The following is a 55,760-nucleotide window of genomic DNA, read 5'->3' as shown; positions in this document are numbered from 1 at the left end:
TAGCTTATTAGAGAGTCAGTACTCAGTTAAAGAAAGAAAACCACCTTTCGTATCAGAACCAGATGAAAGAAGAAAAGTTGTCCCAGTGCTGCTGAACTATAAGCTGTCAGTAAACTAGCAAACCTGTAGCATTGCGAGGGGTTCAAGAAAATTAAAAAGGAATGTTCGATTTAACTTGAAATTCTAGTAGAAAAATCCAAAATACCCCCAAAAAAATTCAGATGACTCTTACACATATAGTGCAAGAACTCCTCTTGGAAACTCTACATGAAACTCTCTCTCAAGCTCCTTTTCTATTCCATTCTTATCTGCAAAGCACCTGACATATAGCAATTGCACTTCCCCTTCGATGATTAACTGTGAATGCGACAGGTGATGAAGGAGAAGTTTTATCAATGTAATTCAAACATTGTTTAATCTGAAACAGAAACAGACTATACCACTGACCATTAACAGGACGAAAATCATAAGAAGAAAGAATGCTGTGTAGTTCCTCTTCCCGACGCAGTTATTCAACCACTAGGGGAAAAAGAAGAAGAAGAAGAAGACCAATTATATCTCGACAATCAAAGTGTGAACTACTCCTCCATACAAATAGAAATTCACAAATGCCAGTACTCACTCTGCAATGATGGTCAAACCCTTCAACGCAGCGGTTGCATGTCCTGCAGTGCTTACTGTGCTTTTTCACCTGAGACACAGATTAAAAAAAAGTTTTACTTCGTGGAATGCTTTAATGAAAATTGTTTGATTAGGGAAAGCTTTCAAAAACGAACAACAAGGAGTTATTGGAAAACCTCAAAATCACAAAGCAAGCAAAATGAGATGTCATCGTCTTTCAGATTGGGTGCAATGGCATCATCTTTCATGACAAGTGGAAATGGGAGCAAAGGCTCCATTTGGGTACTTGTCTTCCACGGATCTAGGTACTTCCTCTTGATGAATGTCCTAAGCATCTTCCTTTCAAGCCTTCTGAAAAATCTTATGATAATCTGTCCCAGCATAAACCCATAATTTAGCTTGGAAATTCCATTAGACTTTACTTTTTTCTTCCTAAAACTGGTTCTGTCTGTTGGATCAATTGCGGTACACCTAATGTACAGAAGCATAACGGAGAATGCCTGGGGAAAAAGAAAACAGTTGGTGAGTCTTATGTGAGTTCTAACAAAACTGAGGTTAAAGATAAAGGTCATTTCCGAAATTGTGTGCAGTAAATTACCACACAGGAATATATCACGTTCATCACAATCTCCGCTGTTCTATTTCCAAAGAAAAGCCCCAGGAAAGTATAGAAGGCCGCGACCAGGAAACTGTAAATTGCCATTCCCACATACTGCGAGATTTCCAGCCACAAACGTTAGCTCAAATTCACGGCTTTTCACAACCGGGCATTTGGTCAGGAATAAGACAATTCAAATAAAGAAGTTTACATTGAGAAAGCACAAAAGGTTCAAAAAAGACAATTGCGTTTTACATCAACATGCCATGAATTACAGCTACAGGTAGTAAAATTGGTATTCTGTGAAGTGAAATCCGGCTGCGAGATTCAAGATTAAATCGAGAGAGAAAAAGCTGAACGGAGTGGGATACCTGTAGAGGGTGTAGAGGACGCTGCCAGCCATGGTGTCTCATGATCTATGTGAAATCTGGAGAAAATAATCAGATCCAAGCCCAGATTCTGAAGCAAATATGCTTAGTTACTTCATTCATTCAAGAAGAAGTCAAGTCATGACCTTCAAACTTGAGAGCAATACCCCAGCCTCAACGGTCGACCAGCTCGCTTTTTCGAAATTGAACGGCGCTCTATTATCCAAGGGTTAGCAGATCCAACGGATACGAGCTTTCTGGAGCTTATCAAGACTCCCGAGATAGAATATGTGGGGCCCATTCTAAGAATGCATTCGTTCCCCCCCCACCCCAAAAAAAAATACACGAGGTTCGCCGCTTTGACAGACTTGCCGAGTCATGTGGGCCACATTGATGATGGGCCCTTTGTTGTTGGCCCAGATGGTTGCTAGGAAATGTAAAACCAAATGATTATTATGATTTTTAATATAAGAACTAGTTAAAAAATTAAATTTAATTCTAAATATAAAATAATAATTTATTTTGTTTTTTAAATTTATAATTTTTTTCAAATTTTTTTATTAATTGTAAGGAATTAAGAGATAATTTCAGTGCATGTGATCAGATATGTTGGATTAAAAAAGTTAATACACATTTGTTAAAAATAAATAACTTAAAAATTTTCTTAATCTCTCCAAATTAATAACCTAATTCTCATGTCAAAGACCAGAGGTAATATTACACTTTCGACCCTCTATGATTATCACGTGTCTAAGAAAATGTAATTTGATTACATTTATTACATCCGTCCTGCATATATACGATGATACAGTAATTATTTTGCTATTTGGATTAAATAGAAGGGACTAGATACTTCTTAAATAAGGTTATGGATTCAGATTTTGCCAACGAGAAAAAATCATTTTAAGAGAGTTACCTCATTTGGAACAAAATTATACTCAAATATGAATTAATTGATAATGCCATATACCAGTTACTTGCACAAAAACGAAGTAATTATTATAGTAGTATATAAAACTATATTGTAGCAAATTATTCATAATTTTTATAAATTTATGAGTATAATTATAAACACATACCTGACAGAAAAATGATTTAAGATTTTATAATTGATATATTGTTTTCAAAGTATATACAGTGCTCGTGAATTTTCATGATATATTTAATTAAAAGAAAAAATAATAATCTCTAAGGCTCCAAGATGATCTATGCGCGCGTTATCAGCGCGCAACACATCCGGGTTTATCGCACACCGCGGTGCCGCTTCTCCATTAATGAATGGCCGAGCAAGTTTCATGTGGTTTGAAAACACCGGGAATTAAATGTATTTTCAGTTTTTTTTTTTTTACCAGAAATGTATTTTTAGTTTGAAAACGGATTTTTGGCTGAGATCTTTAGTTAGCTAGTTATTAATTGATAAACATATTTCTCAAATATTAGATCAGAATATCAGGTAGCAATATTATTGAATAGACACGAATCGTTTCATGGATTACGTACCTCGTATAGCTGTGAGACTGAGAGCTTGATGATATGTCATAACCTTTTCCTTACATGTAAACTTTTATTTTCAAAAATAATAAAGTTGCGCCATTATACTCCTCTCTTGTATCTGTACATATAAAAATCAGGCCCCCTGTTTGTTCTAATGCGCATACTAGTTGGTGGAGAATGTAGTGCAGGACGGAGGAAGCTGAGTCGACGGAGGAATCCCAAGAAGGGGAATAGCATTTCCATTTCCACTCCCACCATCGCTATCCACATTACTCCCAAAGATAGACGAGATTGCCGCCGCCAGCGCCGCAGTGAAGTTGGGATCGGAGGCAATGGCTGCACTCATCGTCTCCACCATAGAAGGCTCTCGTTGCTGCCCTAACTGTGGCTTCTGATGAGGAAACAACATAGACTGCCCCATTTGCTGCAGTGGGTGACCGTGCAACGGTAGAGGAAACGTAACCCCATTGGACGGTGACCGGTGAAGCTGCGCGCTTCTGGGGGTCCGAGTCAAGTCCAAAGTGATAGTAGGGAACGGTCCAGAGGCTGATAGGGTTGCCATTGAAGCGTAGGGCATAGAAGACAAGTGCCCTCCACCTGAATTTGTTAAGGCTTCACTGTTCACGGTTGAACCTGATAGAAGCATCGCTGCGGCTGCCGATGTCGTATTTGCCATCGCGGTGGCCGCCGGTGGGAGAGGGTGGTTGTGATTCCCTTCATACGTTGTTATCAGCACCGTCTTGTCTTCCGCACATCTCTGCACCTATAATTAATCGAATGTAAAGGGATGGGAATCACAAAGGCCTACGATTTAAGAAAGAATAGCTATGAAAACCCTTCATTAATCACCTGCTTACGAACGGGGCATCCAACGGCCATGGTACAACGATAGTAGGCGCGAGGACAAGGGTTACCTTTGGCCATTTTTTGACCATATTTCCTCCACTGACATCCATCACTAATCTGTAAACCACAAACAGATAGAAATCGTTCAATAATATATTATAGATATTGGCTTCGTTGCCCAGAGAGGGAATTGTATTCGAAATGATGGACACTACCAGAAGAGCTTCTGATCTTGCACGTACGGAAACCCTGGCTTTTCTGAAATGAATGTCCGCCTTTGGTTCTTCGCTTTTGAGATCTTGCGACGTGGAAACATTTTCAGGACAAGCTGCTTCCTTTCCGTGAAGTTTAGGTGACTGATAGCTGCGGTGGTCACGTTGCTTTGACATTACCTCCGCGTTGTTTGATGAAGGAGAGACTGAAAGCTCTCCAGTCTTATCGACGTCTGAAACCGAATTGTTGACGTGTAATTTGGTAGACGCCCGTGGGTCCAATATTTTCTCTTGTCCCGACAACATACCATTTGCGTCAACCTTCTGTTCAATGCCATTAAAAAAGATTATTTGAAATTACTATATAAAGTACCACCTCCTTAATTACTGTTTGACTTCCACCAGATATTGTTTGTGTATTATAATTATAATATAACAAAACAGCTGCACATGTTGCTGCTAGAAACAACTACGTACACACTACTTTGATTCGTATGGGGGGTCTCAACCCTTTTTCCTGTGTGCTGGATCAATTTATCGGAGGACGGGGCCCGAGTCAATACTGAGTCATGTCATGTGCTTATTCTTATTAGTTTCGATCTGTTCTTGTTTCGTTATTTCATCGAAGTAATAATAACAAAAATTCATAATTTCAAGGCATCATTTCAATAAGTAAAATCCAGGTCAGAAAAATTCAATAAGAAAATAAAGGTACCCACTGCCTGGGATCGTATCCAGGATTAGCACGATTTCCAATTTAATTGATGCACGTTACCATTTCTCTACTGAGAGAGAGGGGAGGGACCACATACAGAGACGCGATGAAACAGATACTACTTTCTTATTGAAATCGATTATATATCTTCAGAACCAAAAAGATTGATTGCTTCTGAAAATACCCCCGACTCTGGACGATTAAAACGAAAGAGCTATAAAGGAATAATAGACATATATACAGCAGATTAAATATTTACCTGAGCCTTTTGTTCATACAAAGCGATGAACAGATGTGCCTGCAGCTGGTTATAGCTTTTCGTGATCTGTTCCAGCATATTTTTCAACTTCTGATTCTCTTCATGCAGCCTCCGCAATTCCCCTTGAAGTGCACTCAACTGAAAATAGTAATATTAATAAGCAGATATATAGCTCAGAAACTGACGACTGAACATATCGCAGAATTAATTAACTTTGATGCTATAAGTATGGAATATGTTTGTGCGAGGGTCCGTATATGTCTTCAAACAGAGAAAGAATGAAGAGGCGGACTCACACTTGGTTCAGTATTGAGCATCTCCTTTTCTGATCTTGGCATTCCAGGACTTGCACAGTTCAAATTCAGTCCAGTCTATAGACCACATATACGACAGATAATTATTTTCAAATCTTTATTTGGAGGAGATTCAATATTGAGATGGAAATTGGAAACTGGATAGAATCAAAAGATTGAAATGGAGAAAGCTATGTCTCAAACAAAAAAAAAAAAAAAAAAGCAGAAGGAGAAAGCATGCCCAAAATATAATAGAAAACCTACGTTGACGGGGCGATCAGGTAAGGGAGCACTTGATGATCCGTCGTGATTGATCCGGTCGTGGGGATCTTGGGGCTGGTGATTTCTGGTCTCAAAAGATTTAACGGGTGAAGCAGAAGAGAAGAAATCCATTTCTTTGATGATAGGACGATCGGTGGGGTCGGTGCTCATTGGATCTAAATTCTGCCGGAGAAAGTCGCCGGAGCTAATGGAGCTCAATTCACGGCGGCGTCGTTGGTTTTCCATTTCCAGTGAGAAGAGAAGAGCTGTAGCGAAATGGTTGAATTGAATTGATTTAAGCCTTCTCAGTTCACAGCAAGAGCCAAGAAGGTTTAAATGCGCCACGCCACCCCGACTCCTGAAGGACGTTCCCTCAGTTTTTAAATTATAAAAAAAAGAAAAAAAAAAGTGAAGATAAAACTTAAAATACTCTCAGTTCAGGACCAACCGTTTTTAATTTCGTGGGAAGATTGACGTCATGGTTAAGCCAGTGAGGCCAGAGATGCGAAGATTATTAGGAGAGGACTCTATTACCATATACACTTGAGGGTCGCCGTTAAAAATAACGGTCGTCCATTTTCGTGCCTGACAGTGAAGCAGTGACAAACTGACTATTCTTTGTTACGTAACCCGGGGGGTGGTTTGGCAGACCTGAGGTCAAAGGGGCTGACGGCACGGCTAAAATCCGACGAGGGGTTAGAATCAGTGGGGCCCCTTCGATTGGAAAACCTAATCCCTCTGACTTCGAAGCCGACGACAACGTCATCGGGATCATTCGTCCACGACAGTTCCTCGTTTCAGACTCCAGCAAAAATCTTCCCTCGTCCGTAACACTGACGAAGTTATCAGTTTTCGTGTCCTCTCGAGTATTATTACAAATCGAACAAGAGTTCCATCAATCATTCGTGAACAATGGACACATTTATCGGTCTTCACATCTTCTCTTGTTTTCAAATTTCACGCCCTCGTGTATGATGAACACGTGTGTGTGTGTGTGTGTGCACGGTGAATATGAATGGCCTTTAAATAATTGAAGATCAAGTATTGTTATATCATCGTTTTTTCCCTTTTCTGGTTCTTGTGCGTAATCAGTATTATCCCGTTGCGTTTGGTTACCTCCTTTTTCAAAGCCGAGTCTCATCTATCTCGTCTTTTCAGATATATACAAAATTCAGACTCTGACTAACGTATGTATACCTACCCCGGTGCCCTAAGTAACGGCCCTTCTTAATTCCCCTCTATCTTAGGATAAAGGACGAGAGTTAATAACTACCTTAATTTTTAATTTGTGTCGCTGAAAGTCCTTGATTGAAAACAAAACAAAGTTTATATAAATCGAATTCATAAATAAGTACAGAAGACGCGGCAACCTTGGAAAACAGGCTACGTGACAACCATATCATGCCTCATAACTTGACGACGGGAGAGCTGCCAGTGCAGTCGTGTAATTGAAACCAGAATGATTTGAATTGGTCAAAGAGAGTGGAAAATGAAGTCAATCACGTTGGACGTGTCTGTCCACAATCTACACCCTGCTGGCTCTTCAATGGAGACTTATCCCTCGTGGTTCAGGACACACACTAAATATATAGCATAGTGGAAGCCTGTCATGCAAGATATTACATATATTGCTAAGAATCATGGCCCACCTTATTAATTAACGTTAGTTACCTCACTTGAGATCTCTGACGTTTTCCATGTGAAGACGCACATATACGCGCATCCGCAAGTCAATGTCAAGTTGCTCATTTCCTTTTTATATTCTTCTCCCTCTGGAGATAACTTGGCGGACAGAAGACCCCATTTCACACAGACTGTACGTATTCAACTTATCACAAAGGTAAACCAACGCGGCCATGGACAGGACGGGGCAAACACGCTAGACCCTCGGCTTTGCGGCTTTGCCCCCTTTTGTCCAGATTAAATATATGATTCCTTTCACAGTTTCGAAACTATTTTCTACACCTTTAATTAATATCCTATTGATTCTCCCTAATTAACTAGTGATTACTTGGATTCAAGCCCCGCGCTATACACAGCCTACCCTATAGTTCCATTTATTAAACTCACTAATTTCTTAATTAATGCCATATATTTATTAGGTCTATATGATTCTGATGTTGACATGCATGAATAAAAAAAGGGGGGCACAAATAAAAAACAGAGAAAAGTACAGTCGTGTTAATTTTCATTTCATTTCACGTCTTTCTTACGCGTGCACGATTTGTAGAGGACGGGTGTTAAATAGTAATGAAGAGGTGCGTTAAGAAAGAGCGTGCAAGAGGTTGATCAGGAGATCCAGAGAAGCATATGCGTTGATTCATTATTGATCCGGCTGCAAGGCTAAAGGAGGAAATGAATACAAAACTAATTAAACTTATCGCGCTTTGTAATTTACCAAGGTTAAACATTGTTATATGATGAGAAATGGGCCGATATAATAAGTATCGGCAAAAACATTAATAGAAAAATCCCAAGTTAATCAGTCACGGTCACTAGTCGAGAATCATGGCCATGCATGGAAATCATCAACCAAATGAAAGCTAAGGGATGCTTTTTCATGGTCCGTTAATTGATTGGGGGAAAAAAGTCATTAGTAATGAAAATTAAGGGATTGGAAGAATTTGCACCCATTATTTTCTTATTTTGGCACTAGCTTGCAGGGACCATAGGGCGTCGACTTTTGACCTAGAAGTCAGGACCACCATTAACTCATGAACTTGGAAAAAGATTGTGTGGCCCAACCCCGTTGAGAAAGAGGGCGATGAGAGGGTAGAGCCATGACTGTTTACTATTCGCAAAGTTTGTCTTTGAATACACAACTTTGTCTTGTGGTTTTATTGCATGCAATAACTTCTAAGAAATTAAAAGCAAGTGGGTGACTATTAATTAAGATCCTGTCTCTATTCGGCGGCCACCATTTCATGCGACTTCTTCCTTGACAGTGTTTATATAATAAAAATATTGTTTTGATCTCTAAAATTAAGAATTAAATACTGATAAATGATAGATACAAAATGCAACGGGCATGATCTCTTGTATTAGACACGAGAAGCGATATGTTGAATTTTATAGAGAGAAGCGAGGGAGAGGGAAGTGTTGGTTGGAGGTTGGATTCCCTCCAATCTAACACACAGGGGTCATCCATCCTTGTCCTGGTAGTATTAATGTTAATAATGAGTATTACTTCCAGTCCTTAATATAAGAGTTAGTTTAAATTTTATTTTGGTTCTAAATATAATATCTCAGTCCATTTTTTTTCTCATATTTATCCATATTTTTCAAGGTAGTCATTATAACAATTACACATATTAAATGTTTCATCAAATGACACTTGATTAGTAAGTGTATTTTAGAAGAAATAATACACATTTATTATAAATAACTAAATTAACTAATTTTCTTAATCTACTCAAATTAATTAATCAGTTCTTATATTAAGGATCGGAAGTAATATCATTATCTCTCAACCATAGGGTGATCCTTGTCCAAAAGCCCTCAAACCCTGTTGGATGGAAGGGCGGGCCGGAGAAGCAGATATTTAAGTCCCAGATTGAAGGATGGATCCATCAATTTGATGGGCCTTCATCATTTTTGCTGCTTGTGTCCTTTTTTTTGCTTTATTTGTTTATTTTCTCGTTGAGAGAATTTTATGTTCGGTTAATCAGTATCTTTAAGTATTTTTCTCCAGTACATTCAACATTTCAAAATATTTTGTAATACATCTAATATCCTGAAATATTTTTTAGATGTGTCCAGTAACCTAAAATATTTTTTTTTTGTCCTAATACTGGATGTATCCAAAAAAATACACTAAAGTGCTAGATGTACAAAAAAATATTTAACAGTACCAAACACACCCAAAAATAATATTTTAAAGTGCTGGATATATTATAAAATATTTTAAAATACTAAATATATCTAAAAAAAATTTCAAAATACTAAATCCACCTTAACTCCCTCCATCTTTCAATCGCTCGTTTTAGTTTTTGGCTTATATTGTGCACTTTCGGGTATTTGATGGACCCACATAAACACTGCCACGACCCTTGGCATTGTATTGAGCACAGAAAGGATATCGAAACCCCCCTTCTCTCCCACTTGCTTCTGCTCTTTCTCCGGCAAAATACAAGAAAGGACGTTTGAATCCTCCACGACTCAATGGTCTCCAATCTCCTATTCATCCCTTGAAGCTCTTTGTCCAACGTTTTCTGATTTTTCTTCAACCTTTTTATTTCCATCATCAATGCTTCTTCCTCCACACTCTACTCATTCTTTCCCTAAAACAACAGAGAAGCGAGTATTTACAGAGCCTAAAAATTTGTGGCAATGGTGGGTTAGTGGGGTGCTGACAATGGTGGATCTAACACCTCTTGCAGTGAAAAATTCTAGCCATATCAACTATATTGGTATAATGTGGCCATGACTAGGGAGTGGGAGGAAGAATATGTGTAGTTTGTGATTTTCGCTATTCATTGTTTTGGATTTTGCAGATAATGGGTAGTGACAGAGAAGAGGTTTCAGGATGAGAGCAAGTTCATAGTTATGAAAAGATGGACAAGGAAAATTAAACAGATGACAATGGAATGTTTCAGAGTGGAAGTGAACGAGGAATAATAAGTTGAGCGGTTTGTCTTTGAAAAATATTTTGCTCTCAATAGGAGAGAGTCTTTTATGAAAGCGTTCTCTCTTGTAATTTTGACAGGAGATAGAGAGAGCAGAAGCAACTGGGAGAGAAGAAGTGGTAGAATCATGCTGTCCTTTTATGTGCTTCATCCGTTTAAACTGACGGTTCATGCTAACGAAAGGACTAACAAAAATAGTTGAATAAATAATAAGAATTGAATAAGGAGGAAAAAAAATTACAAGGACTTGATTCAAAAATCTAATAAAACGCACCATTATATTAGTTTTCCCTATATATATATATATATTTTTATGATTGAGTTTGGGACCGGGTCCGGGATGGGTTTGCGTCCAACAGCGGCGTGCTGGAAGTGGGAGTAGTGTGCAGCTGAAGTCAAGTCAACCCCACTCAGTATAACGAATGCTTTTCTAATTTCTAATTCAGCCGCCACTAGTCCCGTCCATTGCAATACTTGCTTTTTGCAGGGGCAAGAGAACTAAAAGGGTGTTTGAAAAACCCAAAACTATTATTTCAGAAGTACTTTTTTGTAAAATGAGGTAATCTCTTCCACATATTTACTTCGTAATCTGTAAAAGCACTTCTGAAATCATGATTTGTTTTCTATCCAAACACCCCCTAAATATGGCCATGGGATCAGTTTTTTAATGATATATGCACACGCACGTATTGTTTCATTATTGTATATTTAATTAATATTTTGCATCTCAAGCAACTCAGGGATTTCCCATGTGTTAGGGAGAACAACGCGGGGTTTAGATTATTACTCGATTGGTCTAAGCTATCTATATTAAATTTGATTTTATTAAATTAATTCTCCGTTAAAAAAGAAAGAAAGAAAGAGGGTATCATTTCCTATTTCTTCTGCTTTAATTCGTGTTTGATCTTATCCTGCACGTCTGTCCTCCCTCAAAATTAGATTCCCGATTCCACTCCAGTCATATTTAGGTTAGGGCATGTATCCCAAAATCATGGCGTATTTTTATTTTCTTGCTTTTTTGGTGATTGTGTGTGTGTGTCTATAAATATATATATATTTATTTTCGAATCTACGCGATTCTCCTACATATCAGCCGAGTATTGTTGCTTCGGCTCACCTCGCCAACTTCTTACAACTGCGCTCCGTCAGATCCCCCCACCCCCCCCACCCCAGTCAATCATCACCTAATAAGTCAAAGTAGCCAAATATATTTTTTTTTCTGGCAAAAAAAAAAACCCAAATATTTAATTTTTTTTATATTACAAAATATAGCCGGAAATCTGAAGGACCCAGTTGCTAGGAATGAGGAGCAACAATTTGGAAGCAAATAGGATGAATCGTTTATTCCTATAATGGTCACTGCCATCAGCTCTCGATGATGTCCCCTTTCTTGATCCAATATTTGACCCTTTCCTCCAATCAGTGATGTTGGATCGCGCCGGCCGATCCACACTCAAATCTCCACTCTGCTGCATGTGCCCCTGGGCTCACGTCAACGCTGCACTCACCCATTTGCTCCCTTAATGCTCCGACCCAGTCAACTCCCACTTATTTATATCCATTCACAACACAAACCAGCATCCCATTGCTGTCTTTTGCAGCATAGGATAATGGGAAAAAAATTTGTGCTGTCTCCTTCTTGCTTAATTATTGACATTTACCTGTTCCAACATGAGCCTCTGATCTCTATAAAACCCCTTCTGGTTCCTTCTCATTCACACACAGAAACTATAGTTCACGCCTTCACTGTCTGCAACTCTGTATCAGTAAATGGCAACCTCCTTCTCCTCTGCTTCTTCCTTCTTCCTCGTCTTCTCTGCCTTCCTACTCTATTCCTGCTTTGCTTCCTTGGCAGCCGAGGGTTATCCTCCCTGTCCCATTTCATCTCTCGTGAGCAAAAAGCTCTTTAAAACCATCTTCCTCCACAAAGATGACTCTGCATGCCCTGCCAAAGACTTTTACACCTACGAGTCTTTCATTCTTGCCGCCAAATGCTTCCCTGAATTTGGCACCACCGGCAATATAGCCACGCGAAAGCGTGAGATCGCTGCATTTCTTGGTCAAATCTCCCACGAGACCACTGGTGGGTGGGCCACCGCCCCTGATGGACCCTATGCCTGGGGCTTGTGCTTCAAGGAAGAAATTAAACCTCAAAGTAATTACTGTGATTCCACCAACGCTCAATGGCCTTGTTACCCTGGCAAAAGTTACTATGGCAGAGGACCCATTCAACTCTCTTGGTATGCGCCCCCGCGCGCGCGCGCATTATTGCCCGTTCGTTCGCTTGTTCGTGCCTTTTTTTCCCCCCACTTTCTGGCTTTCATGTAGGTATACTGATTTTAGCTTTTGATTTGCAGGAATTTTAACTACGGGCCAGCTGGGAAGGCTTTGGGATTTGATGGGCTGAGGAATCCCGAAATCGTAGCCAACAATTCTGTGATAGCGTTTAAAAACGGCTCTGTGGTTTTGGATGACGGAACGAAAGCCGGTACCTTCTCCTCACAACGTGATGGTGGGCAAATATGTGCCGGCACAAGCTGACATAGCAGCTAATCGTACGGCTGGCTACGGGTTGGTGACCAACGTAATCAACGGTGGATTGGAGTGTGGAATCCCTAACGACGCGAGAGTGAATGATCGGATCGGGTTCTTCCAAAGATATGCCAAATTGTATAACGTGGACACGGGACCTAATTTGGACTGCGCTCATCAGAAATCATTTTAAGTTCTAACTAATCCTTCTGTTCCGGCTTCGGCTTGCCTTTCTTTTTGTCCTTGGTGTAACTCCTAAAATAAATAATATATTTCAACTCGAAGCGTATTCCCTAGAGACCATGGTTCACGTGAAATTCTGTGCTTATAATTTGACAACGACTTGTCTAGTTTTACAATGTTCTGCGTCCTCATCAGCTTTGGTCACGACGACAGGGTGGCGAACGAAAGCGATATCAAAAGACATGGACGATGTCCGTTATATTTGAATCTTTCCAATCACGTACTCTATAGTCTATACTCATAAAACAAAACATGGCAGCATCAACATTTATTGAGTCATAGAGAGTGCCGGCTGCCCACTCATTTTCCTATAAGTCTCTGAATAATAATACTTCCCGTGCTAAATATAAAAGTTAATTTACTACAAATTAGTTTTTATATTTAGGGTTGCAGGTAGTAACGACTTAGGGTGTGTTTGGATTAGCGGTGGAGAAGTAACTTTTTTTTCAATCTGACTTTTACAGAAGTCAGATTGAGTAAAAGTCAGATAGGATAATGTGATTTATGTTTGGATTGGGTTTTAGAAAAAAGCCAGTTTGAGAAGCTGAAACTTGTTTGGATGATAAATGTAAAAATAAGTTTAGATGTAAAATGACTGAAAAGGACATAAATTTTATTAAATGACATATATATATTATGTACATAATGCGAAAATTTTAAGAGAAATATTAAAATTAACAAATTATAAAAATAAAAATAGCTCTAAAGTACTTAATTAGATATGTTTAATGGATAAAAAATGTATATAAATTTTAAATAATAAAAATAAATACAATGATGCAGATATATTTGAATAATCCCTTGATATTAGAGATATTTGGACTAACTTATTTGAATATAAGATTTTAGATAATGAAATAACAAACAAAAAGATACCTTAACAGAAAATAAAGAAGGTTCTGGCTTTTTGTTTTTTTTAACCCCAAAATCTCTAATCAATTCTCCTCACTCCACCGCCTGCCTTTTCCGCCCCTCCCCAACCTTGCCTCTATCAATTCGTCCTTGATGGCAGCAACAATAATCATTCACAGCCTCTCCCCACCTCAGCATCTCAAAATCCCTCTCAAACCTCAGCGTCTCAAAATCCTTTGGAGATGAATAATCATTCACAGCCTCTCCCCACCTCAGCGTCTTATAATTTCACAGACCCACCATTGTATCTCTAAGATTCTTTTGCTTCTTCTCTGGCGAAGAAAAACAGAGCATCTCATAATCATTCGCAGAAAGAGGTTTGTTAATTTTCATCCTGTCCTTGGGTAGAAGGGCAACTTGGGTAAGTAACAAATTTAAGGGGCTCATGATGTTGCCGCACCGTGATGCACCAGAAAAGCTACTTTTTGTGGCTTCTGCTCCACCGTGCGATAGAAGAGAAAAGGACTTTTCAGACAATCGTGGATCCAAACAAGAAAAATAGTCAGAAGTTGTTTTTTGCAGTGTAGAAGTTACTTTTGGGGTCACCAACGTGATCCCAAACACACCCTTAGTGGCAGCATGTATCGTCTTTATTTTAAGGTTGATTTCACGCTGTGATTTTTTTTTATTTTTTATTTCTTAATTTCGTCTTATTAATGGCATGTATGAGGAAATCTATAATCCAGAGCTCGGGGAGGCCCTGCCTTTGGTAAGCCAAAAAAGCCGAACTTACACTGTGACGTTTTTACGCCCGTGTTGTCACCAGAAAAAAAAAAAACAAGGTGTCTTCGTCATGATTATCGGAGCCATTCGACTTTATGGACTATTGTATTTTCAAGTGAAATAAGAAAAAGGATTAAAGTCGCTGTTAATTTGTCCAGAAACTTTGTCGGCGGGGAGCAGGAAAACGACAACTTCTGTTTCCTCTGAATCACCTTTCATTTTTGTCCCCTCATATTCTGCTTGCCAAAAGTGCAATTACATTACGGAGTATTTCTCAGGGGATGAATTCCAATCTTCCAATGTAATTTTTTATTATCCGACAGAAGTATCCTCTTAAATTATTTATGTGGGTCTGATCTGTTTAGTGCCTTTTCTCATCGAATCTTTTTTATTCTTGTCATTCAATTCGTTTCTCTTTTTTGAAATTTTTTGGGCCCCAGCCGAAGGCTTGAGAGAGTTCCTATGCCAGCTAATGCGCTTTTGGGCTACTGAAAATGCTGGTTGGATCGAGTTTTAAAGCGAACTTAAATTCGTCGCCCAAAAAAATCGAGACTTTAGGCCTGTTCACGACCGATATGCCAAGTCCGACAACTATTTCGACGGGGAAAACATGGTTAAAAGGACTAAATGATTCATATATTTGAGAAAAATGGCCAAATGCAATTTTTGGCCAAAAAAAAAGCCTGCTATTTCTCATCACAATTAATCTATAGTTTTTTTTGAGTCTACAACTTTTCTTTCATGTTTCTGTAAGTTATGTCGTATTTTTGAAATATTTGAAACTTTTGGGTCTTTCCACCAATTTTAATTTCTGACTAACGTCTCTTCTTGCCCCACCATTTTATAGCTCGTCTTTCATTATTATGGCGAATTGGATTTCAGCATTTGCTTCGCTGTTCTTTCCCTTTTCAGACCCTCTTTCTCCGAACAAAAAAGCCGAGGAATCGAGTGGAGACAAGTGGGTAAAACAGTGAATGAGAGAAGACAGTTTGTTTAACTTCAAATTCCTGGAAGAAAAGCAAGGGCAGTTTTAGCTGAGAATGTACAAGAACTACTCTTTCCCACTTTCTTTTACTAAAGAAAAAGGACAAAGTTTTGAGGCTGTGCATATACGTCTATAGCTTTCAGCACGCTTTGCCTACCACTACCCTAATCCTGATCACATCTCATCACAGATCGCTACCACTAGAGCTATAGGACAAAATTGGAAACCACCAAATCCACAGGCTGCACTGTCATATCTGAAAATTAACACCCGAATGCGTCTACCCTCGTAATCTTCAATCTCTTCACTGTTGAGAGGAACATTCTGCAACCAAACAAGACGTCATAAGTTAATGCCCAAATATGGAATACTACGTGTTTATCACAATGTCCAAGAGATTCAGGAATCACTCACTCCCACGGAACATCACCGACCATGACCAAATCTCCTTCTTCGTCTTCGTATGTTAGCACATGGCACCTCTCTGGTTGCACCCCATCCATCCCTGTCCCCCCTGTTCAGGCCACACCATGTTGCATTGTTATCAGTCAGAGAGAGAAATCAACGTGTTATCAGGTACAGAATCAGAAAAGCACGGTGAGCGAGAGGTTTGGGACTTTACAGAGAATGGTAGTGTCAAACATGTTTTCCAGAGTCCTCACTAACCCATGGTAGCCGTCGTGAGCTACCAGATTGAGTTTTCTGCCTATTGGAATGCCTTCCATGTACACCTTTACAAACAAGCTGCCATGATCACCACAATCATTTACTTCTGCCGCATGATGAGCACGCTGGTTTGGGATCCAATCTGTTGCTTGCCCCCTAATATGAGAAATAATCGAGAAGGATCAGAATCTGGTAAAACCCGGTGGTGCATGAACTATCTAAGGATGGCGTGGATTCCGTAAAATTCATACCTTGAAACAGAAGAGCCGACATGTTGAGTTGCTGAAATGCCGAGGCCAAGCCTGAGATCTGTAGGAAGGTCAGAGTGGTGGAGGCGGGTGAGGGATGAAGCAGTTGAGATAAGGGGGTGGTTGTTGCTGCTGATAGAGGAAGAGGAAGAGCTAGAGGCTTTGCCCATCTGTGGAATAATAATGTGACTCCAAGAAGCCGCCACCTTAAGCCTTTAAATAAACAGAGTCAGCCTCGAAGAGAGACAAAAGAGCCGGGGGGGGGGGGGGAGAGAGAGAGAGAGAGAGAGAGAGAGAGAGATCTGTGAAAAAGACTTCCTCAACAGCCGCGTTCCCCGCCTCCCTCTTTATCTTCCTTCCATGTCATTGGTAGCCCTAAAATGTTGCCATGGCAGCCGACAACTACACGTGTCATTAAAAAAACAGCATGCTGTAATTCCGTGACAAATCTGATTTTGGGTACGAGCTGTGGAAATTAAAAGGGCTCGTTAGTTCCTGAAAGCTTGAGAAAAATGGTAGTTACATTAAAGTTGACCCCGGGGGTTAGAGACAAGTGAGAGACAAAGCGTGTAAGGGGTAATGCTGAGCGAGTGGGATAGGGAATGAATGTGGACCGTGGACAAAGAATGGGGGGAAACTCAGGTGGACAAAAGAACATTGATATCTGAAACCTTGTACGCAGATGTAATCTATGAATCAATGTTCAATGGATATAATCATCGTGTTGCGCATGAGGGGCCTTGGGTGCAGATACTTGTGTTATATTTTAAAAGAAAAGGTATTATTGGTACTGGTGACGCTACGCATACTCCTCCTCTATGCCAACAAACATCATTGATGTACTTCTTGAAATAATCCCTCATCTCCGAACACTTACAAAACCATCAACCACATCAAAAACATACTCATGAAGGGGAGTTGCATCGATTCATTACAACCCGAGCGAACCATATTCGCGACTTGACAGGTGTCCTCCTGCCTCCACAATCAGCCAGACAGCTCACTGGCATCATTTTCTTTGAAGTTGGGGCATAAAGTGGGTAATTTTCAGTGGAGGAATAATCAAAAGCCATTTATTTGCAATGGATGAGCAGAACAAATAAAAAGGCGCAATATTTGATCGTTGATAAACGTGATCAGTATGAATCTGGAAATGGCTTTGTTTTTTTTTGTTTTTTGTTTAATAGTAAAAGGTGATACCCGAGCTCCTATCTTGGGGACAGGCAATCCCCTCTATTAACGATACAAAGAAAAGGCGCAAAGTGGTTTATATTATATTGGTCGTTCCTTCTCCGTTCAAGATCTCGCGCCCCACGTGTATAAATTCACGTGCCGGAGGGAGGGGATTTGGTGAGCCCTGGTTCACAGGCTGAAATTAATTCCTGTGTTGATTCACAGGAAGGTATTTGCTTGGAGCTAAAGGGATGGGAAACGGTGGGAGAGGCGGGGTTGGGAATATGATTTTCAAAAGAGGGAGAAAAAGAAAAAGGCAAAATGTCCCCCACCACCCCAACCATAAGGTTGCTTCGATTAGCCATCAATTTGTCATTTGGTCGCCAGCACAGTATTTTGTGTTGAAACTTAAGGAAAGCAAAGGGGAAACCCACAAGCGCTTTTTCGCCAATAGGCCCAGTAGGAGTGTCTCGCTATTTAAAGACCAAATCTTCTCATTTCTTTGTCATTCCCTGTTTTTACCAGCTGGTAGTTTCACTGCCTCCGTGCCCCGTCATCATTGCCTGCGCCTTTGCAATTTTGAATTCCATCCCTTAGTCAAACTTTCTAGATACGCACTTTTGAATTCTCCCACGTAACATTCCTTGAACTTTCCTGTTAAGATTTCCCCCCCAGTGTCACATGAAATCCTCCGTTTTGCCCTCCCAGTTTTGACTTCTCGACCTTCCCATCCTAACAAGCTTACTGCCTTAATCCCCATGCCTCCACATATTTCAGAGGCTTATCCTCTGAGACCAGACTTTTATCTCGGTTCATATTCGAGCCTTGCATTATAGCTTCATTCATGGGACACCGCCTAGTCCAGGTACTAAAGCAGCGAGCAAAGCACGTGAAAATTAATAATCAAGAATTAATGTCATTGTAATTAAAGTCATTCCATTCATGCGATTACGTTATTCCATAATAAGTTGAGATCCACAAATCCTATTAAGGGCGAACGGTCGAGTGCAATACGGACAACGGTCATGCCCTAGAAACTATTTCTAATAATGGCGCGACACTTTAATTCTCTCCAACTGTCAAATTCTGCTGTGTGTGTTTATTTGTTAAATACGAAACACCCGTATGAGAATAGAATGACAGCGATGACCTTGTCTATTACAATATTACGAGAATAATATAAATGGGATCCGCACCCAGGAGCCACCAAAATTCAAATCTTACGTGACAAGTCAGCGACACTTTATCATCACTGTGCAATGATATACCGGTCCTACAAAATTCCTACAACCCACCAAAATTTGCCCCTATTTGTACACTTTCTGCGACAGAAAATCATTTACTTCGGCCGCCACCTCGTAAGCTCCCTCAACACATCGTCCCAAGGCAACACCAGACACATAGTTGCCCCCAAGAAACAGCCCTTCATGTCCGGTATTTTTCAGAGCAGCATTAGCAGCATCTAAAAGATCAAAATGGCCAACTAAGAATTGTGGAATAGCTTGAGGCCACAGTCTCACGCCCAATACATGCGGGTCCTTTGCATTTGGGTTTATAAGGATTTTTCTCAAATCTCGATCAACTGCTTCGACCAGGGCATCGTCCGTCTGGGAAAAAAGAAAATGCTTTATGAACAAATAAGAGGGAAAAGTAGCAAATCTGGCAATCACAAAATCATTTATAGTTGTCAACATATTATTCAAATCACAGAGATTATGCCTGCACCTAGGGCCACCAATGGTTTTAACTTTCAACATCAACATTTAAAACGACATAGGGAATCACCAAATTTACCAAAACAACAGTTCATATAATTGCATCTATCTCAACAAATATTCGGGTTTCATTCAAGAGTTATCAAACCTTTGATAAGATTCCAGGATTTGTTGCCCCTCCAATGTAATTCAAAAGTAGAATCCTTCCAGGAGGAGCTCGGTTAGGAAACAGTGATGAGCTGTATATAGTTCCTGAAAAATCAAGAAATGGTTAGCTTCCACATTGTCAAACTTGACTAGATGCTATAACACAACCATCAAAATAAAGCTCCCAAATCAAACTTGGATAGTAATCGATTTAGATAAACAAGTTTCGGTCATAAACCTTGGCTTTTACCATATCCTATTACTTGCTTACCTAATGTCTCCACTCCTTGACTGCGTGGATGCAACTGCCCGAACCCCTTTAGTTCACCATCTATTAAGCATTCCGTTCGAATAGCTTCTTTTGGATAGGATATAGATACTGCAGCAACTGGAGGATAATAAAACTTTGAAAGTGCATCTGCCGCAGTAGTCTGCATGTGAGGGTAAATACTTGTTAGAAGACAGGTGGGTGAAAAATTAGTGATATGCACAAATATGTATAAAAATGTGTATTATAAAACTTTGGTACTCATATGCTACTTTCTTTGTGCCTCCCCGTGTTATGAAAGAAAAAGAAGAAGAATATTATATACACACACATATCTATAGAGAGAGAGAGAGAGATAGAAACAACTTTATCAAGTAACTAATCATCTTTCCATCCAATCCAACACCCATTTATAGATGGGCTCGTTGGTTATGCCCTAACTCAGCTGAGTAGTCATTACTAACCAACATAACCACATAACTTCGCATATTATTTTCCTATCACACTGAAGGAAAGACGTATTGCCACTTCGCATGCATTTGTGTTAAGCTTATACATCTCTATTTTGAATCTAAAATATATTCATCGGACAAGTTCGAAAAAGATAGACTTTTGTAATCATCACGCCACCCCCCCCCCCCCAAAAAAAATCCATATTAGTAAAATTATAAATGAAAATACCAGTTTTCTCCTATACAACATGAAATCAAAAAAGATTGGCTGGCCTTGAAAGATTGTATTTCCAGACAAGATAGATATAGAAGCCAAAAAACATGCAATATTGTGCACTTATGCACCCAAACCCATCCACACATCAATACATTCCCAATTTCAATGAATCATACAGTTTCATTTCACAGATTCCACTGACAAAATAGTTCATATTTTATAATACTTGACATAAACCTCATTTTTAAGAAAGAAACATACAGATAAAGGACGTAGCAGTGTACTAGCAACATGAGAAGGAATGGTCAGGACAACAGTTTTGCTTTGCACAGAAACCACTCCTTCTGGTGTTTCATATGTCAAACTGTATTCTCCGCTGTCAAGTTTACTAATGGTTGAAAGCTTCCAAGATAACTTCACTCTGTCACCCAACCTGCCAAAGAGGGGGGGGGGAATCACTACAATCGTCAATGCTAAGTGAAGTGGCAATTTAGCCAAACATTAATTAAGTTGACATCGAGTACCTTGTAGAAATTGCTTTTGGCAACATGCTAAGTCCCTTTCGAAAAGACCCAACAGTTTGACCCTTTGGTTTTGGAAGACGCCTATGAATTAACATAAATCAGGAAAGGAGCCATAATGTAAAAGAAAATTTGACAAGCTCTAGAGTAATCATATCATTACGGGTCACGAGGTGATTTAGGAGATTTATTCCTCTCCTGTAGTGTTTTGAAAGTACCACCAATTATGCTACCCCCATTTTGCTCCAGCCTCCAAACTTTTCCAAATGCTGCTTTCATACTTAATTTTGAAGGATCGCCCGCATAGACACCTGAATAAGGTGAAATTCAGGTAAGCCGCCAGATTTACGAATAAAGAACCAAAGCAAACATACATTGAAAAGTTGAATTCCATATCAGGTGAGAAAAGTTAGGTGAAGTAAACTTGTCAATAATAAGAACAAAAGAAGGTACAGTATGTAATCAAGTCTCAATATTGTAGAATTTTAGCATAGACATGCTTGTAAAAACTGATATTTCGGCTGAAAATGCATCTCACAATGACTTTTCTTGTATTGTAACTCCTTTTCATTCCATTGAGGGGAAGAATAGTTTGACATTTACTATAAATTCAGTGTTCGATATCTACTAATCTGCTTGGGCTCTATCAGAATCTTAATTTTTCGGCTCTCACCTGAACAAAAAGGCTCTATCAAACGTTCAAAAACCTCATTACCAAGGTTACGGCGCACAAATTCTTCAACTGATTCCTCATGATCCTGTCACCTTCGTCAGTATTATGATATATATGAGAAACCCAATTTAAAACCCATGTCTTTAATCCTTCTGGACATGCATTTGACATGATATGATTAAACAAAGAGAGTTCAAGAGGACAAACTGGTGGAGGTGGCCGAAGGCCTAGTGCCCCAAAGCCTGCTCTCAGTTTGCCGCCAATGGTCATCAAGTCAAAGAAAGGCAAATCAGTTGGCTTTGATGGTACTGGCCTCAATTTTCCATTCCATAATACAAATCGAGGCGCATTAGGATCACCGAGAACAAGGTCATCCTTCAACCCGCTGTCCACCTGCCGAAAGCAACAAGATAGAATGGACAATAGAACCAGCAATACAGAATTACGACACCAAATCATAACGATAGCTCATAATTGTCAATCTACTATATAACAATACCACAATCATATAAAAGGAATCCCTCCAGAAGCGACATTCCATTGTACATTTACCACTTTATTATTAAAAAGCTACTCACAGAATGCTAGTCGGAATCGATGATAATGAGCTTGTGTCAATACTAAAATTGAGTTACCCCACAACTATCCAGCTCACTAACGAAACCAAGTCTAAGAAAATAAAATGACCGAACGGGGAAGAAAACCTTGAAATAAAGGTTAAAAGGTACGAACCACCATGGTGAGCATAGGATCAGAGGGCTGAAAACTGTTAGGGCCTTCCTCCCAAAGATAGCCATCCCTCTCAATAGTCGTAATGTTACCGCCAACCCGGTCTCTGGCCTCGGTGACAATCACATTGGCAGCGGCATTGGCATGCTTTGTGGAAAGGGCCTGGGCAATACAGATGCCACTGATGCCACCGCCAACGATCACGCAATCCACGGACGCAGAGTCATTACCGCCGGAATTGAGTTGGCCCCTAGTTTTTGCTGGAGATACTGCGGACTCCTCTGCAATTGAGCACCGCACATTAGGGCGAATCCAAGAGATTCTCCGATTGGAACGAGAACGCGAGGGAAAAGGGGTGATTGGGCAGATGAAAGAGGTTCGAGAGCTAATGAACGACGGGGTTGAACAAAGAAGGGCTTGGGTTGGTGACAATGAAAAGAGGTCGGTTAGGGTAGCCATGGCGATGGCGGGCAAACAGCGGAGAGAGATTGACGACCCACTTCGTTATCTTCAAACAGAAATGTCCAATAAGCAATCCTCGTTTGCAGCAGCAATCTATCGATCAACATATCAGGATAAAAATACGACTATATCAATTAAACAATTTTGTCAGCGTACACTTTTAATTTTCTGATTTATAAACTATATAATTGATGGATTGATGATGTGATAAAGCTGGCAAAAAATAAATATGGATGTGATAAAATTGATAATAAATTCGCCATTCACAATTCACAGCTCAATAGGCGAGAGAGAAACAGCTCATTCGCATGTCTCGACTCTTGATGTCTGACTGACCCCGAAGGCCAGCGAAGCAGTATATTTTTTATAGGAAAAACTCGAAGAGCAGCTTAACCTCTGTTTTTTATTTGAAAAAAAGCATGATCTGACTTAAAAGCATATCAATAATTATTTTTTAACTAAATTTTTTAGAACCTAGAATTTAATTTAAGATTAATTTATTTTTTCAAAGACCTTTCCCTTCAGAAATGATGTTTAAGTGCATCTAAAGGTTTGTTTATTAAAACAAAAATTATAATTACATTACATGTAAGGGCATTGTAGTCCGCGCAGTGGAAAGTCATGCGGAACGCCCGTACAATTTTCCCGCTTTTTTTCCCTCTACATATCAGTTGCATTGCAGCAAACATTTGGCACTCACTCAATTGTAAGCTTCCGTTAGTTCTTTCCATCTTCCACTGCCTTTGGCTATTGCGCAGTTCACTGAATCCAAATTTTGAATTCGAAAGTGGAGATTTCCAGCGATCAGGGCGAAGTAACACTGTGAGTATGTTTTCTTTGTCTAATCGGTTTATTATTCTCCATTTCACCTGGCAATTTCTTTTAGTATGATTTGAAATCAAATTTAGATCGTAGTCGCAGCATCATTTCATTATGTTTAACTGAAATGCACGTCGTTATAAACTTCCCGTCGTCGTTTCTGAATTTTTGAATCTCTCTTTCCTGTGGATTTGATTTCAAGGGGCTTGATAATTTGTTACACATGAAGGTAACCTGAAAGCTTGTTTTTATTTTTGTGCGCATGAATTTCTATTATTCGTTTTCTCGGGCATAAATGGGTGGGTGTTTATATACCTAGACTCTCATTCACAGCATGTTTGGTTGCTGAGGAAGGTAAGGATGAGAAGAAACTTCCGATCCCGGGCGTATTGGACTGTTGCTCATCTGAAAATTCGGCTTCATTAGTCCGCTGGATTAATCGCATACGATCCGCTGGTTTCCATGGAGGCCTTGCTGCTCTGGGTTATGAATTTTGAATTTACTTTTCTTCTTTCTCAACAACCAAACTGAGCTCATGCAGTTTTTACTTTTACTATCCTAACTCCGTACTAAAATCGAATGTTTCAGGTCTGTTAATGGTGCTCGTGTTTGTACCCCATCATAGTCGAAACTGCGACGATGGATGTCGAAGCACATCGGAATTTGCATGACGTAAGAACTGTAATTCTTCCTCTGGAGATTTTTTTTTCCCTTTTTGTTGCGGAATAAGGATAAGAATCTGGCCATTATAATTATGTCGAGTTTCGTAAAATATCATTCTTGAAGATTATCAGTGATCAGGTTTATTGATCGCTGTGATCACAGTTGCTCTTTTTAAATCCTATTTGGCATTCTGAGTCAATGGCTGCTTAAGCATTTACAATAGTTTGAAGTAAAAAGATCGGAATGGGATTTTATTAATGTTCTTTAGTCTTACATACAATAATTAATTTCTTGTTTTAACTTCTCAAGAGAAAAAATTGAATGCATTCATGAATTTAAATTGCATATTCAGGGGGAAGCCGGGGATTGCCGGAGTTTTGGTAGTAACATATATCCATATAGCCAATCAAGGAAAGTCTCCATAGGAGTAATGGTAAACTCGGGGGCTACAGCAAGACATGAAGCCATGACAGGAAATGAGGTTAACATGACCAATATGGAGAAGGTAATCTCTAACGTAGGAAATTTCGCTGGTGAAAAAGGCAAGGCTGAAGGAGCGAGGGCCTGCCCTAGCATGAAGCCAATTGGTCCAGAAGAGGTGAAGTTTGCTCGAATCACTAAATCCTTTTGCCAAAGAACACCCAATTCTGAGACCGTTCTTCAAGCAAACCAAACCTCTAATTTACTAGTCTTTACTAGGAGACAGGACAAACCTGATGGGGATGATACTTTAATTTTTCATCGCAATGATCTTAACCAGAAGAAACTTGATGGAACAACCAGCAAACGAAAGGGAGGGAAGGAAGGAACCACTGGAAGGATAGAGAATGAATTTACATTCAACACTGCACGGGAAGTGGTCAAGTCTGATAAAACCAAGCCAGAGGACAGAAGAAATAAAACAGAAAAGAGAACAGAAGATTTGAAGATGAAGCTTTGGGAAATATTGGGAACCACTTCTTCTCCCAAGACCAGGCGCTCAGGTTCTAAAACTTCTAACATGGATGAGGAGAGCGTGCTGCCTAGGCAGCGTTTTGATCAGGAGGATGATAAATTGGTTAAGACCAGACAGCAGTCGGATACAATAGAAACCGATTCTGAAAATCTTGATCATACTAATAAGAAGCCTGTAACGCGTTCTCTGGGCCGAAAGAGAGCGTCAGCTAAATTGAAACCCCCAAAAATTGCCCCGTCTCCAAAAGGCAAAAAGCGGCAACGAGAAAAAGATATTTTCTCTTCCAAAGAACAATGGACTGGGAAGCAACACGTTGATCAGCATGGGGTTTCCCGAATTCCATCGAGGGAAAGGGATCAAAGACAGAATTCACATCAACATTGCGTCAAAGAAAATGAGGCAGAAGATAAAGTTTGTAAAGAAACTTCAAAGGCAGAAGCACAACTGTGTGATGAGGAAGCGTCTTCGCTTGGGGAAAAAATGGGAGGATTTCGTAGTTTATTACCCGATCATCACAAAGATTATCCTCAGACTCGGAAAATAATCCCAGAAGAAGAATTGTACCAGTCACCAATAACAAAGGTAACAGATAAACTCGAAGGACTCGAAGGATCAGCAAATGGAAATCAACAGGAGCAAAATAGTCCAGTGGCCGAGAATGTTGCGGATCCTCTGGATAATTTTCCAAGTCCTACTTTTGGACTCAAGACACCTACATTAAGTTCTTCGCCAGGCTCAACTCCAAAAACGAGCAAACAGGCAAATGGTGTTAATTGCTCAACATTAATGGAGAGGACATTTTCTCTGGGAATTATTCGTAATTTAAGGACTTTCCAAACTATGGAGCGAGACTGTGACAGACAAAGCGGACAGAAGCAATGTGCTGTATCCTTATTACTCAGAGTGTTTCATTTTGATACTGTTATATTCCCTGAACATGAAGCTGTTATATTGTATCTCTTTGAGGTTCCTTATTTAACTTCAGAACTTGGATGAGCTCAAGACTTCTCTTTCCAAAGAAGCGGCATTTTTTGTGAAAGAGAAAGGTGCACAGGATGGCTTATCTGATTCATCATTCGAAGAGAGAATGTTTCTCAAGAAGAGAGAGGATATATATATACACGATGGTTCGTTCGACTTGAGCTGCATTATTTGTATCATGAGATTATATGTTTCTTTTACTCCGTCGGTTCTTTCAAGTCAGAGAACTAGGTATCTAATTATGTCATTTTAGGTTTGACAGACAGACATATTTCTGACGCCCGGGAAACTTCTATGCTTCATCCAATTAAAAGGCTGCGCAGTCATGAAGGAGTTAAATTCAACCGGAATAGTCCTCCTTCACTCTCTTCAAAAGGCATAATATCACTTTATCCATGTTATTTTTGCTTATATCTAATGTTACTCTGATATCTGCAATCTTTATCAAGCCACTTATTCTCGTTCCATAGAAATGGGAGGGGCAGCAGAAAGTGATTCCATCCCTGAAGCTTCTGAGCAGACTCAAGATGGATTTGCAAGGTGTTTCCTCTTTTTCTCCTCTAAGAATAGATTGATGAAGCATCCGAAATAGAAAATGCTACTCATTGGAACAACTCTGAATTGATATGATTCTTGACAATTTTTTAGGGCTGTTGAACTGTTTGCCTTGGAATTAGGGAAGCTAAAGAGTAAATTAAAGTCAGTGGCAAGTAAGAAATCCTCAGAAATTTTAATATCTGTTGCCGAAGACATACAGTTGCAGCTGAAGAATGTCCATTCCCAGATTGAAGAAGACATGTAAGTATGCAAGAGCATGGAGTTTCGAGCTCTGAGACATCAATTCTTTTACTGTACCTTTTATTCTCTAAATGTTTCAGCGAGGAACATGCAAATCTTTGTGAGTCAAAGAGAAAGCGGTTGGAGACAAGATTTGAAGGTATAAAAAATTCTACCTGGATGTTTATTGATAATCATGTTTATATATTCAACTATCTAACTTCTGGATATGACATGTCGCTTTCTAGTTTGTAAACCGGAGTTCAAAGATCTAGCAGTAATGTTAACATATCACTTCATAGATCATTTTGGTCATAACATTCTTCCTCTTGGGTGTTCTAATATCCTCTGATTGCATGTAAAAGGTCAGCGCAAAAAGGAAATCGTAGTTGCAATCTGCCAGAGATTTCAATCAGTTGATAGCGTCCAAACTGTTTAAGAGACATTCAAATAAATCTGTTTCGATATGAAATACTCCTCCGATTCTTATTATAAGACCCCATTTGACTTTTTATTTGGTCCTAATTATAAGACCCCAATCCATTTTGTCTCTTATATTTATGCATTTTTTTCCAAGATAATCCTTCTAATAATGATAGTTTTAGCCAATATACTTAATTAGCAAGGATATTTTAGGAATGACAACACTTATTTATTATAAATAACCAACTTAACTTACTTCCTTAATCTCCTCAAATAAGTCAATTGGGTCTTATAATTAGGACCGGAGAAGTACTTAGTTTCAACAGAACATGCATGGTAAATTGATGCAACACACACTTGCACAGATGCTAACAGATTGGAAAATAGGAAGAAAGATAGAAACGGAGGAGGGGAAAAGAGAGAGACGAACAGAATGGTGGAGGAAGACAGAGCTTAGAACTTGGAGGGGGGAAAGTAAACTGAATTCTCATAGGCAGCAATTTATCATTTATGCAAAAAAAAAAAATGCAATTTATCATTTATACTGCCCTGCTGAGCATGTTGCGTGTCCCACATAGGGTCTAAACCACTGCATTTCATATGTAACGTTTTCCCTTATTTTCCTTTATAGCGCATGAATTAGGGAGATCTGTATTTCCCATTTTTTGAAGCTTTGGTCGTCAAGTTGTTTTCTTCTTCCCTCCCCCTTTGGTCTGTCTGGCTTTTATTATTTTTTCCTCATTTCCTCCACCGCTAAAAATGTAGATCAACAGAAACAGCTGAGGCTGATTCACGAAAAATTCAAAGAAGAGATTAATCTGTATGTTCAGGACTGCAGAAGCGCTATTGAAGGTTTGGAAGCAGAACGATTAGAGATCAAGGGAGCCCTGGAAAAACAAAGTAAGGGAAACTTCTTTGTCTTTTGGATATGTATCTCTGATATGTGTTTCGTCGACTTTTTTTTTTTTACTAAATTTCGAGAGGGTCTATTTTGATGCATTTATTACCAAGTAGTTGGGAGGAAGACCTGAATAATTGGTAGAAATTTAAATTCGTTGGTTTTATGATTTTGGCTTAAGGTGGGTGGGATCGGTCGACCATTGCGTAGTAGTTCACAGGCAATATGCCCTTGCTATTATGTGGTTTGGGCTTTAAGACAGAAATATATATATATATATGCTATCTTTGGGAATATATTCCAGAGTCTTGACGTAAAAAGACACACGGAAAAAGTCGTACTGCTTATGACTTGTAAATTTACAGCTTTATATTTTATTACTTTTTACTGAATCACTTGGAAGTTGGAACTTCAATAATTTTATCAGTAGCCGCTTCGTAGTACGAAGGACGTGTAGGATAGAGTTCTCAGGTTATTGAGCGAAACAAGGGAAACATTAGCACTCCATTGGCATTGTGCAAAAGTACATTTGAGAGGATGTGGTCATCTTTTGACGAAATGTTGTACAACAGGGGCATCACATAGGAAGCTTCTGTCGCAAGTTGAAAAAGGAGTGGAGATCCAACTGAATGATGCTCAAAGGAAAGTCACAGCCATCCAGGAGGCAAGTTTTCTAACTTGCATGTTTTATTTGCAAGATTTTCATTGCATTGCCATACTCTTCATCCGAATGAGTTCGTGGTCAATCTTTAATTATTTGCTTGATTCTGCGATCATAACTGTAATAGTACACTCTAACATACTGTTGCGGGTCCAAAAGGCTAATGGCACGGAGGCGTGCCGTTGGTGATTAAGAATATCCCCATCATTATCACACACACACAAGGAAAAAAGAAAGGTCCCGTCATCAAACACAGACTTTGCCGAGAGATGATAAATAAACTTCACACTCTAGCTTTTCCCATGATGTCTCGGCACCACTAATAATTATGTAGAATTAAGCACCTTTTTAATTCCCGTCTAGTTTTAACAAGTACTCTTCTGATCCTAAAGAGGATAAAAAGAAAAGATATTTTTTTGTCCTATTTATAAGCATTAAGAGAAATTTTTTGTATGAATGTACAATTTTACTCCTCATTTATTATTGTGTTGATTTTGTTTACATGAAATATAATATATATTAAATAGAAATAAAGTTGAAAAATTATTAAATTTTAAATAAGAGTTAATGAAGTTTAAGGTTTTTCCTAATCTGTAAAACATGCTGGAAATGCTTTATAAATAAGACTAGAGAAATAAAATTTCCCTCAAATAACGTGCTAGTTTCTAGCATTCTGACTTAAGCTGTCCAGTGCTATTCTTTTCCTTTTTTTTTTCAATTATATTTATTAAGCTGTCCAGTGGTATCAATTTCCTTTATATAACATATATATATATATATATATATATGTATGTATGAAAGAGCTGTACGCATTTCGAGAAGCATGCTAAACAGATTAGATTTTTTTATTAAATTTAAAAATGTCCTCACACATCGATATAATGTATTTTTAGGAGAAGAAAATTTGTGAAATTTGAATCGAAGTGTTAAATATAAGAATTACTCCCTCCATTCCTTATTATAAGAAATATTTGATGCTTATGGCATGTTCCTATGTATAAGAGACACTTAAAAGTTGTCTCTACTTTTTTGTGTTGATTTCCTATTTTACCCATATTTATTGTCTCCAACTAACTCTCTCTCCTTCCCACTTCTCTTTCTTTTAATAATTTATCATTGTTCTCTCTCCTTATTAATGAGGGTATTTTTGGAAAAAAATTATACTTTTTACACATTGATTGTTCTTAACTAATTTTAACTGTTTTTTTTATCAATATAATTCGGTTATTCGTCTCTTATAATAAAGAACGGAGGGAGTATTTTTTTTATTACCGGGTGAATTCTTGGAGAACTTTGCTGAGATCTAGAGTGGGGGATTATTTAGGAGTGGTGAGACAATTGAGATGGCTACAGTATCATTAAATGTCGAAGAGAGTTGGATGATTATTGGGGTGTTTGGAGGCACCCAAAAATCCCTCTTAGAAATACTTTTCCGCAAAACAAGATAAACTCCTCCACATATTTACTTCATACACTGTAAAAAATACTTTTAAAACTATAGTTTTGATTCCATCCAAATATCTTCTATGACAGCTTAGCTTTTATATCAATAAATCATCTTAAATTCTTAACCCATATCATACTTTGTTTTTTGTTGGGCCGATCTCATACACCAATTTTCAAATCACTCCAAATTGAGTGGTTTGAAATGATTTGAATTTTTTTTTTTTCCCAAATAGCTTAAGCTATCTATATTCTGAATATGATTAAATGCGCAAGGAAAATAAAAATATTTTACATTTGAAGAGCCAGCAGCCCTCGAGACCTGTGTTGCAATATCAAATCATCAAATTAATTTGTGAAGACTGGACATCATCTATTCATCTATTGAATTTCCAATGAATAGAGTCATTTGTTTTCCCCACAGCATTCCACACACAACGAATTAGCTGTCTCATCTGATCATCTTCTTAATCCCCTCCCCCCGGATGGGCTTTCGGCGATGACATGTTGAAGAGGTTGTCATTGATGCAGCTTGTATTAATGATTTTATTGTCCCTGTTTAACTGCAGTCGGCAAGGGGAAAATTGCTCCAACTGAAGCACATTACAGCGATGTGCTTGAAAAATGATATTCTAAAGTGACGTGAACACCGAGGCACAACAAGGAAAGGAGAAAGAAACAAGGCGTGATTACTGTCCGCATGCTTTGCAAGTTAGCAACACTCTCCGGAAGCAAGTGGAGGCCTTTAGATGTCATTAGATTTTTAGGACCAGTGTTGTTAGATTCAACATACGCCTAGGGTTTTATTGTTCGATTTTCTATATTGAATTTAAATCTCTTGACTTACCTGAAATGTTCAATGATTTCGATATCTCGTGAACATAATCTTTTTTTTTTCTTTTTACTTTCTTTTTTACAATATTTTTTTATATTCGTTAATTATTTTTCCTGAGTCACTATATCCTATTCAGTACAATTCTCAATCAGGCGAGTCATTTTCTTGTTTTCACGTACCATGTGATTGATTATTCAAGTAGACAATACACACCAACTGAGTGGTCACAACATCGCAAGAATTTACCGGTGAAAAGAGATCAGGGAAGGACCTCTTGAGTAAAGAAATCAGGCAGGGCATTGTTTATGATGGGATCATTATAAAGCACATGGGGGCATTATCTTCTGTCAAAAAAAAGGGTGAATGGGGACAATGTCACAAGGTTCATTAAGGAGACTTGCATGAGGCTCTGAGAGTATCAGAGAAATAAATGAAGCTTTTAACTAATCATGAAAATGACAAGCTAGAGCTTATCTCACGGTTTGGTACATTCTAATCATGCAAGCATGCGCTACGAGAGTGAATTGTGAGCATATGTCTTCTTGGAAAACTAATTATAGTTTTCGTCAATGTTAAATTAGGTCCTTGAGTTTTTTTTTTTTAATTGGGTCCTTAAACTTTTCCTTATTAAATGCCGGGATCCATCCCGTTAATTAGTTATTAGCGTTGAACACCGTTGAGAATTTCGGTTATGAATTAGCAATACATGTCTGAAACGTCTCTCTTCCCATCCAGCGTGGAGCTTCTTAGCGCTTGAGCCTCCCTTGCCCAGACAACACACAGCCGATCATCCTCAAGGGAACAACACCCCACCCTCTTCGGTTCACATGACTGCAGCTCGACCCTTCTGCTCACAGTGGAACCAAAGGCAAAATGTTCGATTCACGTTTTCCTTCTATGGGTTCCCTTTTTTTTAAAATTTGGGCCTAAATTGTTCGGATCAAATTTGATCAGCCCAAAAGGAGAATGAAAGACAAGCACCTCGGGTGGCCCCTGAACGAGTGGTTACGGTCCATAAAGAATCAGAGTCGTTGCCTCTGAACATCCAAAAACCTTTAAACCCATCAGCAGATCACAATTTCTTCCTTCTCGCTATTGTCCACAAATTTGCGTATTTCGAACATTTAGAAAATCAGTGATTTTCTTATGGAAGCCATACACCTGGACCTCCACGATTTTGGATTCACAGGACCCACCGTGCATTGTCGTGTTGGGCTCTCTTGGTTGAACAAATCAGAGTCCTGTCAGAAAGGTGCAAGAGAAAAGCTTAAGCGCTTCCAACTCTTGTTCAATCCAATAATCATGTTGTATTGCATTCTTTAAGTATGGTAAACATTACCGGCACTGACTTGCTGTTGAAATCAACACTTGGAGAATGAATGCCAAACAATGTTTCTCCACATTGGCTACAAGTATAAATCACCCAAAAAAAAAAAAGAGACAAAAATATTAGGATGGTCACATATGGCAGAAACCCAATTACGTAACTTTCAAAATGGGGGGGCCAATAATAGCAGCATCGTAGAATTAGCGTTTAATATTGGATGTGTTGGGAGGGAAAGAGACCTCGTGAGGTAAACTCATCATTCTTGAGCTCATCATTAAAAGCCCAATTCCTTTCAAATTTAGGCAATCTGTTGTTTGCAGGCACGTGATTCGTGAACAAATATCCTTCCATCCTGGCCTTTACCGCGACTCGTTGGCAACCCACAAAAAAAAAAAAAAGGTTACCGCCACTCATCACCAAAACACATCGTTTTGCTATCATTTCTGTTTCCCGGTTGTTTGTGGAGCCCACTTGCCCTCGCCACTCCCGAGTCACGAGTCGATCACTTTTTCCAATTATTCTGCTTCCCTTCTCTTGTTGATTGTTCAGTTTCGGTGATTCATTCCTCTTTTATATATACATATATATATATATATTTTTTATCCTTTCATATTCTAACTTTACTCTATTTCTTTTAAATTGATTATTTGACATTTCTTTCTAAAAACTGTATTGATGTTTTTCGATACATACTTCATATTCTAAGAGAAAACAAATTTTTCTCTAATTTTCAACTGACAGGGGCTGAAATTACAATTTAACCGCACGATATAGAAGATTTGTCTCTACATAAGGACGAAAACTTTCAGTTTTGAGTAGAGGTCCATATTTAAATCCTCTTTTTTCTATACAAAACAGTTTAGGTAGATTGGGTTCAAGTAAACCTTTTCATATAACATAGATAGGGAAAGCTTCATATGCATCCAATTTATATATACATTTCTTCTTTTTTTTCCGACATATATATTCATTTCTTAATCATAATATACTTGGCATGTATATAATCATCTAATTTAAAAATAATATTCCTTGAAGTACCATTTATAAGATCTCTCTTTCATCGTGTAGTGCATTGATCCAGTCCTCCATCCCTGTGTTTAAAGGATTGGATAGAGAGTAATTAATATGTCTTTATAGTAAACACTAGATTGAGTATTTAATTATAAATTTACATAACAGCTATGCTTAATAATAGTTTGATAAAATATATAATTTTTAAATTAACAAAAATATAATAGTAACAATATAATTATTTATAATAATATTAGCTTCCTGTAGGGGGGGGGGGAATGGATGCTTTGTAGCTATCGCTATTTTGTAGAAAGAAATATGGACGTCTTGCAGAATCGTAAATGTCCAGTTCAGGTAACAGAATATATAGATTGAGTATTATTGATCTCCACGAAACCGGATCATATCTCACGATCACATCAATGACTTTGATCTGTTGACGAAACTCCCAGAAACACTATAAAGTGTCTCCTTTCAGCTTCAGTATATATATCCCTTATGTATGAATCGGGAAATTTCAACGTCCAATTATGCTGCGTCCTTTGTCTGCCCCTTGCGTGAATCCACAGTGATGAGGGATAATTAAATTAAAATCTAACATAAATCAAGAAGATTTATCATTGATTTTAAATTATCTTAATTAGGATTCATATTATAGTTTAAATCAATAATTTGGATTAGATTTAGATTTGTGAGATTATATTTTTTAATGGAGATTATTAATTACCTGTTTAGCGACGTTTCTTATTTTTGTAATTTTTTTGGCTCGATGTTTAAGTTAAATTTAGGTAATTGTTAATTTATTATTCTTGTGGAATTCTTTTTGACGAATTAAATTAGATAATTACCATTAAGTTTTCCGACATCCCTCGACTTCCTCTCCCTTTATTTTGTCCAAAATTCATTCCCTCCTTCTTCTTTTTTTTTTTTTGGCCTCGCCCCTCTCGTTTTACACCATTGAAGCAATCACACTTCATATGGAATGAACAAAGTAAACACCTTTTCATATTTTTTTGGAAATAAAGAACAGACCTTATGAACTAAATGTTTAAACTATGGTTTCTTCCCAAGTAGTTAATTCTAATTTGAGCGTGAAAAAACAGATCGATTTACCAAAGAATCTGAGAACATGCTGGAATGGCCCATGGGGGGGTGTGAATCATGAGGTGACGAGGCTCTGGATAATTCGATTCGTTCAGGTTAATGTCAGTGATGCAATATGGCGTGATTTGAGTTTGACTATGTTTCATAATTCATTCATGAATAACAGTAAACAAGAGGGAATGCATTTTCACTCAAAAGTTATAGGACGAGGGAGAGAGGTTCCACATTGTTACTTCACAAAATTAATTAAAACCCATTCATATAATCAGCAACTGGTGATTTAACTTTAATATTCTTTGATGTGAATAAAGTTGCCCATCCCCCCCCTCTCCCTCCCTGCTTTTAATTTGTTCCTTGCAATTAAAGTCAATTCGCAATAATTACTGTTTATTCTTCTTCGCCTGCCCATCTCCCTCAGCAAATTAAAGGTGCAATAAGCCCTTTTTCTCCTCAAAATGTCAAGCATTCTCCCTCCACTTCTAACACCCAGCATTATTCATTGTACTGGACGAACCACATTAATCAGATGAATTGAGGATTATCATTAGTAATAATGAACTGTGTGGTGATGACGACAAGCTCTGGTCAGGACTAAGTGAGGGTGGAGATTAGTGAGGATGATTAATTGGTGGAATGATGTGTGTGCATGTGGCCATGTTGGCTTGAAGCTTTAAACTTGGTGCTGGACTGAATAGACCCGTCTTGACTGAGAGAAATAGGGCTGCCTAGATTAGTACAAAAGGGGAACGTGGCGTGCCTCACGAATGAATTAGCAAGGCATTAAAGAGAGGGGGCGATGTAATGTGTCCAGTAATTAAGCCAAAAACATAAAGAAGAAAAAATAATAATTAATGAGAGCTTAGCACAATGTCTAATCCCATTATCCCGGCCCCAAGAGGTTGATCTTTCTTGTCAATTGGTTGTCATCCTTTCTCAATCTCTTCCACTTTGATCATTTTTCAAATCCAAACTAAACCCTCCATTTAATTCGCTATCGAATTTATTAAAATGCGTTGGCAAAAAAAATATTAAAATGAACAATGCTGTGTTATAATACTTACCAAAATAAAATTACAAATTTTCAAATTTCTATTGTTAATACTGTAGTTTTCATTTACTAAAAATATTAACTATTATCGTACGTTTCTTTTAAACCCTCTTCGTCATACGTATCGACATCGTTATCTTTCGTCAATTGCTTTTGCTAATAATCTGTCCCATCGTCACTGGTATGAGCACGGGGATGTTCTGCTTTTCCTCTGTGTTTTTTTTCAATTGCTAATCACATCATTGACAATAATAAATTCAACAAAGCACTGATAAGTAATAACTCGTCACCTTAACCCAAACTACAAGTTAAATTATTGCTCCCAACTATATGTGGGACTTAATTAGCAGTTCCAATTAATATAGAATAAACTTGGCATTTCTAGTGAATATGAACTGGCATCTAGCTAGTATATGGGATCATCGGTGGACCCAGAACTTATATATACATTTTATGGGCTATTTCTCTCGAATTTTCGGATTAATTGGATTCATTTTAGGCGTAAATATATACTTAGAAAAATAGTAGTAGTATTGCTTGAGCTTTGATGTGGACATGAATAAAGAAACGTATTTTATTTTGCCAGTAGTTTTTTATTATTGGATCTCATCATCTCGTTTGTCGGACATCCGCTACTCACTCGAGGGCCGAGGCTCATCCACGAGGTCAAAAAAAAAAAAACAAAGGAAAGAAAGAAAAGGGGATTAGCCGAGGGAAAAAAAAAATCAAATTTATATGTGAAACCACGTCATAATTGACCGTTGCATGGTTAATCATAGGATTTGAACGTGAAGAAGAAAGAGGATGAACATGCTAGCTTATGTCTGACCCAGATCAGGTTAATTATATATGATGGACTGGTTATTCTCCCTTGGCTACGCGGGTTAGTTTGAAAAGCAATCTTAGTCCCAATCAGCCCCAAAATCCTATGCTTTGGTTCTAATCGCCTGGTGCTTGGACGTGTGTATGTCAAGGATATGTGAAGTACGAGCAGAAATCTCACGTAAGTTAAAATTTGGGCTTATTAATGTAATATAATATACTCCTTCGACCCTTAATATAGGACCTAATTGTTGAGTTGGTCTTAGTCCTAAATATAAGACCAATTTCTCATATTTATCGGTTTTTTCTAAATTATCCCTATGGATACTCTCTCAACCATAATCACATAGAAGAGGGAAAGGAGATATTAAAAAAGATAATTATGATATTTTAGGAAAAATGTGTTACTTTTTTTATAATTAACCAATTTACCTAACTTTCTTAATCTAATCAAATTAGTTAAATTGGTCTTATATTAAAGACCGGAGGAGTACAATATAAGTGCAAGATGTGTCCAGGTTTGATGGCACAAATTAACAAGTCAAGATTTTGAAGCCACCCATCTAATCACTGTTATCAAACTCGCTAGTTGACTTTCTAAGTTTAACATTTTTATATTTTTAAATTGTAAAAACGTGCTGACTTGCTCTTGAACTTGTGCAAGCCATAAATTCGATTGAATTTGCGAGTTTACTTGTTGAGTCTATTGTTTTTACGTTTTTAATTTATAAAATTATATCAACTTGCTCTTAAACTTTCACTAAATTTTTTTACTTAATTATACTTAGTGACTTTATATATAAATTTCATAAAATTTTCATTTATTAAATGTGGTAAATTATGAATGTTAATGGATTTGATTTCATTTATTTGGATTTAAAATATATTTAAATGAAATTGTTGTCGTTTTTAATATTCTAATTATATACTTTTAATACTAATTTATTAATAGATGTAAACTTTTACAAATTTACAGTTCAAGTTTATGATACGAGTTTACATCATCATCATGAGTTTGTTTAAACTCGCGAGTTTGACAATCTTGTATTCGACTGTTGAAGTTTTATTTTTTGCAGATAATTAAGGATGTGTTAGTTGTAACTGACTCACTAATATTTGAATTCATAGATTTTTTTTTTCTTGCCAACGTTTGAATTCATAGACAGAATACATATATTTAGCGTTGGCAAATATATGTAATATATATAAGAATACGGAGTTATCTGTCATGGATGTTTTGAATTACAAAGACGGGATATTTCGATTTAATTTACTAACCGTTGATGCCGGCAGCAGTAATTAATGGTGGTTAGGGAGACGCTTTGCAGTTAATGGGATGTTTCAAAACTAGGAAAGAAGTTCATGTGTGGATCATGAGCTGATAAGACGGTTGAAAGCGTGATAAATAATTAGACATTTAAATGTTCGCCTGGGGTAGGGTACCTGCCCTCTACCATACGTAAAATAAAATCCATGTGTCTTGAAGACTTTGCAGATAATATATAATTAGATAATAGGCCCTGTGCATCACATGGTTTGATATATACGAGGATAACAAGTTACTCCGTGAAGTTTATAATTTATAAATAATAAATATTTTTAAATATTTATTCAGAATATATCTCCTTCGGTCTTTGTTATAAGGTAGTACTTTTTAGAAGAGAATAGTTATTACTACCTTCGGTCCTAATTATAAGAGCTAATTGACTAATTTAAGGGGATTAAGAAAGTAAGTTGAATTAGTTGTTTGTCCTAAATAAGTGTTGTCTTTTCTAAAATATCCTTGCTAATCAACTGTATTGGCTAGAATTACTATTGTCAGAATGAATACTTTAGAAAAAAATATATAAATATGAGAGATAAAATAGATTGGGATCTTATATCTATAACCAAAGTAAAAATCAAACAATGTTTTATATTAAGCATAAGAAGTAGTATTAAATATCACCCTCATTTAAAATCATTAACTAACTAAGTAACTATGAGGAAGAAATGTAAATGAATGAGGGTAAAATCAGATATTTATTCTATTTGCAGACAAAATTAATCACTTAACTATATCTTTCCAACAGCCAGCGCCTTATAATGTGATAAAGATCTAGGAAGTATATGCAGGCGATTGTAACGGAGCAGTAAATAATCAACTGTTGGTGAGGCATTATGACAATAATGGCAGACACAGAGAAAGTAGTGCCGCGCAGCAGAAATCATTTAATTAAATTTGGTGAGAAAAAAAGGGACTCCTGTCATATCTGACGTCAAATGTTGATTAATAATTATGATTTTAAAAAGGAAAATAAAAGGAACAGAAAAGGGGGGGAGGGAGTTAAAAAGGGGTATGCCGACAATCACTATTGTAATGACGCGGCATCAACGGCATCCATTCACCTCAGTCTCGATCTCACTCACATCGCACACCCATGTCACTGTAAAAGGAATACGTTAATTAGGAGAGGCGAAGTAGGCAATCATAATTAATCATATAATGGCCATGAGGTGACAGGCTTGATTACATGTATATGTGATCATACCATATCGCAGTATGAAGCTATGAACATCATCGATCAAAGTCAGCTCTGGAGATCAGGAATTTCCCGATTACAAAAAGTGTAAAGTGTTCATCTAGAGAGAGAGAGAGAGAGAGCGAGAGAGGGCATGAATGAACATGTTGAAGAATGAATGACACGAAAAGGGTACTGCATTGGCCATCACTACAATTTTTGATTCTTAATATAAGAGCTAATTGATTAATTTAAATGGATTAAAAAAATTAGCTAAGTTAATTACTTATAATAAAAATGTGTTATCTTTCCTAAAATATCTTTGCAAATCAAAAGTATTAGTTACAACTATTATTATTATAAGAACTACTTTAAAAAAATAGATAAATATGAGAGACAAAATGGATTAAGATTTTATATTTAGGACTAAAATAAAAATCAAACGAGCTCTTATATGAGAAATTGAAAGTAGTATAAATATCCTGTTCTTAATACAAGACTTCCTTATCTAGTTTAAATAGATTAAAAAAACTAGTTGAATTAATTATTTATAATAGATATGAGTTAAACTTTTTTAAGGTATCATTTTTAATCATGACCATCTTTGGATGCAAACTCATTGACATGTGCGATCAATAAAGATATTTTAGAAAATAAATGATATAAAATTGGAAAATCAAATGAATTAAGATGTCATATTTAAGAATGAATTCAATTTTCAGCTAAAGTAGCGTAGGTAATATGGTAACATAATACAGAGAGAGAGATGGAAGAAGATGATAATGAAAAATGATGAAGGAGGGTGTGGCTTTGATTAGCTGTGAGATCCAATCGTGAGGGGTACACTTACTCATTGAGGAGGGCCCCTTCTGGTTGGATCTCTCTCTGTGTATCTTCTCTCCCACTCGCGACTTTTACAATCAATGGAAGAAGGGGTCCCTCCTCAATAATTCACTTCTCTCTGAATCCCCCTTTTATTCCCCTCTCTCTCTCCATCTTTAATTTCCGTCCCAGACTGCAATATACGAGATCTCCAGTGTTTATATATATATTGATGAGTACAGATTGGATATAGTCCGATATGAATTTAAATATTAATTATTTGCCATATTGTGAGAATCGGTTTTTCTATTAGACTAAATCCTGTTTTTCAAATAGCATAACAAATAAACAGTGATCATGCAACGAAAAAAATGTCATGTTTTAAGTGAAACAAGCATGCTTTACTTTGATGATGAAACATATATATCATACCTTCTTCCACCTTGGCTTTAACAATATGTGTGTGTGTGTGTGTGTAAGTATTTATATATTACAAACACACACACACACACTGCACGTAATAATAACTCGACGTTATAGTTAAAGAGGCAGACGCAGCAGATGGCGCTGCGTACGGACCCAGATGCATGGCTTGATGAAACACTCATTATACTACGCTTTACAGTGTATTATTGCGAGGGACAAGCTAAGGTAACGAAGCCTATAGAAAGTGATGAAACGAGCAGTTTGAAAATTAGAGGGTGTATATATGTAGAGGATATATATACGTATATATATAATGAGCTTGTCTCTCCATTAATTCAGCGTCTAACAGTAGTTGAATTGACACCCTGCACCTATTTACCATTATTTAGGACCAAAATAAAAATCAAACAAAGTCTTATATTAAGGACCGGAAGTAATATTTCTTTTTTCTTCATTTCATCATCAGTGCCTCGTCTCTTTTTGGCATCACATTCTTATTATATGTCCCTGGGCGTCCCAATAATTTAAGGGACACACCCTAAATCCATGGGATCTCATCCCCCTACTTTCCTCTTTATAGGTCAGACACCGGCTGATATATATAGAAACCCTCACAAAAAAACCCCCATAATTTCATTTGTATATATATAATGCGTCGTCGTTCATTTTGGATAAAGCGATTAATGGATTGGCAAATGAGAAATGCACTGAATTTGAGGCATAAAATAAGAAGAAGATGGTGTGTTGGCCATCTGGTACGTGCATGTATGGATTAAGGAAAGGACAGGTAGCTTAGCTGAGCTTGAGGAAGAGAAAGGGACAAATTAATTAAAGGGGGGCATATGATCATATTTAAGCGTAGCAGGCAGAGATGTGTGATATACCTGAAAATGAAGATCATATCTATCTCAGCACACACATACACACTCGTGTGATGTGACTGATTCAATTAAGCAATGAACGTAGACATTATTGAAAGGTGAAGGAACCACCTCCATATATACATATACGTCTCACTCTTCTTTGCCATATATATTGGTAGGCCCATATCTGCCGATTTGCCACCCTCTTTTGAGCTCTTAGTTCATTTCATCTCTATGTATCTCTATATTTGATTTCCAATATCATATATTCATCATCACCCTTCCTCTCTCTACCCTCTTTGCCTTTCCTTCTTATTCTAATTTACAGCATCACACATATTTAGAGACCTAGCTTGCTACTCTACCTCATCAGACCGCTCATGAAATTCAAAATTACCCATAAGGTGTTGATTTCACAATCATAATGATCAGTTACTACGTCCCTAGCTATCAGTTATCAAATTCAAGTGATCGATATGCTGCTTTAAATGGTTGGGGTAAAATGTTAGTTTCTTTTCCTGATTCTTACATGCCCGGCAGAGACGTTCAACTTTCATAAATAACAATGTAAAAGCATCAAACCGTTTGGGATTATACAGTGAAAAAATTTATATATGTTTAATTAATTAATTTATTTATAATTAATATTATTCTATACAACATATTTTTCTTTTTTCTATATTCAAGCTAATTCTCGCAGCGATATATATATATGTATGGAGCGTAATTAATCAATCCATGAACAGCGCCCTTTAATTACCATAATTTCCACCAAAAGGCATCATTATCATTATCATTAATTAATAAACAAATAGCTATTGGCAAAACCGTGGACTAGAATCTTGTTTAAAGTTGACATAAAGGGAACAGCTCATGTGCGAACAGGAGATAAGCTTCCCAATCAACAGTGTTTTGAAGAGATTGCAGATGTAATTTAGAAGTATCTTTTTCCACTTGTTGCCCTCTTTCTTTTGGGGATTATATATATTAAAATAGTCTATTAAAGTCATTTAATAAAAATGATTCGTATTATTACAAATGTCAAATGGGACATCGCTAAGGTCAAGGGGGCATCATAATTGTGCTGCAAACAGACAACTTGATATAATACACAAAGCAAAAGATATTATTCACTCCTCATATTTAATTTTTCATTTCGTTTCCTAAAGCTCTTTGGTCTTTTATTTTACTATAACCTCGTGTACTTTTTTCTCTTTTTTTTTTAAATATTTGAGAGATGCCTTCGGCTGTCTGTCTGTAAGCTAGCACTATTTTGGGGGAATATTATCTGCTCTCAAGCGTCTAAATAAGTGTTCCATATATATATATATATATATCTCTATATATATATCCATCAACTTGAGCTTTGTTCTCAAATTTTTATAGTTATGTGCGAAAATCACTTAATTTATGAAATATTAAGCTGAAAAAGACCTTGTCTTTTTTGGTTTAAAAAAAAAAAGACCTTGTTAACCTTATTGGAAAATCATTTTCATAAGATTATGATTCAAGATTTAAATCTCTTTCTTGATTAGAAAGCAGCAGACATTGACAGACACTTAATTTCGATCTAAATTCTTAAATACGCTTCACTTCCAATTGAATAGGCCAGTGTACATATATAGTTTCACGATTCATGTGTTTCTTCCATTTCCGCCTCGAGGCGTCGACGTGAAATCACAAAAATACCCATGAGTGGACTCACTAATTGGTGTTAGGGACTCAAACGGGGGAATAACAAATAAAAACACTGGAAAGAAATTAAGAGGCAACAAAAAAAAAAAGTGATGGATGGCCCCAAGAAAAGAAGGGGTGCGTATTAGTCCCTATTACGTGGACATCAGATCACAACATAGCACATGTACGCATTCTCATTTGTGTGGTCTTCGCTTTCAATGGATGATCCACTCACGCATTTGTACAACCTTTCAACATCACTCATATTAGTATTAATACACACAGTTCTAAATACAAAGGTGAATTTAATTTCATGTCACGCATGATTTTTCCTAAGCCTAACTCAGCTTTTATTTATTAGATAACGTCTGTTCAAATCGTATCAATATACATCGATGTAAGGTAATTGCATTTTTGTTCGTCCACGACACATTTTCATCACTGGAAGAGTTTTTTTTTAATTTAATAAAAAAGGAAAACTATATATTAGGTCCGTGGAGGAGATTGATCCAAGTCACCTGATTAGAATATTGCTATCGTCTAATTTGCGAAAAGCATTAATGATTAAAGATTGATAGTATGAAAATTCGCTTGTGATGAGTTTTAGTTAATTATTCCAGCTTTGAGATTTTTGAAAATCTGCTGGTGGTGGTTCCCAGAGATCACACAGTTTCAAGCAGGCCACAGTCTCGACAGCTAATGATATGCAATAATTCATTTGAATGTCATTTTTATGTCTCAGCCTCGATGTGCGTGCATCTTTTTAATATGTAGAGTATTTTTTTACTTACTAATCATCAGCCGCGAATATTTATAATTAATACTCCTCCGGTCCTTATTATAAGACCCAATTTGACTTTTTATTTGGTCCTAATTATAAGATCCCAATCCATTTTGTCTATTATATTTATGTATTTTTTTCCAAGATAATCCTTCTAATAATGATAGTTTTAGCCAATATACTTAATTAGCAAGGATATTTTAGGAACGACAACACTTATTTATTATAAATAACCAACTTAACTTACTTCCTTAATCTTCTCAAATAAATCAATTGGGTCTTATAATTAGGACCGGAGGAGTATATATTATAACATTAATTATATATGTCGTTCATTCTCTCCATATATGTTGTCTTAGGTTATTAGGTCTTCCTCATTTTCTTTTCTATCTTTCTAGCTAGTTCTACTTCCATGTCGGGTTTGAAGAATATTCTTTCCGTTGATTTACATATATGTATTTATATAGGTCTCTTATTGTGCTTGGATTTTTGATAAAATTAAAGCAAAAGAGATCGATTATAAAAAATTTACAGAGAAGGCTAAAGGAAAGACGAAAAAGAAGAGAGCTGCACCACAAGGTCCACAAGTATTAGCACTTTTTTCAACTTTGGGAGTGTCTAATAAGTGCTTAATTAGTGCTCATGCATCCTTATGTATGCAAATATATATATATATATATATATATAAAAGATGAAAATTTAACTTCTTGAAGCATGATGCTGCCCTTTTTTTCTCTTTTTATTTTTCTTTCTCTTTCTTCGCCTTTTGATATAACAATTCAAAATACAACGAGTTCGGCTTTAAAACATCAGCTTTTTCTTGCAAGCCTGATCTTATTAAACGTCATGTTAATCATGGTTTCTTTTCAATGAAACCGCCGTACAAAATGAACATATATAATGCACGCGTTATGGACAAGCCTGAGATCAACGTCGGTTTTCTGTATGTATATTTTTTACATTTTTTTGTTGAAAAAAAGATATAATTAACAGCCATTGCATGATCCTTAATTCGTTAGCTAATGGAGCGCGTATGATTAATATAATTAAATTCAATTGTGGAAAGAAAATTTGCACATGCGATGACCATATATGCCGGTGGGATAGTTGTGGAGTTAATGAGAATTTAATAAAAACCATTACCCAATTATTGATCAAGTGAATGAATAATGAATATTATGGCGCCCAATAGTTAGTTGCCCACTATTAAAGCATTTTATTAAAAGTGGAAGCCTCATTATTGGAATAAAGACACTTTGCTAATTAGAGACACAGCCCTATGATGTTTAACACGGTTAAGATATTAGATTCTAATAGAAAACGTTCCCAAATTTATGTGTTACTGGCTCCCGCATATGCGTCTACGTACTTGACCCTTATCGCTATAATTTTATCTGGCTGCCTGTAGGACAAGTGCCTATATTTTAAAGAATTCGAAGTCCGGGCAAAAGTAGAACTGAGAGACTTTTATCCCTCAAAAGGGAAGCTACGGCCAGAAAGAGTTCATTAGCAGCCCTTGGTGGATTTCAACAATTATAGGATAACACGCATCTTTTAAAAAAATAGAAAAAAAAATCTGATCTTTCCACGTAATGACAGAGCATTTAAAGGAAATCGATCATGGCATGAATGAAACTATATATGAACTGCGTAATTTTTTTTTTTGAAAAAATAAAGATATATGGCCGGAACATGACAAGAAAATTGTATAATTAGTTACTGTGTATACTATTGATGAAGGGCCTATGTGGTAATTAAATTTGAAGAACGGGCAAGATAGGGAAGAGGCTATATTATTTTCTTGGGCAACTTCTTGCCAGTGCAGAGTGCAGTGAAATGATTTTCTGCCACATTTTGTTTGTTAGTTTCTGTTTATAACAGTTTTAAAACTTGAGTTACAAGCATTGGGACGTTTTCAGATAACGTTTTTATGTTCCTGAGTGAATAAAAAATTAAATATCAGCCCAAATGCCCCACCATTGGTGCTAGAGACATGAAAACTTACACCTCCGACAGGACTTATGATACACTGTTATTAACCCCATTTCCTCTGGTGGCCAAGATGAACCTTCCTCCCTCCCCCACTGCAACCCATATACTGAAACCCCTTTTTTCTTTCTAAAAGGTTAAAAAAAAAGAAAAAAGAAAAAAGAAATGGAGGGGAAAAAAAAAACTCATTGACTATGACTTTTCTTCCATGGGGGGCCTTGCTCTTATATTAATTCAACTCCTTTCTCAGCTGAAACTTCATTTTCTAGACTTCATATCATATATCGTCTCATTCGCTCTGATATATCCTCTTTATCACAGTGCATCGATCATCCTTGAGCTTTTGTTGTTCAGTGCCGCTCTTGTGCTGACATTTCTCCTAGGAATTAGCAAGAAAACTTTCTGTTATTGGAAAAGGGATATCATTCCCCTCATTGTAGACGTGGGGCTATCTACAAATGGGGAGGCACTCTTGCTGCCACAAGCAAAAGCTTCGCAAGGGTCTCTGGTCCCCTGATGAGGATGAGAAATTGCTCAGGCATATCACTAAGTATGGCCATGGCTGCTGGAGCTCTGTTCCTAAGCAAGCAGGTATTTACTTACTTCTCCTTAATTTACCATTCTTAACTCGATAGCTTCTTCTTCGTCTGTCTCCCTCATCACCACGAATATAATTGTATTGTCAGGCTTGCAGAGATGTGGAAAGAGCTGTAGGCTGAGGTGGATCAATTACCTGAGGCCTGATTTGAAGAGAGGCACATTCTCACAAGAAGAGGAGAACCTCATCATTGAGCTTCATGCAGTATTAGGGAATAGGCATGTTTCTCAATCGCTTTCTTTTCTTCTGCAATTGGGTGCTGTATCATATACTTTTCTGGGTTATAACTTTGCTTTAATTTGACGGGTTTTCAGATGGTCGCAAATTGCAGCACAGCTGCCAGGAAGAACGGATAATGAAATAAAGAATCTGTGGAATTCATGCCTCAAGAAGAAGCTGAGGCAACAAGGGATAGACCCTGTGACCCATAAACCACTGTCGGAGATTGAGAATGGAGATCAGGACAAAGATGGAGAGAAAGTTGCAGCAGTTAGTTCCAGTGAATTGAACCTCCTGAAATCAGAAAGCTCCAGGTCCGATGGAGCTTCCTACGAGCACAAACCAGGTTCAAGTATTGCCCATAAAGCCTATGCACACGACATGGAGGGTTCTTCTTCTACCTCCAAGATTAACACCAGAAGCAACACTAATTTCATCCCCGATTGTTCCAGTAAAGAGTTGTTACTGGACAGCAGGTTCATCAACAGTCACCAGGAAATCTACACCACTTCAGATTTCATGACGAATTTCCCTCTTCAAATGACCTATACGAATCCATCCACTGACTCTTCTCGTTGGTTCACTCAAACTGGAGGAAGATCATTTGATATAAATACTGAATTTACCTCCAGTACCATGTCCACTGCCTTTCCACTTTCAACCTCCTCATTCCTCCCTACTTCCGTCTGCTACAAGCCTTCTCTCCCCGTTCCATCTGAGGATATCTCTACTGGTTCCTTCCCTGTGAATGAACCCCGGTACTGGGAAGCCAGTGCTTCCAACCATAGCAATAGAAACGGCCCCTTGAACTTGCAGAACAGTATTGTTTCTTGGGGATTGACAGACTGTGGTGGTACTCCTGCTAAGGAGGCTCATCACCAGATTAATATGATGGAGAGTCAGACGGAAGAAGCCAGGTGGGCTGAGTACCTTCATGGTAACCCAATCTTAATGCTGGCTGCTGTACAGAATCAAGGTTCAGAATCCTTATGCAACGATATAAGGCCAGCCTCACATTTGGTACCGGAGTCTTTAGGAGCTATTTTGCCTTATCATCACAAGCAGCAAGATCATCAAGCTTCTGCAATATTCTCAAAGGACATCCAGAAGCTCACTGCAGCTTTCGGACACATATAGCAGGCTTTATGTTATAGAAATGCTCTATTCGATAGGGCTTCAAGAGGATTCATCGATGTTCTTCTTAATTAGCATACAGGTGTGCGTCACAGATTTTGCTCTTTGTATATAGGTCCGATACAACCATTTCTTTCATCCCCTTCATTTTGATAGTATTTGTGAGCCAACAACCATTTGCCTTTCCCTTTTCCCTTTTCTTTTTAATCCTTTTTTTTTCCCCTCGGGTGTGGGGTAAATTTTAGGATGTGAGTGTTGATCTGCTGTCATGCTGTCTGTCGTCTTTCTATCTCATATTTGCAAAACTCTGTGAGTACATTACGATGGTAGCGCACTTTACTCTATATATCTAAGCCATCCCAAACGTTTATTGAGGCACTAGAAACTTTCTTCTTGTTTCCTTTTTTCTTTTTATTTTTAAATTTTCTTAGTTTTTCCTTTCAATGTGTGGGACTTGATTACTTTATTTCGCGTAGAATTATCCAAAGCAGTTTTGAACACGCGGTGTCTTCTCGAAATTCACACTTCACACATTGAGCGACCGACCTCTCAGAGTGGGCAGAAATCAGCACAAAACTTGGGGAGCGAGCAATTTATCCAGCCCCAACATTCTAAATGGGTTTGTCCATCGTTTTCACTACCATGATAGGCTTGAACCTTTTCCCTTGCTTTCCTGGGAACTTTTAATTTTTCTCGCACTCTAATATTATGCGGTTGGCGACTTTGTGTGTACCTTCCAAACGAAACCGGCGTTCCTGACCGACGTCATTTTCACCTCTTTTCTTTCTGTTTTTTTTTTTTTTCAATTTCCCCCCTTTTATCTAGAAAAGGACACGACACAGAGCCCTGAAAATAATTAAAAACGAAAAGCTTGGCAGAATTCCTCTCGAAAATGATCATCATCACATTTCAAATGTACTATTATGCTTGTCTGGCTGATATTAAAATGAGGGGACCCAAATTGCAGACTGGTTCTGTGGCAGTGTGTCAAATAGCAATGTATATCTCTTTCATTCCATGGACGCACAGTAAGACTAAGAGGGTACCACTTAATCCCACTGGCGAAACGGAAAGTTACTCACTTGCGATCCGTACAATGAGACAGTGACTCCCAAGCGAATAAAGGCCATTTGTTTTGCGTCCGTGTCTTGTAGCTCTTTTAAGACAGCCTTTAAACATTATCGTCGAGAAAGAAAGTGTTGAATTTGCAGAATCCCAGTTTTATATGAAAGTCGCTTTGCTTTTCTTTTCTCTTCTTTTCTTTTGGGCTCAAATCCACACCATACACCAGCTCCTTCCTTGCAAAGCAAAGTCTCACAGAATGAGCAATGAATTGAGTTGAAACTTGGGCGGCCCTTTAAAATGATGAATGATAATGTGGCTGAAGAGAGGAATCCTGGGAAATGAACAGTAAGGGAGAAGAAAGCGCTGGCGAGAGCGTCTCGTACCATACTGATTACGCGTCTGGGAATAGAGACAGTCGTACACTGACTCAGTAGCCACTGACACTGCCAGGATATAATAACAACAGTGGCGTTTCATCCTCATCATACTGTTCCTTGCTTTTGTCTCTCTTTTGTTTGCCAGTTTTCATCCTCAACAAGTTACTCCATTTTTATCACCATCCGTGTGGATTCTATTTTACTCGAAATGTTATGATCTCACTTTAAATTTCATTGCTTTTTTGGTTTTATATATGGAAAGAAGGAAAAAAAAAAGATTTTTCCCTTTCTAAATTCACACCGAAGCAGATTTAACAGGAAAGAATTAGGCACAGGAAAAAAAAAAAAAAAGCTTCGTCCGTAGCGCAGTGGTGGATGTAAGTACTACATAATTTGTCTTTGACCAAATATATGCAAGTACATGATTAGTACCACAGAATTGCCCCCTTTACTCATGATAAGATGAAAAGAAAATAGTTCACCAAAAAAGGGGAAGCAAATAAACAGTGCAGCATCAAGCCAAAAAAAAAAATGTGCAGCACCGTTCCGGTTGAAGGTACAGCACTAGAGCGAGATCCATCGCTCTTATATTCAAGAAATTATAAAGAACCCCCCCCCCGGGGGGGGGGATATTAAAGAATAAAGACCACCTTATATTTGTCAAAGCCAAAGACAGAAAGATTCAACTACGCACATAACGGCTCTAGTGGGAGTCAATGGCACGCTATGGCGTAGGCAGCTCCCACCACCATGCATTAATTATGGGGCAGCTTCCCAGAGTCTGTCTTGCTTCCACCATCGGTCGCTTGGAGTTACATTTATTAGGAGGAAAATAAGCGGAAAAAATAAGAGAGAGAATATGATGAGCAAAAAGATCTGTGATTATTTGGGAGAAAATTCTTTTTTTAAAAAAAAAATTGAATCAATTTTTTAAATAATTATAAAGTGTAACTTTTAAAACAGTTGATTATATTGCAAAAAACTGAATTTTTTTGTAAAAACATGTGCAAATATAACATTGGGTTTAGAAAAGTCAGTTTGAATGAAAATCCAAGAGGTCACCTTCCTTGTATAAGATAAGCCCTGAACTTGGGGAGCCCTAGATTCTTTCAAGCCCAATTTGCTGTGTGGCCTAGATCATGTTCATTTCTGGTGCTTTCTGGTGCATGAGGGCAGAGGAAAAGCCCAGTCTATTCTCAAAACACGTCCAACGTTATGACGTTTTTGGGTCTCATTCAGAACGCTATCGCCATTGGAATTGTTTTGAGTCTTTCTCTGCCTTTCTGTTCGAAGCCAATAACGAAATACCACCCGCAAATATACAAAGCTAATTCTGTTTATTGACCATCATTAAGTGTGCGTACATACAGAACACCTACTTATTTTCTCCAGACAAATGGTAAATTGACCCTCTTCGTACGAACCCTCACTTTTCGTCGTTGAAATTGTGGACTTGCGGTCACCCTCTCAAATCCTATGCGTAGATTTAATCAGAATAGGTTATAGGTTTATTGCGCCTTTTTTTTTTAAAAAAAAAAATCGTTTACCCAGTGCCTGCCGACAGATTTTAAAGAAATTAAAATTGCATTTAAGTCATTATCATGTTTTTTAATTGGCGGAGAAAAGAAATTGGGAGTGATGCATGGGGGGCAAATCCCAAAAGCAATGGATTTGGGTTCGTGGAATGGTTAAGATGAGACAAAAACTAGAAGGAGGAGTTGGTCTCCGTCATAGAAAAATTAGAATGAAAATTCCGGAAAGTTGAATTTGCACAAATTGAAATTATAGTGTCAATGTCAGGGGAGCCATTAGAATCGCCATTCCCTTACTAAATTTCAGATCATGACGATGCGGATGATCTAATCTGACTTTTTGTTGTGTCCCATTGCTTCGCGATCCACATGCCTTGCACTTTCCTCCACCGACCTCCATTCATTTTTTATTTCTTTAATATCTTTAATTTCCTTTATCTGCCATGCTTAATAAAGCCTCAAACTTCGGTTTTGTTGCTCATTGGATGTGTGGGGCTCTCTCTTTGTCCCGCGGGGTTCTATTTCTGCTGTCACAGTCCACAGTTTCAGGCTCCACACTTGACTCGTGACCATATGCAAAGGCCTCAATGAAACCATGGTTTGACCGTTTCTGGATGCCAGTGAGTGGAGGGGTCCGATGCCTCGAAGCTAAGCTACTGACTGCTCTTAATTAAATCTGATTGTCAATCTTCCTAAAACCATCATTTGTTTTTTGGAAAAAATTACAAGAAAAACTTTAGAAATAAAAAAAAATTGTAAATAAGGACAGTTGACGAGTATATATGATTTTTTTTTTTTAAGAATAAGCATTGAAGTTAAGTTATTTATGATGGTTTGAAATTGTCTTTCAAACACACCCAATGGCTTAAGTATATACTCCTCCAGTTCTTAATATAGGACTCAATTATTGAGTTGTTTTTTGTCTTAAATATAAGACACATTTATCATATTTATCTATTTTCTTTAAATTATCTCTATAGATACTCTCTCAACCATAATCAAGTAAAATAGGGAAATGAGGTATTAAGAAAGATAATTATGGTGTTTTAGGAAAAATGTGTCACATTTTTTATAATTAACTAACGTATCTAACTTCCTTAATCTAATCAAATTAGTTAAATGGGTCTTATATTAAGGATCGGAGGAGTATGATTTAACTGAATTTACAATTGTAATTTAAAGAAACAAAATTAACACATGGCAAGTAAAAAACCATAATGAATTAATTAAAACAGTAGATCCAATGCATTATACCGCCGTGGCTCTCCTACATAAAAACAACATTATACTACGGCGGTGGTAGCATTTCAAAACATAATTGCCAGGACACTGGTTTTGGGGGAAAACAGAATACTAAGCGTACATAATGTTAGATCTTGAGAGATGAGAATTTAATTGCGGATCGGAAATCAGATTCTATGAAAATGACGCAGATGGAGAAAGAAGCTGGATTTGTGCGAGGACAGTCATGGCGAGTGGGGCCACTGAAGACGGAGACGTACCTCCCATATCTCGCCAATTACCCCCCCTGTATGTGGTTGGGCTCGTAGGTAGCCCCGGCATCCCCCTCGACGAAGACTCCACGCTCCCTCGTGGCGAGGTCTCTGCCGGGGGAGGGATTGGGACCCACTGCTCTCTCACAGCTGAATGGACCCCACCCTTCCTTACCCCCTCCCCCTTTCTCAGATGTCCCTCCCCTCTCCGCCACATATTCCCCCACTAATTCTCCAACTAACTCCCCCCCTCAAATCCACACACAACTTAAATTAGACCATTTTATCTTGAATAATTAAATAAAGACAGCCATCACCAAAAAAAAAGAAGGGAGAGAGAGAATATGAGGCTTGCTTGAATCTGATGGCATCGCCACGTGTAAACATCCGAACGGCAAAGTTGATCCAACGGCCGTCCAGCTATAATATCTGAACTCGGGGCTTCTCGCTGAAGTATTGGACGAATTCCCTCATACAAAAAATAATTCAAAAATAATATAAGGAGGAGAAGCGAATTATTATTTGATGTGATGACACCAGAAAAATCAGGAACAAGACATCAGAAGGAGATCGGGAACACAGAAAAAATTGGTGGTTAAAATAAATTAAGAAAATAGCGAAATATCAGGATTCAAGGGACGAGTGGCCTGCGACTGCGAGGGCGACACTGTGGAAAGTGAGAGTGAATGAGAGGGGACCCACTCCTCACATCATGAAGTCTTTCGTAGAGTGGAATCACAATTATTATCCGTTAGATGCCCAACGATAACAGCCACGTGGCATTGTTTTGTGCATGAAGCCAGCCTCGTTTGGTACTGTTGGGTGCCTTAACTTGGAAGCGTCGAGGCGTCAACAACGTTGCTGTCGCCCTGGCCAGTGATGGATGGATCCTGTTCAGCTGCTTCCACTCTGTTTCTTTCCCATTTTTCTTCCTGTTCTCTTTCCTTTTACCGTAAACATCACTAAATACCATGGGAGTAGTATTGTATTAAAAAAAAAAAAAAACCCATAGGAGTAGTATTTTATTAGAGTAAACAGAAGAGGGCTAAGAACGCGGACATGTGTCGAAGTGATGTCAGCTGAGTTGCACGTGGAACAAGCGGCCACCTGCTTAAACATCAAGGGACCAGATTGGGTCGTAGAAAACAAAAATAAACTCTGTCGTTTTGATGCCAGCCGAAAACCAGGCATTAGCAGATCCAAAGTCATATAAATGCCGTCACTGTTCGTTCTCATTGGCTCTTCGAAGCTTTATAAACCCCGCGTTGATTAACGTGGATGTATTGTTGTTAAATATTGGTATGTGGATAGACTCGGGTTATTAAACCTCTAAAAAGTTAAAAAAGCACCTTGTTTTAAACGAGGCCAGCTGGGACCCCATAATTACAACGTGGCGCTTCCATTCATTTTTTTTTCTTTATAATACGCGATCTTTTTCACTCTTTGCCCCTGGCAGGGGGTTACGTGGCCTCTCATCTGCACTTGGTTTTAAAAAAATGGTGCTTAATTGTCAATTTCCTTCCTAATCTACTCTCCGCGTGAGGTACGCGTTTCTTCTCATTAAGATAATAATAAATATATATACATTTTTTACAGTAATAACCCTGAACGATTTAACAAATTACCAAAGGGTAAATGTGTTATTAATATGATCAATCAATAATAAATCGCCAAGAATAATTGTCCGAAACTCTATACTTCTGACCATTCGATTCGACCGATGGTTAATCAGATGGTCAATTTTCTCCTGTGATTTGCAACTAATCCCACCCCACCGCACCGTCTTCACTCTTTCTCTCCATTAATCTTTAAATAATTGTCGATCGAATTAATTGTCCGTTAAAACTTAAAAGTCGAAAAAGATAGATTTTAATTATGTCAACAAAAACAAAAATATAATATAAAATAGGATGGAAAAAAGCGTAAAAGCGAGTCGAAATTTGAATAAATAGGGCCGGCTGATGGAAGTTGTTCCCTTGCTCCTTCTCACTCGAGTCTCGTGTTCCTTATTGGTATGAGATGAGAAACGCATGAAAAGAATTTGAATCGCTAAACGCCGTCCTGTTGACTCTTCTGCGGCCGAATCGTCTTTTTCTTCACTGAAGCACACTCACTCACTGCTTATTTTCAGCGTGAGCTCTCAGCTTCTCTTGTGCCGAAAATCAAAACTCGTGATCCTTTCACTTTTTCTTCTTTCATCTAGTAATCGAGAGTCTCTCAGAAAAGCATACCAATGACTTCGTATGAATCCCTGACCTTTTACTGTTCTTCCCAAGAGGAAGACTTCGATGATGCTGATATGGATGATGGGGATGACCAAAATGAGCTTCCCAATCCCCAAAACTTGTCCAAGCTTTCCGTCTGCAGTAGCAGTGCCTCGTGCGGTGCCGAAGACAGTGACTTAACCATGTACTTCTCCAACTTGTCCATCGAAAGTTTCGAAGGGGAAGGCGACGCGGACGAGGAATTTGCTGGCGGCAACGAGCTTCCCGGCGGGTTGTCCTCCGACTCTGAAATCGAATTGGGTGGCTGTTATTCGTTGCCGGCCAAGTACTATGCGAGCGACAACGAGAGGAGAAAGAAGAGTGGTGAGAAAATGAGGAAAATTAAGAAGAAGGAAAAGAAAGAGGAACAGGCGAATCAAGGGATGAGCGGAGAAAGTGATGAGAGCGGAGGAGGGAGGGGGTTGATGGTAATAACGAGGCCAAAAGGCGGAAGGAGATCACTGTGCATGGACATGGGGGAGGTGAAGGCATGTAAAGAACTCGGGTTCGAGTTGGAGCACGAGCGAATGCTGCAGGTCCCATCTCGTCTTTCTCTCTCCAGTTCAAGCCTGGACAATAGTACTGGAAGTGGTGGCAATTCCCCTATCTCGAATTGGCGCGTCTCTAGCCCTGGTAATTCTCACGGATCCTCCCTCGTCAAAAGTTAATTATTTGATCAAATTTCATGTTCCTACTGTCTCACAGTATAGTTCCCTTTATTCTGAACTCTCGTTTTAATTAGGTGATGATCCGCGAGACGTGAAGGCACGGCTCAGACTGTGGGCACAAGCGGTTGCCATGGCATCTGCGTCCAAACACGGCAATTGACGCCCAGTTTTTCTACTCTCACACTCGCTGCCTTTTTACATAATTGGGTGTGAGCGTGCGCTGTGTATATATGCTCCTTTTTTCCCTTTTCCAGTGCAAAAGGTTATAGTTTTCATTTTGAGACGAACTTTGTTGCTTTTGGGCGTGTTGGGTCCTCTCGCACTTTGCAGTGACGAGTGATCCCCACTTTCTCGATGTATATATATCCATGTTTTCGTGCGTTTACGTGAAAATGTTGGGAAGACGAAGGGATAATAGGGAAAAAAAAAAACATTGTGTATACATTTTGTGTGGCAAGTTTGGCATATGCATGCGGGGTTTTTGCTGATCTTCGAGTGGTTATTATATTGAAATCCCTCTACGTACAGGACAGAGAAATAGACGCCGAATAAGTGGGATCAGATCATCCCATGTTCTGCTTCTCGCAACAGTATGAAAGAATCGTGATACGTGTGACTTCAATTCT

At 38.0% G+C, this 55,760-nt stretch overlaps 8 protein-coding genes across 10 annotated transcripts; 4 read left to right on the top strand and 4 right to left on the bottom strand.

Moving 5' to 3' along the window:
* Nucleotides 1-59: 59 nt before the first annotated feature.
* LOC114728259 (protein S-acyltransferase 18-like) lies at nucleotides 60-1,781 on the bottom strand (the record flags this gene model as incomplete). Its single annotated transcript, XM_028915138.1, has 7 exons — nucleotides 1,591-1,781; nucleotides 1,220-1,333; nucleotides 798-1,121; nucleotides 623-691; nucleotides 448-519; nucleotides 233-357; nucleotides 60-123 (listed from the first exon to the last, which is right to left on the bottom strand). Coding segments are annotated over exons 1-7 (810 nt in total), but the record flags the coding sequence as incomplete, so codon positions are not given.
* A 1,289-nt stretch (nucleotides 1,782-3,070) lies between these two features.
* LOC114728255 (probable WRKY transcription factor 47) lies at nucleotides 3,071-6,024 on the bottom strand. 2 transcript variants are annotated; one of them, XM_028915133.1, is made up of 6 exons: nucleotides 5,671-6,024; nucleotides 5,410-5,484; nucleotides 5,114-5,251; nucleotides 4,143-4,460; nucleotides 3,931-4,044; nucleotides 3,071-3,844 (listed from the first exon to the last, which is right to left on the bottom strand). In XM_028915133.1, exons 1-6 carry the CDS (start codon nucleotides 5,911-5,913, stop codon nucleotides 3,245-3,247), a joined length of 1,488 nt encoding a protein of 495 aa, XP_028770966.1. In that variant the 5' UTR covers nucleotides 5,914-6,024; the 3' UTR covers nucleotides 3,071-3,244. The 2 variants fall into 2 exon arrangements, with proteins under 2 accessions (XP_028770966.1, XP_028770965.1); XM_028915132.1 differs by having other exon boundaries at nucleotides 4,143-4,463; nucleotides 5,671-6,023.
* Nucleotides 6,025-12,062: 6,038 nt separating this feature from the next.
* LOC114728258 (chitinase 10-like) lies at nucleotides 12,063-13,028 on the top strand. The gene is given in 3 exon segments (XM_028915137.1): nucleotides 12,063-12,532; nucleotides 12,650-12,740; nucleotides 12,742-13,028. Coding segments are annotated over 3 exon segments (837 nt in total). The 3' UTR covers nucleotides 13,018-13,028.
* Nucleotides 13,029-15,737: 2,709 nt separating this feature from the next.
* Nucleotides 15,738-16,850, bottom strand: LOC114728263 (auxin-responsive protein IAA20-like). The gene is made up of 4 exons (XM_028915142.1): nucleotides 16,605-16,850; nucleotides 16,310-16,509; nucleotides 16,102-16,201; nucleotides 15,738-16,011 (listed from the first exon to the last, which is right to left on the bottom strand). The coding sequence occupies exons 1-4, from the start codon at nucleotides 16,769-16,771 to the stop codon at nucleotides 15,951-15,953; spliced, it is 528 nt and encodes a 175-aa protein (XP_028770975.1). The 5' UTR covers nucleotides 16,772-16,850; the 3' UTR covers nucleotides 15,738-15,950.
* A 2,001-nt stretch (nucleotides 16,851-18,851) lies between these two features.
* On the bottom strand, nucleotides 18,852-38,282 carry LOC114728260 (protoporphyrinogen oxidase 1, chloroplastic-like). Its single transcript, XM_028915139.1, has 11 exons — nucleotides 38,273-38,282; nucleotides 30,227-30,234; nucleotides 22,500-23,004; nucleotides 21,975-22,160; nucleotides 21,768-21,852; nucleotides 21,258-21,405; nucleotides 21,098-21,178; nucleotides 20,835-21,006; nucleotides 19,908-20,067; nucleotides 19,638-19,741; nucleotides 18,852-19,381 (listed from the first exon to the last, which is right to left on the bottom strand). Exons 3-11 carry the CDS (start codon nucleotides 22,953-22,955, stop codon nucleotides 19,082-19,084), a joined length of 1,692 nt encoding a protein of 563 aa, XP_028770972.1. The 5' UTR covers nucleotides 22,956-23,004; nucleotides 30,227-30,234; nucleotides 38,273-38,282; the 3' UTR covers nucleotides 18,852-19,081.
* LOC114728261 (meiosis-specific protein ASY3-like) lies at nucleotides 24,139-31,517 on the top strand. The gene is made up of 11 exons (XM_028915140.1): nucleotides 24,139-24,260; nucleotides 24,366-24,449; nucleotides 24,793-26,280; nucleotides 26,381-26,522; nucleotides 26,630-26,752; nucleotides 26,847-26,916; nucleotides 27,025-27,174; nucleotides 27,255-27,313; nucleotides 28,342-28,476; nucleotides 29,047-29,138; nucleotides 31,148-31,517. Exons 2-11 carry the CDS (start codon nucleotides 24,417-24,419, stop codon nucleotides 31,217-31,219), a joined length of 2,364 nt encoding a protein of 787 aa, XP_028770973.1. The 5' UTR covers nucleotides 24,139-24,260; nucleotides 24,366-24,416; the 3' UTR covers nucleotides 31,220-31,517.
* A 7,706-nt stretch (nucleotides 38,283-45,988) lies between the features above and the next one.
* On the top strand, nucleotides 45,989-48,113 carry LOC114728257 (transcription factor MYB61-like). Of its 2 annotated transcripts, none has more exons than XM_028915134.1 (3): nucleotides 45,989-46,375; nucleotides 46,471-46,600; nucleotides 46,697-48,113. In XM_028915134.1, the coding sequence occupies exons 1-3, from the start codon at nucleotides 46,243-46,245 to the stop codon at nucleotides 47,736-47,738; spliced, it is 1,305 nt and encodes a 434-aa protein (XP_028770967.1). In that variant the 5' UTR covers nucleotides 45,989-46,242; the 3' UTR covers nucleotides 47,739-48,113. The 2 variants fall into 2 exon arrangements, with proteins under 2 accessions (XP_028770967.1, XP_028770968.1); XM_028915135.1 differs by having other exon boundaries at nucleotides 46,302-46,375; nucleotides 46,479-46,600.
* Nucleotides 48,114-54,200: 6,087 nt separating this feature from the next.
* On the top strand, nucleotides 54,201-55,591 carry LOC114728262 (uncharacterized). Its single transcript, XM_028915141.1, has 2 exons — nucleotides 54,201-55,099; nucleotides 55,209-55,591. The coding sequence occupies exons 1-2, from the start codon at nucleotides 54,436-54,438 to the stop codon at nucleotides 55,292-55,294; spliced, it is 750 nt and encodes a 249-aa protein (XP_028770974.1). The 5' UTR covers nucleotides 54,201-54,435; the 3' UTR covers nucleotides 55,295-55,591.
* Nucleotides 55,592-55,760: the final 169 nt, after the last annotated feature.

The sequence above is a fragment of the Neltuma alba genome, unplaced genomic scaffold (genome assembly GCF_004799145.2).
Source record: "Neltuma alba isolate B1F8T4 unplaced genomic scaffold, ASM479914v2 tig00012528_pilon, whole genome shotgun sequence".
NCBI classification, from domain to species: Eukaryota; Viridiplantae; Streptophyta; class Magnoliopsida; order Fabales; family Fabaceae; genus Neltuma; species Neltuma alba.
Note: the sequence above shows the minus strand (reverse complement) of the source record. Positions and strands in the feature narration are given on the sequence as shown.

Bases quoted from the DNA above. Each gene is read 5' to 3' on its own strand.
- LOC114728255 (XM_028915132.1), bottom strand. From the start codon at position 5,913: ATGGAAAACCAACGACGCCGCCGTGAATTGAGCTCCATTAGCTCCGGC. The intron at 4,464-5,113 runs GTAAATATTTAA...GGCATTGAACAG, and splicing joins TGTATGAACAAAAGGCTCAG to AAGGTTGACGCAAATGGTAT. The intron at 4,045-4,142 runs GTAGTGTCCATC...TGTGGTTTACAG, and splicing joins CAAGATCAGAAGCTCTTCTG to ATTAGTGATGGATGTCAGTG.
- LOC114728263 (XM_028915142.1), bottom strand. From the start codon at position 16,771: ATGGGCAAAGCCTCTAGCTCTTCCTCTTCCTCTATCAGCAGCAACAAC. The intron at 16,202-16,309 runs GTAAAGTCCCAA...TGGCCTGAACAG, and splicing joins GTTTGACACTACCATTCTCT to GGGGGACAGGGATGGATGGG. The intron at 16,012-16,101 runs GTGAGTGATTCC...GTTTGGTTGCAG, and splicing joins GTCGGTGATGTTCCGTGGGA to AATGTTCCTCTCAACAGTGA.
- LOC114728260 (XM_028915139.1), bottom strand. From the start codon at position 22,955: ATGGCTACCCTAACCGACCTCTTTTCATTGTCACCAACCCAAGCCCTT. The intron at 21,179-21,257 runs GTAATGATATGA...GTTAATTCATAG, and splicing joins CCTAAATCACCTCGTGACCC to GCGTCTTCCAAAACCAAAGG. The intron at 19,382-19,637 runs GTTTGATAACTC...CTTTTTTCCCAG, and splicing joins ATCCTGGAATCTTATCAAAG to ACGGACGATGCCCTGGTCGA.
- LOC114728261 (XM_028915140.1), top strand. From the start codon at position 24,417: ATGGATGTCGAAGCACATCGGAATTTGCATGAC. The intron at 26,753-26,846 runs GCATAATATCAC...CTCGTTCCATAG, and splicing joins TCCTTCACTCTCTTCAAAAG to AAATGGGAGGGGCAGCAGAA. The intron at 28,477-29,046 runs GTAAGGGAAACT...GTTGTACAACAG, and splicing joins GGGAGCCCTGGAAAAACAAA to GGGCATCACATAGGAAGCTT.
- LOC114728257 (XM_028915134.1), top strand. From the start codon at position 46,243: ATGGGGAGGCACTCTTGCTGCCACAAGCAAAAGCTTCGCAAGGGTCTC. The intron at 46,376-46,470 runs GTATTTACTTAC...TTGTATTGTCAG, and splicing joins CTCTGTTCCTAAGCAAGCAG to GCTTGCAGAGATGTGGAAAG. The intron at 46,601-46,696 runs GCATGTTTCTCA...ACGGGTTTTCAG, and splicing joins CATGCAGTATTAGGGAATAG to ATGGTCGCAAATTGCAGCAC.
- LOC114728262 (XM_028915141.1), top strand. From the start codon at position 54,436: ATGACTTCGTATGAATCCCTGACCTTTTACTGTTCTTCCCAAGAGGAA. The intron at 55,100-55,208 runs GTAATTCTCACG...CGTTTTAATTAG, and splicing joins TTGGCGCGTCTCTAGCCCTG to GTGATGATCCGCGAGACGTG.